Genomic DNA, 72,089 nt, shown 5'->3' with positions numbered 1-72,089 from the left:
CTAACCATGAATGGGGAAATTTATAGTATGGAGTGCCTGCAGGAAGTTGCGTTATTCATCAAAAAATACCATAAGGGCGAAGACGCGGTGTTCTGGCCGGATCTGGCGTGGGCCCATTACTCGAAGCGATCGTTAGAGATAGAGCGGCTGAATATCGATGTGGTACCCAAGTCGACGAACCCGTCAAACGTCCTCCAGCTGCGTCCCATCGAGAATTTATGGGCAAACCTGAAGCGTGAGACTACTCTAATAATTTTGTCGTGAAAACTGAGAAGGAATCGATCAATAAAACTAAGAAAGAACTCAAAAACATGCCTACACGCATGATTGTGTTCGCCATGGAGAATGCTCCGTTTAACTGCCGGAAGGCTGCTCGCAAGGGCGTAGAATTTGTTTTGAAAGTAAGCTAATATAATTATCTTCCATGGGAAATTTATTAAACTCAATTGTCTGTCTCAGCTTTTTCTATAACCATCCGAAAAGTAATTTTTTTAATGCAAATGATATTGCAACAAGCTTTTGAATCAATAAGTAACAAGTATACAGCTTTCAGACATTTTCTATTTCTATGAAGTGGTTATCAGAACACTTCTTTCGCTTATCCTCAAATGTAATGCTCTCGTTTTCGAAACTTTGAACTTAGACCCCGGTACATAAATGAAAGCTTATCACAGAACATGCAGGAAAAACACAGTCGTTGCCATCCATTGTGAGATAAGTTTCGTCGTCCATCACAACCGCCACGTCGCGATTCGCCGGGAAAAACCACTTGACCATCTTTGCTTGCAGCTTCGAGACCAGTGGAAGGGATTTCCGCTTCCGGACATGTATGTCCATGTTTGCCAGGTAATTTTTCACTGTTTGGTCGGTTGCACCGATTCAGCAACACAATAAAGTAATGCAAGCTACGTTTCTGAGTTCATTATTATGCTTCGATATAACGTACAATTCACTATAACGTACAATTCGATACAACGTACAATTTTGAAAGTGAAATGTACGTTATATCGAAGTTACCCTCTACGTGTGAAGGTAAATCCATGAAAAATCAGCAGTTTTCGTACATTTTTTAATGCAAATGTTAGCCTAAAAATTGCGAAAACAGGCTATTGAAATCAACCTAATCTGTATACAAGCCGGTGCCCACTTGAAAATCGTACGTACTTGAGAGATGCAATAACTTCCGAGGGAAACGTGAAATACAATGATTGTTTAACAATTCTTCCGTTCACATATTTTGGAAGTCCAAAGCATCATGTCTACGTTAAAAGATGACGGATGGTCAGGGTCATTCATTAAATTTACTAACGAACAACATAATTCATAACGATGCATGGATTGATTGGATCAATAATTTAATCAATACACACAAATGATTACTAAACCAACGATAGTCCTACGTCAACCTTGCGGCTATATCATAGTTATAACTCAGCTAAACTGACCAGACGTCCGGGACGCGGGACGTTCCCGCATTTCAACAAAATGTCCGGCGTAAGATTACGTCCCGCGAAATGTCCCGCATTTGGCAACAGAAACGAAATTGTCCCGCGATATCAATATATTTCCATATCACAATTTGATCATGTTGATTTTCTTAAATGGATGAATCCAAAAAAAAAACTTTTATTTGGCAGACTGTTCAAGAGCGCTTCTAATGCATCCAAAGATTGATACGTTGAGCTGGTTTCATCGCACCGATAGTGGGCTTTTTGTTTAGAGAGTGTCAACTGGAAGCGACAGCAACAAAATTGGAAAATGATTTTTATAAAAGTCCGCAGGGACCAATTTGAGCCAGACGAAGAGTTCATCTTTGTTCCCCTAGCTCGGTCAGGGCTTAACGTTTTAAATAAGCCGGAAGAACTAGTGTATACTCGACAAGAAGAGGCAGAGTTGTTCGATGAAGTATCGTAAATGAAGCGCTGGGCGGTCTTACGGAAGTTGGCCGGAACCTCAACCATGGCCGATGAAAAGATGTATGTCGGCGTGTTGTTTTACCTTTTCATGGCTCTGGTGGTCGACTGTCTCTCGATTTTGGCCATTCGCCCAAAAGTTTTCTATCGGTCGCAGCTGGGGAATGTTGGGAAGATTGGCGGTCTTCGCGACAATGTTTATCTCCAGCCGATCCGTCCTTCAGTGACCTTTGGCATAATGGGTTGATCTCAAGTTCGGCATAAAGATCACATCACGTTCGCAACTCCCAGCAAGCACTTCGTACTATATATCTCCCCGTTCACCATATGACTCGAAAGAAGAGCGGCTTGGACATTCCCTTCACGCCTGTCAGAGAATGACCTTCTTCGAGAACTTGATGTGGATGATATATTCGACATCATCGCTTACCTGGGGAACGTAAGGAACCCGGTCTCCTGACCTTCATTGAACTCTAGCATCAAGTACGTCTCGTCTTTCATTATGAACACGAATAATAGTTTTTCACCAGTGAAAAAGAAGTCTCCATTTTGGCCAGATTCTCTTTCACCATTTGACCGGTTGCTTCGATCTCCCGGCTTAAGGAGCGGCAGGGAGATGATTTTGTAAATACCAGATCGGCTATATCTGGCGGACACAAAGAGCCTCAGGATGTCCAACTCCTTCACTGTGGGGTGGAGCTTGCAGTATGAAAAACTCATCATGTTGCTTGACAGTGCTGCATCTGCGAATCAACAGCCTTGAATCATTTTTGTTGTAGGTCTTATAAACGTAAGATTTAAGGAAAATTTGTTCCATTAAATTATCTTCCATCGCCATCCGAAATTGGTCTATTTTTTTGAATACGATTCATATCGATGAAATATGAATTGGAATTTTCGAGCATTTCATTCGGAAATTTGGAGAAAATTGTAGAATTGCCAGGCGTGAATGCTCTGATTGAGCGAGTGATCCACCGAAAAATCACAACTGAGTGCCGATACTTAGAAAAAAATAATAAGGCAGATTAGTTTAGACTCGCTAAACTATGGTTTATATTAACATAACGTATATACATAACGTTTTGTTTTTTGTGTCCCGCGTTAGACCTCTGACCATCTGGTCACTTTAAACTCAGTCATAGTTTTTTTGAACACGGACACAAAAACACGGAGTTTTTACCCTTGCTCAATAATTTTTCTATGAACTTTCTATGATTATTCTAATATTAAATGATTTCGTATATTTTTTTTATAAAATTGTCGAACACATTTTGTGTTCAAGATTTTTTAACCACTTGCAGGATTCCTATATCATAGAATACCAATCTGATTCGGAAAAGTTAATTTCAAGCGAAGTTCGTTTTCTGGATGAAATTTGCTTCGACATCATCTTACCATGCTCATTATCTTGAATGGAGAGAACTTTACGGTATGCTTTCTTTTTAAATTCTAAATAATCACAAAATACTACTTTCAAAATAACAAAGCACCAGTTTCACTTACCTTTTGCAAGCAGAAATATATTGGCAGCAGCAATTGAACTAAGTTTCTTTACTTCTAGCACCGCAGTAACTCAAGTCGGAACAGGTATCCAAATAAGAAACGACATTTTAGTAAAGTAAGTCTTATTAGGATACCTGTTCCGACTTTTTATCGAAGTCGAATTCCAGACTGCTGTCCGATGCCATCAGACGGGAACAAACTAATAACACTTTATTTACACTCGCGGTTCAAAGTTCGAATGTGGAATGCCTTTGACTAGCCGAGTTCTATCGACCTTCCGTTGATACCACAAAGTGGTCTAATGAATTCAGGAGTTTCCAAAAAACAATACGCGATAAAAACAAACAGGATTCATTGTAAATGAAGCACGAATGTCAACACAACTATTGACCGGTAGCGATGCCAGTGCTCAACGCCCGTTTGTTTGTTTATAAAGAATGTTTACCCCGGCAGCCGACAGGTAGACTAAGTGCGTTAACATAAAATGTGATACGTTCTGTGCGTAGAGAATCATTATCTATCGCATGCTTGACCGGCCTAGTTGTAGAGATCCGTAGGGTGGCAGTAACAGTGTAAAGAATGCTAAGCCTACCGATCGTTGCCTGTTTGCTGATTATCATTGGACCGGAGCCTTCGACGGAACGAACGCTGAGTTATTTGCGGAATAAGCCGAAACAGTGCGCACCATTACCGGACCCGGTGCTGTCGGATATTTTAGGACCGGCGTTTAATTCGCGCTACATGAGCATCGAGCGGCCGCCGGTGATGGAAGACGAGCCCATTCATGGGGAGGGTGATGGAAAGCGGGGCGTATCGAAGGGTCTTTATCCATCGTTTTATGTCGAAGAGGATCATTTGGTGGAGTTGGGAAATAACCCAGCATGGGCAGTTAATCACACCAGAGAAACCGATAACCCCGTGCTACGCAAACCACGGAGCGCCTACAATGCACTGTTGAACGATATGGGCCGAGAGAGCGGCTCTTCACGGCCCATCCGGGGACGAGGCCAGAAAAAGCCCATCTCCAAACCGTGGGAGTGTGAAGGAAAAATCCGGTGGATCGATCTAGGGTACGAGTACTATCCACAGTACCTGAGGACGGTCGAGTGCGTGAAGAAGAGCTGCTGGTATGGACATTATCACTGTGTACCACGATCGTTTACGATCAAAATTCTCCGTCGACGCACCGGTGAATGCGTACCAGCTGGACAGCTCCAGAACATCGGCGTTGACGGACTGCCTGAGGAACTCCGTGAACTGTGGGTGTGGGAAGAACATGCCGTCAACTTTTGTTGCGACTGTGCGGCACACTAGGACAACGTTTAGATGGGAGTGACCACCGGTCCATACTTCTACTGTAACTGAACGGCACACCAAGACAATGTACAGCCATTCCGGCTGGATCATGTATATAGTTTTTATGTAAGCCTAAATAGTGATGTTTACTCGTTTTAAACTAACAACTATTTGTAAACTGATATTTATTTATATTAAAGTCAACGGAAAAGAAAAACAAATTTTTGTAATCACTGTTTGATCAATTCACTTGCAAAAAAAATGTGTTGAATCCGATTATCAGCGAAATTGACTGGCAAGGTCGCCGCGGATAACACAATAAAGGACTAAAAATGAGATGAAGCGGTGTATAATCAAAATGGACGTGATTTACGCACCAACATGAAAGATTTGAGGCGGTTACTTTCCAGTTGAGACTAGGACATATTGGTGTTCACTGAAATATCCGCACATCTGCGATTCAGAGATTACACCCTCATACTGTTCACTCCGACGTGACCTTAAGACCGTAAGTTCAGTAAACTCTCGAGAGGCGGAGGAGCACCTGTTGATGTTAGAACTAGCTTCAAATGCATCATACCAGAGCAAGTTACTGTTTTAGTCAAATTTCCAACCTATATATCGTCCTAGTATTCCGAAAAAAATGGATGGGTTATATCTATGATGTTGACGTGGAACTACAGTTGGCTTAGTAATCATTTGTTTGTATTGATTAAATTATTGATTGAATAGAACAATTTTCGAATTCAATTGAATTCAACATATTTGCTGAGAATTTGAACGAACGCCATGTAATGTAAGGCACCTTGGTTTTGATGGCTGTGTTAGAGAACACTCCTATATGATTGAGCAGTTGACTTCGATTCTGGAACGGAATGAGGTATGTTTCCTGAAACAAGATGATAAAGCACGTGTTTTAATGGGCTAAACAAGTCAATAGGCGTGCACCGATTAATGCATCTCGAATATCGCGTTAATCTTCGTTAATCTTAATCATGATTTTGTCATGGCTGTTAAAAATATGCTTATTCCATCGATTATCGTAGATGCAGAGAGGAGCTGGGGCACTTTGGTAATGCCGAAACAGTTAGATACAGTGGTCCAACGTAAGTTGCAGTTTGTTCAGAAAAGCACCTTTCATTCGACACTAGTAAAGTTCGGTAGGTGGCGCCAATTCCGAGATTCAAGAGGAGGTCGATTCAAAACCACCGAGCGGTGGGCCAAAATCGCACTTTTAGCGTTACGTAATTTGTGTACCACACCTTATCTCCTTTGATCACTACACTGTGAATTGCTTCCGATCGCTTTCGGCTGTGGTGAAATTGACGATTCCTCAATTTCTCCCATTTGTTCAGGAGAAAGCGACTATTAAGTAATTTTACTCTCTCCTGCTATACTACATCCAAACCGCGATCCCAGATGATCAAACCGTACCGTGTTCACACGGTACGGTTTGTATCAATAATTTTTTTACGCTCCCCTGAACTAGTAAACGAAGCTCAATGCCGTCAACGCGGATTGTTCGCTAGCAGCTGATCGGGGTACAGGGGAACTTCGATATAACGTGCATTTCACTTTCAAAATTGTACTTTGTACCGAATTGTTCACTATATCGAAGCATAATAAAGAACCCAGGAACATAGCGTAAATTATTGTATTGCTGTTTGAGTGAGGTTAGTAAATAATGATGAAATAGTTCAACTAGAAGGTGGAGCCAACCTTTTTCATGATGTGATTGATTTGATTGATTCATTTAGAATCCGGAATCACAAAACCAGCTATATCTCAGGATTGGTTAAAGGTACAAAAGAGATATAGTGGTTGAAGGTTTTATCGAAATACAGATAACTCATTGTTCTTTCAAAAATATTTTAAAAAATATTACGTCACCGTTTTGATAAATTTTCGTATTTTTCTTCGGATACTTCCATCAAAGTTTGGGCCCTCTGTTGGTCAACCTTCTATTTCGCTTGACAACTGGTCTGGTTAAAACATAACCGAACGTTTTTTTCAGGCACTCTCTCCTACACAATTTCGAGTCCATTGTCACTCATTGTCTTGTTTGTGACGAGAAACTTGGTTTTCTGTCCACAGCTGCCAATCCCTTGCCAAATCAAGAACTTCCTGGCAAATTTATCAGCGGAAGCAAACTTAAATTTGCTGGGAACGTCTCCTCTAGTAGTGATCTTATAGGATTTCAGGTTTGATAGCTGTCTAAAATCCATCTTTACGTACGTTCCGTCATCCATCAGCATGTATCCTTCGTACTACGCCAAAACTTTGCTGTACAATTTTCGAACGCGTCTTTCGGCCACCAGTTTTTGCTTTAGCGCCGGATTTTTAATGTCAAATTTCTTCTCTCGGTATCCATATTGTACAATCTTTTCAAAATAAAACAAATCAACTGAAACTTTCACCGTCGAAAGATACAGGTTCTCCAAACAATTTGCTGTCAAAATATTCGAAATACGCCTACTACAACCGCTGCTATAATATGTAAAATAGAGTTAACCAACCAACATTCTTATCGACTCAATTTCTATAATAGGGCCCAATAAGTAACAAACATAACTCATACACCTTTAATCATTCGAAAGTGGTTGTCAAACTGGTTTAGAGCTCCCGTGAGCGTGAACGTGAACAGGTGGTGAAATAGTACGATCATTTCTCATTGCAAAGAAACAACTCAAAAAATCGTGGTGAATAGAATGTGTGTGAACGTGAACGTTCGCCTCAAATGTTCGCCAGTAAACGTGAAGTGAATAAAAATACAGTTGTTCACGAATCAACCCGAAAAAACGAAGTTTTTCAACCCGTGCAGAGATCGAATTGAATGAAATTACATCCATACGGAAATTTTCACTGAAAACTCGAGAGTTGCATACATACCCTTTTACAGTTCACGGCGAAATAATTTCCAGAATGCTTTGGGACATTCGAAGGTGAACATGAACGAGGAAATATTTGACGTTTATATTCACTACTGTTTTCGCGTTCATGTTCACCGAAGCCGGGGAACTATGGTGAATTCAACAACATCTCGATTCCACGGTGGAAATTCAGAATCGTAGTGAAATATTGAATTAATCTATTTTTATCAATATGAATTGTGTTTAAATATGTTTTTCAACTAGAAAATGTTCTTTCCTTTTCCTATGTTTTTCAAGATGTTTTCCTCGCGTTTCATATCAGGTTGAAGAAAAAGTAATCCATAATTTTTGCGTGAAATTCAAAACATTCCTTATGTCATTCTGAATGTAGCTTCATAATGCCTCTCTCATAGAAGTCTTGGTTCTTATTGACGAAACACTCTAGCAATAGACTTTTTCAATCTTCTGTTGAACCCAATTTCATATCACTTAGGAAGTTTTGCAAAGCGAGAAAAAGATGGTAATCGCTTGTTGCCAGGTCCGAACTATATGGTGGATACATTAAAACATCCCAACCAAGCTCTCGGAGTTGTGTGACATTGCGTTGCTCTGATGGAACACAACATCTCTTCTGTTGGCCAATTCTAGACGTTTCTGGTCAATAGCTGGCTTCAAATGGTTCATTTGTTGACAGTAAAGATTTGATTGATATATTACACTAAAAAATATTTTAAAAAATTGAAAAAAATCGAAAAAAAATTGAAATAAAAAAAGCACGTATTTTACTGTAACAGTATCGGCACCACAAACACCATTCACAATTCCAGCGGCCTGGCTTGCATTTTCGCCTTCATGAGGGAAAAAGTGTAAAATATACCGATTCTGCTCTGTGTTGACTTCCATTGTTAACCCCTTCCCGTATTATTCAATACGTCACACATCAAGTGATTTCACTACTCTGCTGAGCGCTGTAGCGCCCTATGTTATGCAAGTACACCACGAGTGAGATTCGATGTTGTACGGGAAAGGATTAACACCCTGTAACTCACAACTGAATGGAACAAACAAAAAACAGCAAACGGTTTTTTTAGTGTGAAATGTCGCTTTTACAACGAGCCTAAACTTGAAATGGTATGCTCGAGATTACGCGAGATATAGCCAGCTACCGAGAAAATAATGGATTTCTTTTTCCCAATATATAGTTCATTCGCTATCCAACTCTTGACGAGTAAAGTTCAGTGTCGTTATTGTGCGTTGCCACTTTTACTATTGTGCGATTGGTATAGTGTACGAGTGAAGGTCATTGCTGTCCGCTTTCGAATTGACCTTTTGTGAAGTGGAACAAAGGAAGCAGCGCTCTTGTAGCTTGCAGCCCTTGGCGGCTGTTGAACATTGGCATAACGGGATCGCCATCGTGTGGCTGTCGTTAACGGGAATTATCATCACGTGACCGTGTGAGCTATTCTTGCGCTATTGTGTTGATCCATAGCGCGTAGCCTCTGTCTCTCCCTGGTTAGGGCAGTAGAGCGCAGTATCGGAACAACTTTTATATTAAGGTACACATATTTAATATTAATATTATTGTTCAACTCATATGTTCATTGCTTAATATTATCATCATAATTTTTTGTTTGTTTGTTTTGTAATTTTTTTTTTTGAGATTATTGTTAAAATCAATAATAGATTAGAAATAAGACAAAATTTTTTGTAAAATGGAGAATAGTGGAGGATCTCCAGAGATGGAGATCTCCGATAATGAATCCCATTCAAGATCTGGGAAACAACATAAACGAGTCCCTCAAAAAGAAGATAATTCTTCTGGGGACGAATCTGCTCATCCTTCCAAGCCCCCCTCTAAGAAAATAGCAAGCCTCCCTTCTGAACCCACTGTTACTTCCACTCCCCCTCTCCCATCATCGATTTCGCTTCCCCCTTCTGATGTTTCCGATCCAACCCAATCCTCGTCCTCGTCCTCGTCCTCGTCTTCTCCCTCTGTTGTCTCCGCTCCACGTGTCAGAGTTTATCCAGAAGATGCACCTGGAACTGGCCCGTGGGTTGTTTTCCTCCGGCCAAAACCAAAAGGAAAAAGCCTTAACGTGATTCAGATCATGAAAGATCTGGCCAGATACACTTCTGTATCTGAAATTCGCAGGGTTAGACCGAACAAATTGCGGGTTGTCGTGAATGAACGGAAACACGCAAACGAGATTGTTGCTGACCAACACTTCACTCTCGAATATAGAACATTTATACCCTCCCATAACGTAGAAATTGAGGGGGTGATAACTGAAACGGGTCTGACGAGCCAATAAATAAAAAAAGAAGGAAAAGGCAAGTTCAAGAAGCTTCCCTCAATGGAAGTAAAGATCTTGGACTGTCGCCAACTCGGGAAACTCTCCCGTGATGGGGACCAAACTAAATTTACGCCGTCAGACTCGTTTCGAGTCACCTTTGCTGGTGCCGCCCTCCCTGACTACGTTATGGTGGACAAATTGAGACTACCTGTGCGACTCTTCGTGCCAAAGCCCATGACTTGCAACAAATGCAAGTCAGTTGGTCACACTTCAGATTATTGTGCCAACAAGGAGCGCTGTGCCACTTGCGGAGAGCAACATGAGGGGAAATCCTGCAGTGCGACTGAGCATAAATGTCGCTCTCAGCTTGTGAAACTTACAAGAGTCGCTGGGAGAAACAGAAGCGCTCTTTAAAGGAACGCTCGAAGCGCACTTTTGCGGAAATTTTAAAGGGCGCTTCTCCACTGGCCCAACAACAACAACAACCAATCTCAACACACAATATCTTTTCCACGTTGCCAGTTGATGGAATGGAAGCGGACACAGCTAGCGGGGGCACACCGTTTATTTTCAAAGGGAATCCCCGGCGCAAAAATGTGACCACTCCCAAAGTTCAAGAACAAGTCCCCCCGGTGATACCCCCAGTTAGCTTGCCTAAAAAATCGAGTGCAGCGGACAAGCAAAATCAGGTTCCTCCTGGCTTCCGTGGGAATAGTTCACCTTCGAACGACCCAGCACTTGAGGGGACATCAAAAACCCCAACTGTCCCTGTTTTTCCGTCCAGCTCAACTTCCCAATCGGGATTTATAAAGTTGTCTGACCTTTTGGACCAAATTTGATGCAAACATGGCCCCTCCTTGCAATGATTATCTCTCTTGATGTCTAATTCAAAAAGAGAGGTCGGAGATATCACTGTTTTACAGTGGAATTGTCGTAGTCTTATCCCTAAATTGGATACATTCAAATTTTTAATTCATAACTTCAATTGTGATGTTTTTGCTCTGTCCGAAACTTGGCTTTCTTCGCGAGATGATATCTCTTTCCACGATTTTAATATTATACGCTTGGACCGTGATGATAGATACGGAGGGGTGCTTTTGGGGATCAATAAGTGCCACTCATTTTTTCGAATTGACCTTCCACCTATTGGAGGGATCGAAGCTGTTGCTTGTCATGCAAACATCAGAGGCAAAGACCTCTGTATTGTCAGCTTGTATTGGCCTCCGAGAGCTGCGGTTAGCCGCAAACAACTTGTTGACATGTGCTCACTCCTTCCTGAGCCACGATTGATCTTGGGAGACTTCAACTCTCACGGAACTGCCTGGGGGGAACAGTACGACGACAATCGTTCATTGTTGATATATGACCTTTGTAACAACTTCAATATGACCGTTTTGAACACTGGGGAAACAACACGTGTGCCTAAACCTCCTGCTAACCCAAGTGCTCTTGACCCCTCGCTTTGCTCGAATTCACTATCGTTAGATTGCAAGTGGAATGTAATCCAGGACCCCAACGGTAGTGATCACTTGCCAATCAAAATTTCCATCACCATTGGGTCGAATTCTTCTGAATCTATAAACATGGCATATGACCTCACACGACACATTGACTGGAAAAAATATGCGGACGCGATTGCTCTAGCCATCAATTCCAGAGATGGTTTACCTCCATTGGAGGAGTATAACTTCCTTTCTCGTTTGATCTATGACAGCGCGGTTCGCGCTCAAACGAAACCCATCCCAGGTTCCACTATTCGTCGAAGGCCTCCCAATCTATGGTGGGATAGCATATGTTCCAAGCTTTATGTAGAAAAATCGAATGCATTTAAAGCTTTTCGGAAACGTGGAACCCCTGAAAATTTTCAGACGTATTTGGACCTTGAAAATCAATTTAAAAACATGATCAAAGGGAAAAAAACGTGCTTATTGGTGAAATTTCGTGGGAGGTTTGTCACGAGAAACGTCAATGAAAAAATTATGGTAAGTGGCTCGAAACATGAGAAATCGCTCTTCAACGAATGAAAGCGAAGAATATTCACATCGATGGATTTTGAATTTTGCACGGAAGGTTTGTCCTGATTCCGCTCCTGTGCAAAAAATTGTTCGAGATATACCACAAGATAGGTGCGATCTTGATTCCGAGTTTTCGATGGTAGAATTCTCTCTTGCTCTCCTTTCATGTAACAATTCTGCTCCGGGATCGGATAGAATTAAGTTCAACTTGCTGAAAAATCTTCCTGATGTGGCGAAACATCGCTTGTTGAACTTATTCAATCGGTTTCTGGAGCATAATATTGTTCCAGATGATTGGAGACAAGTACGAGTTATAGCTATTCAAAAACCCGGAAAACCCGCGTCCGACTTCAATTCGCCCAATAGCAATGCTGTCTTGTATACGGAAATTGTTGGAGAAAATGATCTTGTTTCGCCTTGATCGATGGGTTGAAACGAATGGCCTACTCTCAGATACACAATATGGGTTCCGCAGGGGCAAGGAGACGAATGATTGTCTTGCGTTGCTTTCTTCAGAAATTCAAATGGCTTACGCCGAAAAAAAAAAACAAATGGCTTCAGTATTCTTGGACATAACGGGGGCCTTTGATTCTGTTTCAATAGAGGTTTTGTCAGACAAATTACACTCTCGGGGTCTGCCGCCTCTATTGAATAATATGTTATATAACTTGCTTTGTGAGAAACATTCGAACTTTTCTCACGGAGATTCGGCAGTAAGTCGGGTCTCTTACATGGGCCTCCCCCAGGGCTCATGTTTAAGCCCCCTTTTGTACAACTTCTATGTAAGCGACATCGACAATTGCCTTACACAAAATTGCAGCCTAAGACAACTTGCAGATGATGGAGTGGTGTCTGTCGTAGGATCAAACGAATCCGACCTGCAAGGACCCTTACAAGATACTTTGAACAATTTTTCAACCTGGGCCATTGGGCTAGGGATCGAATTCTCCACGGAGAAAACAGAGATGGTGGTTTTTTCTAGGAAGCATAGACCAGCAAAACCAAAGCTTCAACTTTTGGGTAAACCGATCACTCATGCTATGTCATTCAAGTATCTTGGGGTCTGGTTCGACTCCAAATGTACTTGGGGGGGCCCATATTAGGTATCTGAGTGAAAAATGTCAACAAAGAATAAACTTTCTCCGTACAATTACCGGCACCTGGTGGGGAGCCCATCCCGAAGATCTTATAATGTTGTATAGAACAACTATTCTCTCAGTGATGGAGTATGGCAGTTTCTGTTTTCAATCAGCTGCCAAAACACACCTCATTAAACTCGAGCGAATTCAGTATCTTTGTCTGAAAACTCCGCCTGCGAATGACGGATCTCAATAATAGCATGTCCGAATAAGAACCTGAAATTATTGAGAAACCAGAGCAGTGGGTCCAAAGCCCCAGAAAAGGAGGATGGTTGTAATAGCTGTTATCCATGGTTATTATGGAAAGGAAGTAATGGATAAACCCCTAAACCAAGGTGTGAAGCGACCCGTGCCGAGGGATGAATGGTAGGGGGGGTTTTAAACCTTGCCGTTAACGGAGCCTGTGGAGCACCAGGGCTCCCTCCACAGTATCGTCTGCCCTTGCTGCATTAAGCCGGTCACTGATGCAGTGGACCTTCTTTACCGCGAGACTCGTGGGACTTCTATGAATAATCCACATCCAAATGAACAAAACGAGCGGTCGAAAATAACGCAGAACACTAAGGTTCTGCAAATAAATCTCCATCACGCTAAAGCAGCATCTAGCGTGCTGTCTAGGAGGTTTATTGAAGACGCTATGGATTTAGCTTTAATTCAAGAGCCTTGGGTCCACAAAGGAAGAATACTTGGTATTCATACTGGTTCATGCAAGTTATTCTACGACGACAAGCATGACTCCCCAAGAACTGCTGTTCTAGTAAAAGCAAATATTAAATGCTTTCCTATAACAGAGTTCATTCAAAGGGACATCGTCGCGATCAGAGTTGAGATACCAACCGCCAAGGGAAGATCCGACATAATAATTGCGTCGGCTTATTTCCCTGGTGACGTACCTGAGGCACCTCCCCAAGAGGTTGCGGCGTTCGTAAATTATTGCAGAGAAATAAAAAAAGACTTCATCATCGGCTGTGATGCCAATGCTCATCACACTTTGTGGGGTAGTACTGACATAAACAGTCGAGGTGACTGTCTTTTAGAATTTCTCTCTTCAAACAACATTGACATTGCCAATATAGGCAATGAACCAACGTTTATAAACGCTATCAGACAAGAAGTCCTGGACCTAACACTGTGCAGTCCGGTAATTTCTTCAAAAATACACAACTGGCACGTTTCGGAAGAGGCGTCTTTGTCTGATCACAGACACATTATCTTCGAATGGGATGGTGGCTTGACAGTACAGAAAGAATATCGTGATCCAAGAAAAACCAACTGGGAACGATATTCACTTGAACTCGAGTCAGAAACTCGTAACACAAGAATAAGGTCGATTCAACAGCTCGAATCAACTTCAAAAGAATTAAATGATACGATAGTTTCTGTCTACAACAGTAATTGTCCACTTAAGAGAGTTTCTTCGACAAGAAACGTTCCATGGTGGAACAAAAGGCTCGAGCGGCTACGTAAAACAGCGCGGAAGCTGTTCAACAGAGCTAAAATTAATTCGGATTGGTCTCAATATAGGAGCGCCCTAACCGAATATAATAGAGAACTAAGACGATCTAAACGAAAATCTTGGGTAAATAACTGCGAAAGCATTGAAAGTACCCCAATCGTTGCAAGACTAAGTAAGACTCTTGCAAAAGACCACTCGAACGGGCTAGGTTCCCTCAAAAAGGACGACGGTTCGTTCACAAAATCTCCCTCAGAAGTATTAGACTTACTGATGAAAACTCACTTCCCGGGATCTACATCGGTTCATTCTGATACCAGTCCTAACTACAACCGCGACGTGAAATGCTCTCGAAGGAATTCTCAAAGTGCAAAGGATGTCGCAAAGATAGTTGCTGGAATGGTTTTCACGAGGGCCAGAGTAGAAAGCGCGGTGAGATCCTTTCAACCGTACAAATCCGCAGGTGCAGATGGAATTTTTCCAGCCCTGATTCAAAAAGGAGAATCTAAGCTGATTCCATCTCTAATCGAGATTTTTAAGGCAAGTCTGATACTAGAGCACATTCCTTCCACATGGAGACTCGTTAAAGTGGTCTTCATTCCAAAAGCTGGGAAACGTGATAAATCACTTCCAAAATCATTCAGACCAATTAGTTTATCATCAATACTGCTGAAAACTATGGAAAAAGTATTATATGAATACATAAAGTCTGTATTCATGTCCAAATGCCCTTTATCTAAATACCAGTTTGCCTATCAATCAGGCAAATCCACAGTCACAGCGTTACACACGCTTGTGACTAAAATTGAAAAATCTCTTTCGTCAAAAGAAACTGCATTATGTGCGTTTCTTGATATCGAAGGGGCTTTCGACAATGCTTCCTATGTATCAATGGCACAGGCTATGAGAAGAAGACATTTCGATGACTGCATAGTCGAATGGATCAAAGGCATGCTCACAAATAGACAAATCACCTCGGAGCTGGGTGGGTCATCGACATCTGTGATTGCAACGAAAGGTTGCCCACAAGGAGGGGTTCTATCACCTCTACTTTGGTCACTGGTGGTTGACGACCTTCTGATTAGTTTGGAGGCGAATGGTTTCGAAACCGTGGGTTTTGCTGATGATTTAGTCATAATGGTACGTGGCAAATTCGACGATGTGATATCGAGTAGGATGCAGATGGCCTTAAACCTTACACAATCATGGTGTATCAAAGAAGGTCTGAGCATAAATCCCTCAAAAACAACAATTGTTCCTTTCACCAAAAAGAAGAAACTGCATCTGCAGACTCTAAATCTTGGAGGAGAGGAAATAAAATTCAGCGTTTCAGTGAAATATCTAGGCGTAATCCTAGATGCTAAACTAAACTGGAACGCACACTTAGATGCAATTATCAGTAAGGCCAACATTGCCCTATGGGCATGTTCTAAAATGATAGGTAGAACATGGGGCCTGAAACCAAAAATGGTTATGTGGGTCTATACAGCAATTGTGCGGCCTAGGATAACCTATGCCTCATTAATATGGTGGCCAAAGACTAAGGAGACTGTAGCTACAAAAAAGCTAAACAAACTCCAACGACTGGCATGCGTTGCTGTAACAGGAGCAATGCGAAGCACACCCTCAAAGGCATTGGAGGCTATCCTTCACTTGTTACCTTTGGGTCAACATGTTCAGCTGGAGGCCAATAGAAGCGCGAGCTGAAGAAATGGGAAGACCGGGAAGTAATGGCCAACTGGATGGCTGTACAACTCAACCAGTCAAAAAAAATTATCACGCCGAGTATTAAAATTACTCAACAATTGCTGAGTCTTAATAAGAAAGACTTCAGCACATTCACTGGTCTTATAACAGGACACTGTCCGAGTAAATACCATCTCAAAAACATAGGTTTAGTGCAAGATGATATTTGTCGCTTTTGTAATGCCGAAAGCGAAACCTCGGAACATTTGCTCTGCAAATGCGGAGCACTAACAAGACGCAGACTTCAACACCTTGATAAGGCTATTCTGGAGCCCAAGGAAGTTTGGTCTGTGTCGCCGATCAGGACTATAAATTTTATCAAACAGATTATTCCTGATTGGCACCTATCTCGCTATAGCTTTCAGTCTACTTCTTCATCAATAAGCAGTAGATAAGCTTGAAGCGTAGTACAAAAAATGGGGCATACCACAATAGTTCAAACTAATGGACGCAGTGGTTCACACCCAACAAGGGAAAGAAAGATCTTTGTCTCCGTATTGCGTTGGGACGCAACGCATACCATGAGTCTCGAGGTTTTGGCAGGCGTACTCCCACTAAAAGATCGCTTCAATTTATTATCTCTTCGGTTCCTCATCCGGTGTAAGGTTATGAATCCATTGGTGATCGGAAATTTTGAGCAATTGATCGAGCTAAATTTTCATTCTGGATTCATGAATTCATATCATGAATTCACCTCTATGCAGGTTGTTCCTTCTTCGTATATTCCCAACCGTGTTTGTTTTCCTGACTACATCAATTCCTCTGTACATTTCGATCTGTTCATGAAGGAGAAAATCCATGAAAATCCAGATTATCTTAGATTGGGGTTCGTTCCTACAATCTTCAATGCAAAGTATGGGCGTATCAATTGTGATAATATATACTTTACTGATGGGTCCTCTATGAATAAGTCCACAGGATTTGGAGTGTTCAACGTATTTTTTAGCACCTCACACAGTCTTCAGAATCCTTGCTCGGTATATATTGCTGAATTGGCAGCGATATACTGGGCGCTGGACAGCGTCGCCTCACGACCTGTTGAACACTATTACATTGTAACGGATAGTCTTAGCTCTGTCGAAGCTATCCGTTCAGTGAGGCCGGAAAAGCATTCGCCGTACTTCCTTGAGAGAATACGAGAAATTTTGAGTGCTTTATCCAGACGCTGTTATGTCATTACCTTTGTCTGGGTCCCTTCACATTGCTCAATTCCGGGTAATGAGAGGGCTGACTCATTGGCAAAAGTAGGTGCAATTTAAGGCGATATTTATCAGCGTCAAATCGCCTTCAATGAATTTCATTCTTTAGTTCGCAAAAATACCATCGCTAACTGGCAACGCAAGTGGAATGAAGATGAATTGGGCCGGTGGTTTCACTCGATTATCCCTAAGGTTAGCCTCAAACCGTGGTTCAAAAGTCTAGACTTGAGTCGGGACTTTATCCGCACCTTCTCCCGACTCATGTCCGATCACTGTTCGTTAGATGCACTACTCTTTCGTTTCAATCTTGCCAGCAGCAATCTCTGCGTTTGTGGCCAAGGTTATCACGACATCGAGCACATTGTTTGGTCGTGCGAGGTGTATCTGGTCGCCAGATCGAATTTAGAAATCTCCCTTCGGGCCCGAGGAAGACAGCCCAATGTGCCGGTGAGAGATGTGTTGGCTCGGTTAGACCTTGATTACATGTCCCATATATATGTTTTCCTTAAAGCTATAGATCTTCGTGTGTGATTGTCCCTACATCCTTATACCCTCCTTTCCTTCCTTCGCGGGTAATTCGTCCCCTTGCTATAAATAGTAGAATAAGTCGAAATGTAAATAAACTATAGATATACGAATAGATTTAAGAATTGAGTGCTCATCAACATTGTTACAATTTCCTTATATCCCATCCTTCTCCTAAAAATATGTCACCCTCCTAAACTCGAGTACACCGCGAGTAATCGGTTTTCCACCTTACTAACCATAGATGTAAGAAAATTGTTTCTATATATATATATATAGTTTTAAAAATATATTTAAGAATTCGGCTCCTTTAAACTTAAGTAACTGAGCCTGTAAAAATAAACGATTTAAAAAAAAATATATATATATATAGTTAGATGAATTATTAACTAAAAAAAAAATGAGTGAGTTGTGTCTTTGCTATATAACCGCAAGGTTGACGTGGGACTACCGTTGGCTTAGTAATCATTTATTTGTATTGATTAAATTATTAATTGAATGAACCAAATCCAATTGAATTCAAAATATTTGCTGTGTAAGTAAAGAATTTGGAACCGTAAATCGGACCAAACAAAACGGGGCAGTTAAAGCGTTTAGATAGCGCTTGACATTTTACAGTTATTCAATTGCTTATCTCAGGAAAAATGACATTTCATTAATTGTGATAGAAGCGTAGAACTATTTCCTATCAATTGATTTTTTTATCTGTATTATAGTGACTTCAACTCATTTGGCTGGTTCGCCACTTCAACTTCCATTTTTGGAAGAATGTCGGGAGTGAGAATTGAACTCGTGACCTTTAGCGTGAGAGGCATGGATGTTACCACTACGCCAGATCGCCTCCTGCTATCAATTGATCTTACCGATCTATTAAGAAGTGTTCGAGTTATAAGCATTCGAAATATTTAATTTTTTTTTGCATGTTCTGTGTTTAGGTTTTCATTTACCGCCCCCCCCCATTAATTCCGGTTCGACGTAGTCCCACTCCAAATGTCACGCTCTCGTTTCCGAAATATTAAACTTACACTCCAGTACAGATGCAGGATGGATGTGATGCAAAAATACAGAAGCACTTTCCACCAGACGACATGAAAATCTACGCGGTGTCACCACCGAACAAAATTGCATTATTATGTGCGATATGTACAGGGTCTTTCAGATAAAACGCTCACGCAAGAAAAAAATATCGAATAGCTCCTTATACAATTTTTGTTTCGCTCCATCGATGGTAACACTGCATCCCCCCTTCGTGACGATAATATTCGGCCACTCGTTCAGTCTGATCGGATAGTTTTTAGTGTCAAGGTGTACAATTTACAAGAACGTGTATTTTTAGTGAAATACGAGGTTACACGAGCAACCGAAGCCTTAATGAAATTTTGTCCTCGTATGGTTAGAATCTCAACACTTCTCGTCGTCGAATGCTTCCTCTGGGGGTACGGGAGGGACCGTTGGTATGTTAAAAAGCGACAAAATTTGGAGGAACTTAAAGAAGAAATAACTCGGATTTTCAACAGCATTGAAGTCGTAATGTTAGAGTTGTGCATGAATAATTTTGTTCACCAAACGCGTTATCGAAAAAAGGGGTGCTCACATCGAAAATGTCCTAAAATAAGCTTTATTTTCGTTTTTTTAAATAAAAATCAGTTCACTATTGTAGAAGCTATCAAAGTTTGTTGCAATCGAACAAAACAGCTGTTCCTGGCATCAGCATTGAGAAAGACTGCGGCCTGCTAGCTGGAACGTGACTAGGATTTGAATAATGATGATTATGGTTTGAATTATGGGGGATTTAACATTTCTCAGCTCATTCGTCTCTAGCCTTGAAAAAGACCAGTTCGGAACACTAAACTAAACTCTCGGCCTTGAGAAAAGCCATTTGGAAAACCTCGTTGTCGTCTGATCTCTTGATGGATGACTGATGAATCTTGAATTCTGTGAAATCACGAATAGCTTGCTCATATTCGATAATTGGAAAACGAGTGGAGCTCAAACTGCAAATGACATCTCTTCATACTCTCGCTCGGTGCAATTTTTGCGCAAGAGTATTGGTATATAAAATTGTGCCTCGCCGCTACGGCTTTACTCTATGAATTCATTGTGTAATTTCTGTATTTGGACAAGCCTGATCTGCCTGTTAGACCGTTTTAGGAAGCGCAGAGGTCATCGTGATACATCACACACGTCCAGAGAAACATAAGCGCCTCTTCTAAGATAAAGAAGTGATGAATCGTAAAGTAGGTTTATTTTAGTTGTGTATGCGCTTCGGTGAGAGTGTGTGTGTTTGTTTGTTAGCAAATGTGGCTATGTGTGTTCTACTCTGGCGCATCTTCCCTTACTGTTAATAAACCACACGTACAAAGTTTTGATTACATCAGGGTTACAATTTGTAGTTCTGTTAGTATACAACACTAGTAATAATAATATACGATTAGCAAATCACAAATTGTTCATTCCTTCCAGCGCTACCGTTTTACCCCAATCTGTTTTCTCTCATTTTATGATAGAGGTGGACAGTTCGGATAGCAGCAGTCGTGTACGAACAGATAATTTTCATCCCCCAATCAGTCCGAGGGGTTTCCTCTAATAGTTGTCAACAGTGAACGTTTCCGGTGTTGATCGTACGAGGACAACTTTTTTATGTGTCTTAGGTTTCTCCTCCAACCTTTAGATTAATTTACGTCAGTTCTTAACATCTACCACTTATACTCTACGCATAGGATTATCGCTAACACAACTGCGAAGTTCGCATATCTCCTCGCCAAAAATCTTATTCCGGGAGCAACCACGTTGCTGCTCGCGGCACACCTAAATTAAAATCAAAATTACTATGTTCAGGTTAAATGTTGAACACTTCCACGCATGTGATGCGTTCTACGCTTAATTAGGTGGACATTCCAGTGAATTTTACGATTTTTCAACAAGCACAGCGTTTATTCGATATCCACTACTAGGTAGATTGGACGAATCACTGCAAACCGTTTTATTCCTCTCCGGGGATGTGGCCAATCTGAACCTGGCCCGGTGTTTACTCACTGTCCGAATCATCACAAAAGTGCTTGCGATAGTTTTTCCGCACCCGAGCCACCTTGTGTTGGAATAGCTTGGCAGCGAGATCCACTCCGTTGGATGGATTGCCATTGCTACCACCAGCACCGCTCGATCCCGGCGCACTACCGATGGCAGTGGTGGCGGCGGCAGAGGCAGCACCAACGGGAGTCCTATTGCGGGCAGATTTCGTACACGAAGGTATCCCACTTGTCGATACGGAGCTGCACGGTGCGGTCGCGATTCCACTGTCTGGAGTATAGTTCAGCAGTTCACGGTTGTAATCCGACAGCTTCCAAGATGAACTGCCGCCGGCGGCAGATTGATCATCGGCAATATCCGCCCCCGACTCCACCGTTGTCGCATGACCGTTGCTGCTTGCGGCGGACGCCATCAGCTTCTTCTTGTTGTTAAAGTAATCGACAAAGCTGTCGTTGCTGGAGGAACAATCGTAATCGTAACTGCTGGACAGTCGCGAATTGGACCGACTCGAGTAGGTGTGGTCGTAGGCCTGGGTGTACGACGAACTCGACTCATTGTTGTCATGCGCTGCATGAGCAGCACCTTTGCTAATCCGCTTCGGCTGGATGCTGGATGTGTTGTTGTTATTATTGCTGCCACTATTGTTGTTCTGAATTGCATTGTCAGTGTTTCCGTTGGTGAGGTGGTTGTTATTACTGTGACTATGGATTCTACTGCTATTGTTACTGTTGTTATTGTTATTGTGGTTGATATTATGGTTCACGTAACTACTATTGTTGTTGCTGTGGTCTAGGATGTTGTTATCGTTATGATCCAGCGCTAGGACTGCAGTCGAGTTCGATGGAATTTCAAAGTGGTTGATGGGAGATGTGATCACCCGAAGCATGTTGTCCGGCGAAGCCGGATGCTCCGGTATTGATGGATCGTCATCCGAGTCGTCGTCGTCGTCGTTGGTGGTTGACGCAATATGGAACAGCAAATCTGTAAAAACACAAGAGGGCAAATGATTCGATAAATAGGTGCTACAATACAGTTGATCCTGTAAGAACTGAGCGAAGTACGGACCTCAAACGGTGAAGGACACTTTAGAAAATGGGCCTGATCACGAATGCCACTTCACGGTGAAAACGAAATGAATTTTATGCAAGGTTATATAATACTAGCTGACCCGGCGAAATTCGTCCCGCCAAAAATTTATTTTTCGTTATCACATCCACGTTTTCTTACTAAGCGCACGTTCATGGGTCCAATCGCAGAACTGTTCATTGATTGATCTTCTAATCTACCCTTTAAAATTATTTTTTACTATTAAATTTCAGTAATTTACCAAAACTCGACATTATAATATCAGATTATAAAGTGACACAATTCTCGTGCAAGATTTTTCATCCACTTGCAAATAACATGTTTCCCCGTTACATGGAATAAATGTTTGATACAGAAAATAAGATAGAATGAAGACAGGCATAAATCGGACAATTCCTTTCTCGAGTTTTGCATACATATTCGGCGATCCATTTTTATTTACATAGATAGAAGACGATATAGGAGTGCGTTTTATCACAATAAAATCCATTTCCACTTTCGAACGAAGACCAATTTCGTTAGCGCAAACAATAAATGGACTAACAACGCTCGTCAATATGTGATTGTACAACGAATCGAATTTTTCGAATTTTCCCATTTTCCTTCAGAGTTTTCCGAACATTTTTAATTGTCATGTTTGGTTGGAATATGTGTATTATTTTTATGGAACCCCCTCTCCATTCCAGAGAAGTGAGAGGTGTCATTCCATCATAGAAACATTTCTCGTACCCAAAAACCCTCACATCCCAAATGTGGCTCCATTTGCTTTATTAGTTCTCGAGTTATGCAGAAATTTGTGTTTCATTTGTATGGCAACCTCCCCTTAGAGAGAGGGGAAGAGTGTCGAATCACCATAGAAACGTTTATCGATCCCTAAAACCTCTATATGCCAAGTTTGATTCCATTTGGTTGATTTATTCTAGAGTTATTCAGCGTAAATCCCCCCGCAGTAATTTATGCTTCATTTGTATGGTAGCCCCCATAGAGAGGGGGGAGGAGTGTCAAACCACAATAGAAACCAAAAGCCTTTACATGCCAAATTTTTGACGTAGGACTACGTCTTACATTAAGGGTGCCAAATCAGAAAACAGGTCACGTTTTTATGAAATAAAGTCAACGTTAATAACTATTTTTGCTGCGAACGGATTTTAACGACTTGCATACCAATCGAATCGGAAATTTTCTAAGATTTGTTTTATATGCTATTCATTACAATCCCATGGTCTGTATAGGGTTTAAATTGATGGAAATTGGAAGCATTCCCATTTCCCCATACATTTGTTCTGTCCATTTGTGTGCTTTCCCGAACAGAGCTGTCAACAACGGGCAACTTATGCAGCCGCTAGAATAGAAACAACGAAGAGGGATAGCGAAAAGAGAATATTTGCGAAGTACACTCCACCCTTGCATAGTACGGAAACTGTCGCTAGCGTATAAATATTGCATCTCCTCTGAGTAAAATTCTCAGAATCTTTCTGTGCCCGAAACAACAAAGTTCGCTTATTCTGCTCATTTTGTGTTTTACATTTTACCTCGAGCTGTGAACGCTAGCGAATATTTCAGCGCATTGCAATTAACACAACCAGGCGAAAAAAGAGAAGAGTGCAAATGATTATAGGTCGCTTCTAGCCATCAGTGTTTGGCTTTGTGTGTGCTGCTCGTTTTCGTTGCGTGAAACATAGAACTTGTTCATGTCTTGTACATGTAAATAGCACACCTTCGATACTTTTAGTTGTCATTCGTATTTGCTCTCGTGCGCATCGGCTCAGTTCTGATGCAACAAGCTCCTAGCTTTGTTGACCGTTTTTACCGAGAGTCGAGAAACGATTTTTCATACACGGTCATTCTCGCGGTGTTCAATTTTTATCGCTACAACTGTGTGCATCTGTTAGACGCGTGTTTGATGCTTTGATATAAAGAAAACAAATTGCCACAAATGACCAATTAGTGTATTGTTCTCACAAAGCAAGAAAGAATCGTTGCTTCTCGAAATGATTCTACAAAACCACGCAAGCCATTAAACATTTCAGGGTCCCCGGAACTTTTCACTAAAGAGTTATTTATGAAATTTCGACGCATTCGCAAATAATATCCGAAATGATAAACCAACAAATAAAAAAAAGATTGCATAGTCCTACGTTCTAGGCGGTCGTGTCTCGGATATAACCCCTCGATTTTTTTATTTCCAAATTTGGTTCCATTTGCTTGATTAGTTTTCGAGTTATGCAGAAATTTGTGTTTCATTTGCATAGCAGAGAATAAAGGAGTGTCAAAACACCATAAAAACATTTATTGCTCCCTAACACCTCCATGTGCCAAATTTGGTCCCTTTGCTTGATTCTTGGTCTTGGTCTTGAATTATGCAGAAATGTATGCTTCATTTGTATGGTAGCCCCCCATAGAGAGGGGGAGGAGTGTCAAACCACCATAGAAACGTTTCTTGTTCCCAAAAACCTTCACATGCCGAATTTGGCTCCATCTGCTTGATTAGTTTTCGAGTTATGCAGAAATTCGTCTTTCATTTGTATGGCAGCCCCCCTTGGAAAGGTGCGAGAAGTGTTGAACCACCTTAGAAACGTTTGTTGCCCCCTAAAACCTCCAAGTTTCCAAACGAGGTGATGTTTCTAAAGACTATTTTTCCACATCCCTAACATATGTTTTCGTATCACGATGAATAGTTTCAATTGGTTGAAGTAGTGCAAAATTGTTGCATATTTTTTTAACAAATTATATTTTCCTGTTATGATTTGTCATGAAGTCTAGTTTGAGAGTATGCGATAACTACCCTATGCAAAATTTCAAATTTCATTTGGTTTTTTTGAAACCCGAAAAATCACCCAAATGAATGAATGAAATGAAATCTGGATTTGAAAAAAAAAACGATGCCAAATGTCTTCAATATGTGTAAAATGCCGAGATCTACTGTCATTTCGATTTTTTTTTGCCAAAGATCGACTACCTGGGACTCTGATTTTTTTCTCGCAAAAGGCAAAACATATGGTTTAGGGCACAATAAAAATTTTCATTTTTCATTTTTTTTTAATTTTTATTTTTCAGAAAATGATTGGAATACGGATTTGTATGCTGAACATAGCTTCTGTATTCAGAAGACAGGAGAACTGAGATCATGCTAAGTCTCTCTATTGAACAGTGGCCTGATGTTGTGATATACAATTTCAAGAATTAAATAGTTCAGGTAGCGTGTGAACAATTAATTTACAATTTAAAACATCGGCTTCTGTTATGAATGCCGTCGAATCTATAACTATTCTGAAGAATGTTTTGATAAACATTGAATAGTTATTGCTTAAGCTGCATCATCAGAACGTATACTGTGCATCAGTGACGTCGAGTAAAGCTTTCGCATCCGGTGCGAAAGTGTCTGGTTGCACCCCCACGAGATTTAATTTGTGTTGTAGTTTTACAAATAAACCTAGAAAACGGGTAAACAATTCAATTTGATTTAAAGCAGAAATATTTGATTCAATTTTGCGAATCATTTTGGATACCTATAATCTTGTACTCGAAGGCGGTCCGCATCCCCCGCACCTCCTGTCGACGACAATGTTGTGCATACAGTAGGACCAGCGTGGAGAAGCTATAGCGGATATAGCATCAGATTCGTTATTTATAACGAGAGAACTATTATCACGGAGGCCAGGAGGGACCTGATTTTGTTTATCCGCTGCACTCGATTTTTTAGGCAAACTAACAGGGGGTATCACCGGAGGGACTTGTCCTTGAACTTTGGGAGGGGTCACATTTTTGCGCCGAGGATTCCCTTGGAAGATAAACGATGTGCCCCCGTTAGCTGTGTCCGCTTCCATTTCGCCAACTGGCAACGTAGCGAAGACATTGTGTTGATTGGTTGTTGTTCTTGAGCCTAACATCTAACATCTATGAACATGGATCAATTGAGGCATGCTGCGTCGAATTTCGGACGGAGATATTCTTCAGACGATGGTATAGAGGAACATGTATCAGAGGTGGACGTGTTTAAGACGCAGATGAAGGACTTATTCCCGGACCTGAACTCTTCGACGCATTTAAACATTTTGAACATTATTCTCAGATATTCCCTCAAAGCAGGTTATTCTAACATCGAGACGGCGCTCCGAATTTTCCTGACGCTCCAGTTACAGTGCCATCGTGCGAGGGCAGTTTCAGCTAGCTTAAATTGGTTAAAACATTATCTGCGTTCTAAAATGAACCAAGATCGACTCAATGGTTTGGCAATTCGTTCGGTCGAGAATGAATCGCTAGCAGATCTTGATTTAGATGCAATTGTGAATCATTTTGCTTCAGTTAAAGCACAAAAGGCAAAGATTTGACTAGAGAATAAGCGAAGATGCGACTCAACAGCTCAAAGTGAACATTGGTATAAGTGAGTAGTTTTCTCAAAATATCACAATCTCAAAACTAGTGAAAAATCGAAAAAAAGTGATAATTTTGGGGCGACATTTTCATAGTTTACCGGGGGTGATGTCAACCCTCACTATACCGCTGTGTATGAAATTATTATTAACTATTTCGAACTTGTTGGTGGTCTAGAAAAGAACCGTTGGGTTTGCGTGTTTCTGCAAAAGCAACTGATGATGTTTGATACATAATTCTTTTTTGTTCCCGTGAGAATAATACACGAGAGTTTTTATGACCACTCCACGTGGAAGTAGAATAGAAACTGATGCTCTTGCGTGCGATTGCATCCCTGAAACCGCAAATTTTCCTTAGCTCGAGCGCATTTGCAAGCGAGTAAAAGAAATCACAGCCTGCATGTATTCGCAATGACGGATTCTTCAGGTGCCTTGATCTTGCGTCCGTGTTTGGGAAAACATTCCGATCACACACACACAACTGTAAATCTCGACAAGTAATGCAATTTTAAGACATTTGGCATCAACAAATTTTTTTTGAAAACCCCGATTTCTGATGATTTTTCGGTTTTCCAAAAACTCAAATTTTAACTTCTGTGTCACTAATGGCGGGTTTACATTAGGGAGATCTATAGCTATAGATGGATTTATTCACGTGAAAATAGGTGTAAACGGGTGAGAATAAATATGATACACTTATTCGAGGTATATATAACTTGAATAAATCCAGCATATGTAAACGCTTGTGAATTTCTCACTGGTGAGAAATCACTAAAGTTGGATGCAGTTCTACTTTAGGTGAATAAATTCACCGAAAATATGAATATATTCATTATAGAAGTGCATGCTAGTGTAAACGGTTGATGCGATTTCTATAAATCTCATCATATTTCTTCACATGAATATATCACTAGTCTAAACCCACCCTAATAAATGAAGTTCGAATGAGCTAATATTTTGCATAGGGTATATTATCGTGCAAATCAACACTTCAGCAAGTTCCGTATGAAGAATCGAGATAACTATTTTTATTGGCATCCAAAACCATACTTTTTTCAAAAATTCGTAATGACACTAGATCTAGACGTTTCATGCAATTTTAAGACATTTGGCATCAAATTTTTTTTTCGAAAACCCCTAATTCCTCTAAATGCCACTCCCCCTTCAGTCCGATTGAGCTGATATTTGGCGTAGGGTGTTTTTTCGAGGTGGTGAACATTCTGTATAGGGTAACTTTTTAAAATTAAGGGTCGATTTTTGGCACTCTAGTGTGTGTATGCTCACAAATCCATAGGCGAATACTCACTTCTCCCGTTCCCGGTCAATCCGGTACTCGTACTGGGTGTGTCCATACTAACGTACGTGCTGTTACCACTGGTTCCTGCGGTGGTGGCACGTCTTCCCGGGTTACACAACCCACTCGGACCAGCCCCGTTATTGTACACACTGCCACCACTCGCCGCAGAGGAGGTAGAAGGAAGATTGCTGAAACCCTCGCCGCCCAGCTTGAGCTTCTTCGCCGGTGAATGCTGCTGTTCGCTGTCGTTGTCCGCATCGTCATCATCCGAGCTGGATTCTTCCACCCGGGTGCTGGTGTTCGATGTGGACGATGGCGTACCCTTCGATTTTCGTCGGAATGTGCGGTACACCGCGAGGTTGAGATTTGTGTTCTGCATTCGTCGCTTCTTGGTCGATTTCGGCACCTCCGAGTCACTCGTTTGCTCGTGCGAAACCGGACGCTTGCTATATTTGCTGGTGCTTAGCCTGCGGTTTCGTTTACTGATGCCTTTCCGGGTCGTACGGAGGGCACCCAGCCCTGGGCGTTTCGGTTGATTGCGCAAACCGTACTTTGCTTTCGTTATCGTGCGTCGATTAGTGGTGCGAGCGTTTGCCGTTTTCAGTGCAAGCCGTTTCAAACGATTCCGCTTGGTAGCGATTAGATACGCAATCCGGTTGCGATATTTTGTCCGCTGGGCAACATCCCCACGGCGAGTTTGCTGCTGCCCGCGGATAGGAATATAATTCTGAACCGATTCCGTGTCCGACGTTTGGGTCGTATCAGGACGGGACGACTCATTCTCTTCGGAGCTATGCTCCGAGGTTTGATCCGAAGTTTCACTGTTCCAGCCTTCGATCTCCTGCTGAACTAGATAATCGAAAAATGCCATCATTCGGGGATCCTCGGTGGTCGATTGATGGCTGTAATCGTGGGTCATATTTAGCGATATGTACTCTTCGTTTGTGAACACTTCCCTCGGATTATCCGGACCGGCTGCCTCTTCGGTTAGGCTTCCACGCCACGATTCCAACTCGAAAGGTGACCATAGCTTCACAATCTTCTCCACCCCAGAGGAAGCAATCACACACTTCTGCGGATTGTATCGAACTTGATTCACAATCGATCTGTGCCCGTACAATACCATCTGATTCTGATCGACCCACTGGTCGGTATCGTTCACATTGGCATCCGTTACGCGCCACACGTACAAATTGAAATCATCCGACCCGGAAAGCACGAACTGATCGGACTCCCCGGCGAAGCAGCAGCTCTTCATTGTGCACGAGTTGTAATAATCCGGATGGTAGAACTGGCAGATCGGTTCCGGTGAGGCAGTCGAAAACAGTATCGGGGGAAGACGCCTTCTCAGTGCCAGCACTTGCGTACCCAAACTGTTGAACCGTACGCTCATACAACTTTGGGCAGCATTCTCTCCACCGTACCGAATCGTGGGCATCTTGGGTGCCCGCAGATCCCACAGCGCTGCGCCCTCCTTCGCGTTGGCCGTCACAATGAATCCGACATCATACGGATGGTGCATAACGGCGTGATACGGAGACCGACAGCGCGATACGCACATCACGTTCGTGCTGTCCCTCATATCGAAAATCAAGATCTTCCCATCCTCACCGGCCGTCGCAAAAATGGCGTCGTTCGACGGGTCAATCGAGAGCCCGTACACGGGTTTGCTGTGCAGAAAGACGTCCACCGATTCCCGTCTACAAGAAAAATATGAATTTATGAGAGTAACAGGATTAAGATGGATGGACCGATGGAACTTACGTTTGAACATCGTGAACGATCACCACGTCATCATTTCCACCGGAAAAAATACGCGTGTTGCTGGAGTCCAGCCCCAGGCAGAATATGTTGCTCAAGTGCTGCTTCTGCATCGAAACCGGTGATTCCCTCTCCTGGATGGCTTTGTCCACGTGCCACAACAGCACTCGGCGGTCGTCGCCACCTGTCGGGTAAACGAGCATGCATGAGTGGGGATTGAATGGGGAACGGGATCCTTACGAAATTCCCACTTCGAATGTGTGTACAGGGATGTGCTTTCATAAAATCTACAAATCATCAATACTTTACCGTGTTATTAGGGATTGCATTACCGTGTAAAATTTCATTACCGTGTAAAATTTCATTACCGGTAAATTATCGGTAAAAAACATACTTTAATGAACAATTTTCTTGAGGAAACGGGCTTTATTTAGAATGATTAGGGGCTGTCCACATACCACGTGGACAGAAAAAGCATGATTACAGACACCCTCCCCCTCCGTGGACAAGCGTGGACATTCCTTATACCCCTTCCCTTGTTGTTGACATTTTTCCAGTTTTTGGAAGAAAAAGAAGAGAATCCTATATTTTTCGCTTGAATCTAATTTCAAGTTTGTTTAAATTTTCTATTACATGCTTTCGTAATAGAATTAATAGCCTTATTAGTAAAGATATGTTTTGAATTCTCCGACGTTGATATCATCGTGCTGTTCAAATCGTCTAAATGTTGTAATGTATTGCTAGTTTTGGATCGTTCAACACATCCGAATTGTCACTCAAACGAAAAAACGTTATTTGTATTGACTGCATTAAACTTTGTGCTTCGTTATTGGGAATGGATAATGAGAATGAATTGGTGGATTGAACACACTTGGAAAATAAAAATTGGTATTTAAAATTTACTTCTCCGTATCAAATATGTATTCTATATAGTTTAAAATTATATTAATTTTCGAGTGGTGAAAAATTTTCAAGGGAGGTTATGTCTAATAATGATTTTATATTCTTCTTCTTGAATGGCGTTAACGTTCCCTGTGGAACATTTGCCGTCTCAACGTATGCATTAACTAGCGTCATTCATGAATACTTTTAGTGGAGATTTCTTAAGCCAAATAACACGCCTTGAATGTATTCCGAGGGGCAAGCTCTAGAATACGCGTGACCACAGTGCAAGTCGAAGGAAATTTCTTTGACGAAAAATCCTTCGGCCAGAACGGGAATCGAACCCGAACACCCGGCATGATAATGTGAGACGCTAACCACTCAGCCACGGGTGCAACATGATTTTATATTATAATAATCAATTTTAGCGGTAATATCATAGTAGTTCAACCGAGGTCAGGACTACGGGTTTCAAGTAATCAAATAAAACAAAGTCAAAATTTCCATCCAATTTTTTTTAATTCCAATATGAACGTAATATGTCTCAGAATCCATTCATGTACATTCATGGTCGCGGATTGCGAAATATTTTCTCGTTTTACAGCAATCTTAACAGTTGATAATCAATATCTGGTGAGTAAAGCGGGTGGAGTTTTAGAAGCGCTCTCGAAGCGTTCTAGATCGTTGATTCTAATACGTTCAGCTGCGAGCAGTACTTGTTGGAATTCATCGAGACTAGTCGCATGGTAGAAGCTCATAATGTAGATTTTCTTCCAGTCCTACCAGACCCATAGAACCTGCTTCGGGGTTATATTCATTTGCCCAATATTTGTTTAACTCAACCTTATTGTGAATGATTTGCTCTTCACAATCTATATATATAAAAATGGAGTGATGTCTGTCTGTCTGTCTGATTTTTATAGACTCGGAAACTACTGAACCGATCGACATGAAAATTGGTATGTAGGGGTTTTTGGGGCCGGGGAAGGTTTTCGTGATATTTTGAGACCCCTCCCCCCTCTCTAAGGGGGGGCTGCCATACAAATGAAACACAAATTTCTGCATTACTCGGAAATTAACCAAGCAAACGAAACCAAAGTTGGCATGTGAAAGTTTTAGGGTGCAATAAATGTTTCTGTGATGGTTAGACAGTCCTTCCCCCACTCAAAGGGGGGGCTGCCATACAAATGAAACACAAATTTCTGCATTACTCGAGAATTAATCAACCAAATGAAACCAAATTTGGCATGTGGAGGTTTTAGGATGCAATAAATGTTTCTATGGTGATAAGATACTCCTTCCCCCTCTCTTAGAGGGGGCTGCCATACAAATGAAACACAATTTTTTGCATTACTCGGAAATTAATCAATCAAACGAAACCAAAGTTGGCATGTGAAAGTTTTAGGGTGCAATAAATGTTTCTATGATGGTTAGACAGTCCTTCCCCCACTCAAAGGGGGGGCTGCCATACAAATGAAACACAAATTTCTGCATTACTCGAGAATTAATCAAGCAAATGAAACCAAATTTGGTATGTGGAGGTTTTAGGATGCAATAAATGTTTCTATGGTGTTAAGATACTCCTTCCCCCTCTCTTAGAGGGGGCTACCGTACAAATGAAACACAAATTTTTGCATTACCCGAGAATGAATCAAGCAAATTAAACCAAATTAGGCATATGAAAACTTTAGGGTGCAATGAATGTTTCTATGGTGGTTAGATACCCCTCCCCCTCTCTTAGGGGTGGCTGCCATACAAATAAAACACAAATTTCTGCATTACTCGAGAATTAATCAAGTAAATGGGCGGGACGAAGTTTGCCGGGTTAGCTAGTTTGCTATAAATATGTATTTTTGTGCTCCCGTGGCCGAGTGGTTAGCGTTACATATTCACACCTATTCTGTATTCCGATCGATTCGAAATATTTCGAACGACTTGATAGACTTTCATGCTGTATTCCGTTCGAGTTGTTTTTGCATTTCGTTCGATCTGCTTCTCTTCGAAAAATAAATGGGCAAAACATTCGAGATAGAGAAAACGAAATTATAACTCGAACGAAATAATTGTTTCGAACAAAATGCAAATCCGTCGGAATGCAGAATCGGGGTGATTATCATGCTGGAGGTTCGAGTTCGACTTGCACCGAGGTCACGCGTATTCCAGAGCTTTACACTCCTGAATACACTCAAGGCGTGTTCTTCGGCATAGAAATCTCAAATAAGTACTACTAATAAAAATGACGCTGATAATACCTACGTTGAGAAGCCTAAAGTTCCACTGGGAACGTTAGTGCCATCCAAGTCAAGTCATACATTTTCGTTGCGTTTATGAAACGAATCGTGGATTGAGATGCGTTCTTCCAAATGTTTTTCGATAAAATAAACCATTATTCCTGAATCCGGTCGGACACATATTGCATTCATTCATCTGATAGCGTCAAATTCAATCGTGTTGTGCAAATGTTGCAACCTTGCAAGTCACTAGAAGCGTATTACAAAAATTACCAGATATCAACAAAGAAGAACATCATTGCAAAAACCAGATTTCCACAGAAACGACCCGTTCACTCATGCAAGAAGCTGGGAGCTCTCGGAAAATAAATACGAATATGTTTTGTCATCAAGTGCAGAAGCTGAATCGAAACCTGCACATAAGTCGTGATTTTTCATACTACGAAAATCACAAAATTCTTTGTGTCTTTATCCTGACGGAATACATGGTCCTCTATTACCGATTGGAATAAATTGATCGATGCCAGTTCATGCGCGTTTCTTTCAGAATATACATCTCCAGCCATATGAAAAAATATGGATGTCTGACCGGGCAGCACTCTCAGGCAACTCAATCTATTTATTTTTCAGTACAGAGTATAACCCCTACCACCTCTAAAGTTGTCCACGTGGTATGTGGACAGCCCTTTAGTTTACAGAAAACAATTTGCAAGTTTTTGCTGATTAAAGTAATATTTAAGGACCAGTGGCGTCGACGCAGGGGGGCGGATCGCCCACTGGTACAAAATTTTGGGGGTGCAGTATGAATCGAATTTATATGAAGAAGTTGGATAAATATGATTGATTACTTTTCTGGTGGGGGGCGTGCCGCCTCGGGTGTGAAAGCTTCACTCGACGCCACTGTGAATTTTGTCGTCTTCTAATCTAGATCGGATCTCATTAACAAAGTTTCCAGAAGAGGAAAACGCCAGAGTCCAATTATGTTGGGCCTCTGATGCCCTCTGTACGAAAACTCTCATCGTCAAATTTGATCAAGTCAGGAACAATTTTAAATGCCTGTTTGATTAATGCAATCCGTGGTGTTTGATAGAAGACGTCAAAGTCATCATTAATTGTGTCACGACCACGAGCAGAATGATTATTCATAAATGGTAACAAATCTGCATACACGAGACAACTTTCTGCAATCCTTACAATCAGGGCTTCAAGCAGCTGCTTCGAAATTTCTGATGCTCCGATAGCATAAATTTCAATCTGACGTCAGATTCACAAAGGGTGCATTTCTTCCGCGAAAACAGTTCAACAGCGACCATAACTGGTTCGAGGTCATCAACCAATTGCTTTATCGCTGTCAGTTCTTCATCGCTGAAGCTTATCTTGTGTTTTGCTTCAGATCGAGCAGCGATTTTTGAACTGAAGTTCGGAGGTCGTAGAATCGACGCAACACTGCCAGTTGTGTTTTTTTCGGTCTTATTTGATTCTCGAGTAATATTTCAAAGCGACACAAGAGTAAATGTTATTTATGGTGTAGAAATAAAAATTACCGAAATTACCGGTTATTGATTGTAAAATTACCGGTAATTCGGTAACGGAAAATGACCCGATATTACCGATAAAACTGGTTAACAACCCCTACGTGTTATATCTGTTCCGAAGCGAACCGCTTGAATTTGCCAGTAATGATCACAACACAACCACCAGGCGTAAGAAATGGTTACCCAATGTGTGGGCCACAAATTTGGAAGTATTCAGAACACAGATCATTGAAGTTTTGAGGCTCTATGGAGTGTTGTTGAGGACCATTTTAACACGTTGTCTGCCAAGTCAGACACTGGTGACAGACATTGAGTTTTCGCTCAGGCTACATCAGTCATCGGTGACTGACAGTATAACATATGGTAATAAAGGTACCTTTTACATTGGTAGACATTCGTTTAGCCGTGCCCTATTTTTCCTCAATGTTTTTAAAAATAAGTCAATTCTTCGTACAGTTTTGCTCATAAAAGACGATTATTGTTTATTTTCATCGAATTCATTCTAAAAAAAAGTATAAATTCACTTTTTTGTTTTCTAAGTAATTCAAATATGTGGAATCAGGGTGGACATTCGTTTAGCCGCATCCTAAAATTTCAATAAAAGAAAATTTATGCGGCAAATTTCGAGTCCAATCGGTAGCTAATATTTAGTATGTCCACCTCCATTTCGGATCACTTTGAAAACTCGATTTGGCATCGAGTCAGACTTAAAAGCTGTGTTGCCATATTGATTATAGCCCAACACTCCTGAATTACTGCCTTGAGACTGGAAATGTTGTCAAATTGTCATCCGTTTGCAGTGTTTGCCAAATGATCCACTCATTGAAAAAATCGCTTTCGTTCGTTAAAATATGATCTTTCAGGAAACATTTCCCCCAGCGGTATTCTATTATTGTTATGTGCTGCAAATCACGACACAAAAGAGAACGAGACAACTCTGTATCGGCTCGCACTTCATTGCACACCAGCATGCAAGCAAAGCTATCATATACGCTTTCAGTGCAGAAAGCTTATTTGTTTCTTTGCCTCTAACATATGCATACCGACCTCTCCATGCATCATGAAACAGCAGGATCATACGGACAACGCAAAGCGAAAGATTCATATTCAGCTAATGTAGCAGATCCTGATTTTTAAGTCTCAGAGAGTGCAAACTATATGATTATTTAGCTCGATAGAGGCTAAGGGAAGGGTAGTCAGATTATATTTTCCATTTTTAACGCCGCTATCCCTTGAAATGTGTATATTCATATAGACCGCATAGTTTTACTAGCAACACCGCTCCAGTGAGAAGCAAAAACTCTCGCGTTTTATCTCTTTTCGCATTCGCTGCTCTCCGCAAATGGTGACGTAATGATGACGTAATTTTTCTTGTATCATTTATTGCTTTACACTTGTCTGTGCAGTGGGTTTCGCTATAGTAAAATGAGACGATATATGCGGTTCAAACTTGTATGCAGGCTTCGAAAATAGTGTGCCATGTTTGATACAACTCGAATATGCAAACAACAGTCTTCGTTCCTCTCTTAGTTTAATCACTAAATGCTACAAAAGTGATTGCTGACATTCATACAAGTATCTGAATGATCCTCTCATATTTGGTTATATGTTCGTGAGAGTTTACTTGCATGACACATTGTGTATCATTTGATTTTGATCGAAATCCAAACACTGTCCGTTTGCATAGACCATCTCGGCCAAGATTCTCCATAGGTTCTCTATGGGATATGAATCGACTACCAGCAGGTCATTCAAGAAGCGGAATGTCCTTCTCGGCAAACCATGCCTTCGATTGCTTGGAAACGTGGATCTATGCATAATCCTGCTGAAAAAACGACATCCTCGGTAGCGTTATTCTCAATATAGCCAATCAAAACGTCCTCCAGTAATTGAAGATACTTTTCGGAGTTCATTCGGGTGAAAATGAAACAAATGAGGAGCTTGCTGTGATAGGAAACGGCTCCCCACACTGTCAAACTTCCTCCCCAAAAGTTTCGCTTCGATCTCACGACATGCCGTTGACTTAAATTGTACCAATAGCAACTGTAACAGTCCGGACCATCCAAATTGAACTTTTTTCGCCGAAAAATACAACATTTCTCCATTCTAGTTTCCATTCCATGTATTGCCGGGCTAAAATGAGATGGTTCTGCTTATGGGTGGCGGTCAGTTTCGGCTTCCCTTGAGGTTTCTTCCACATGATGTTTGGTGACTCATTCAAGATGCGCGCAATATGCCTCTTCGTTACTGGAACAACCGATTCTGTCTTAATGTATGAGCAGGACATCGTTTCCTGGTTGCTTCGTGTCTTATTCGACCTTTAAGACGCAAAGTATCTTTGGTGTCCCCATTTGTTGGTCGTTATATCCCATATATCTGGCACTATTTAAAGAAATTCCGTACCACTTTCTCAGATAGACCAATTTTTGTTACGATCGAGCGATTAGAAAACTTTTGTTCACTGAATATCTTTATTATTTTCCGCCCCTCTTCCATCAATAGAATACCTTTCGCAACTCCTTTAAATTCTACGTAAATCAGTAATCTGACCAACTTCTCACGTTGAACATCTAATATTTATCTTGTAAATTAGTGGAGGCGATCTGGCGTAGTGGTAACATCCATGCCTCTCACGCTAAAGGTCACCAGTTCAATTCTCACTCCCGACATTCTTCCAAAAAATGGAAGTAAAAGTGACGAACCAGCCAAATGAGTTGAAAATCACTATAATACAGATTAAAAAAAAAAATCTTGTAAATTGAACATTCCCAAGTATTTTTTTTTCAAAAAACACAGATAAAGGCTTGGTGATTATGCGGAAACTCGATTTTTATGCTGCGGCTAAACGTAACGTCTCGGGAAAAAACGACGTTTGAATGTTTATATCCACCGATGCCGCCTTGTGTATGTGTGATTGTGGCGCACGTCCTTTCAATAAAAGTGACTTAAATATACTATCACTACAGCAAAGAAGTATCCCGATAAAAAGAACATTCCTAGTTGTTTTGTAAGTGTTTCAAGTTTTTTTTCAAGTGCGGCTAAACGAATGTCTATCACTGTATAAGCATTCCCTTTCGAACAAAAATACCTTCCCCTACGATAAAAAACGATGACCCTAATACAGCGGTACTCAAACAAGGGTTAGTCACGGTGTCGCGGGCCGCCAAAAATAAATAAAGAAGGGTGATGTCGAAGACACGACCGCATTGTTAACATAGAACTACAAAATTATTGCCGGTGAGAACAAAGATTAAAGAAATTTAATAATAAAACGGTTTGATACAAATATTTGATAGCAATGACAAGCGCTGATAAATGAATGCTTCCACTGAGTGATTAGCGCGAACGTTTCGCGAGTAGAATGTCAAATTAATTTTAGGCATTACAATGAACTGTTGATTGCTTGCTGTCTTGAGCACTGAAAATGAAATACTAATCATCCCGAATATATATGAGGTATTTCAATATCTCTTAGCAAAATTACCACCCTTATTCTTGTTTTCGTACGAACCGGTTCGAACAATACCTTTTTTGAACGTAAACATCAGATGCAAAATTTCATTCATTGCAAAATTTTATCGAAGCAACAATACAGTGATCGTTCGTTAATTTGCCGGAAAATCAATTCAATTATCGAATTTTACTCGCTAACTGGACTGAAAAACACCAAAATCAATACTTCAAATAGAAGGTGACGTCTATTATTGATACATAACTGCTTTGCCGTCCAGTTAACGCACGCCCTGTTAAAGATGAATCCAGTTGAAGATAGTCCAGTTCGCGAATGACTGTTGTATATGACGGAATGACGAACATCTTAAGCGAGTGTCTTGAGGGTTGCGGCAACATGGACCATTGTACACCCAGTTTCTTTTACCCGGGGGGATACGTACCTCTTAAAAACCGCGTTAATTGGAAAATCCGCGTAAAAAACCGCTGTTGCTAGAAGATTCTCTTGTGATTTTTACACTCTACTGCCGATGCACGTGCATTACCACTGTCGGACCGTCCAGAGCTAAGTAGACAGGGTAAGACATTCACGAATCGCTGCCCGTAAAATCCCCGTCCCGATGTACCGCACGGTGAGCTCCCCGTTACACCTAAAATCCAGCTAAAAATCATGATAAGGTGCGACACTAAATTCCTTCATAAGCGCTAGGTTCCGTTACAAGCACTTACCGCTGGACGAATGAACTTGACAAATTCAGTTTATTGGCGACATCCCGGACCGAACTTCTCGGATCACGTCTAAACTGCTTAACTACGCGCTTGTGATCTTTTTCACTGACGGAGCATCCATTTTTGCCGTTCTTCACCTTCCGGTCGATGGTTAGGTTCTCGAAGTATCGTTTTAGTACTCTGCTGACCGTGGATTAGACGATTCCCAGCATCTTACCGATGTCCCGATGTGACAACTCCGGATTCTCGAAATGAGTGCACAGGATTAATTCACGACGCTCTTTTTCGTTCGACGACATTTTTCCAAATTTACGAAAAATTGACAGTGAAGCATGGCCAACGTGATCTATACACTCTTATCTGATTTTAAAGCGATAGCTGAAGATATAATTCCTAAAAATTAAATTTCTACAGCGTTTTTTCCGTGATGCAATTTGATGTGACACACCCTTTATTATACCTTGCTGATACAAATTCGGCCACGGGAATACGATAGGAAAATGTATATTCCTCCAACGTTTATGATTTTAAATCATTGATGGGTTTTTAGAGAATTTCCGATTCGATTGGAACCATCAAATTTCGTTCAGAGCTGTGACTTGTTTTCTGATTTGGTATCATTACCGGAAGACTCACTCTTATGTCAAAAATAGGTAATGATTTCATATTTATATTTTCATATCCATATTTTCATTTTTATTCACTAATGTCAACAGAATTAGCCCTAATGATCGGATTAAATATATTTAATAGATTTAATAGATAAAAATACAATACAGCAACATTTGTTTAACCGTCATGGTGTTTTGTCGAAATTCATCGAATATGCTAAACCATCTACGGTTGAAGCATAAAAATGGTTCCATGGTGGTAGAGGAGACTGGGAAGAAGTCAGCGTCTGCAGGAGTAAAAGGCGAAATTGAAGAAGGTGGTTTAGTCGTTACGCAACATAATTCCATTTTTATTCCTAAACGAGCTGACCCGGCGAACTCCGTCCCTCCTTTCACTTACAAATAATATGTTTCTCCGTTGTATGAAATACATGTATGACACAGAAAATATAACAAAACTAGCTGACCCGGCAAACGTTGGTCTGCGATATACATTATTTCTATTGAATATTTTGGGTGTTAAATGGAACATATATTATGTATTGTGAACGTGTTTGAACGTTTCAACGATCTAGAAAATTAATCGATTCAATGTATTTCGTTAATGTAATTGATATGTATATGCTATATGTGGCAACTTACGATGTCGTTTGAATACATAGAAGACACAGTCCTGGCCCTAACTTAACTTTTTTGACGTAGAACTACGTCTTTCAGGAAGGGTGCCAAATCAGAAAACAGGTCACGTTTTTGTGAAATAAAATTAACGTTAATAACTATTTTCACAGCCAACAAATTCTGATACTTTGCACATATTACATATTTTCTCGAAACCCCATAAATATAGGTATCAAATGAAAGTAGTAGATCACAGTTATTTATGAAAAATGTAAATCCGTTTATCCGTATATCCGTTAAACGTTTGGGATATAAAACGGGGAGAAAACTGTGTTGTTATCGAATACAGGTCGGACGCAATATCACTTTCAACGTTAATTTTCGAATCCAATACAAAATCGAATCACAAAAAAGCTATTTTTCTATTGATGTTTGACATTCATACATTAATGAAAAAATTGTTTCCTTGAGATTCGATTATGTATAGGATTTGAAAATAATTGTTGAAAAAAAATGGTCGACTATATATAATCGAGTTCGACCTGTACTGCTATATTCTCCCGACTGATAATTCGACATGATTAACATTATATGGATCAAGTGAAATCAGTTCTAGTGATCTAGCAATCTACAAATCTTGAGTCAGACGAATTAGTATCCTAACAAATACTGCTAGATACTCGCTTCAAGCAGCAAGGTTTTGGGGCTAACAGAAAGTACAACTATGCACACCAGTCGTTGATAAGGATGCTAAAAATGACATCCATAGAATACACACCTACGAAACTACCACAAATCGTTGGTGATGAAGCGCTGTCATCTGTATGGGAGGAGTTTGATGCATTGGTTGGCAATTTTCGATCCTAACATGATCTAAAAGCTGCTGCAACATCCATTGTAGGTAAACATTTAGCGGAACCACATTTGTTGAGACGAAGCGACCCTTCGTTTCGGTGGAATGGAAGGAAATCTCTCTCTCCGCGGCTCTATCACTTTTTTTTTGAAAATATTATGTATTCCGGCAAGTTTGCAGTGAAAGATGTAGTAGACTTTCATCAGATAACATTGAAAAGACAATGTTTATAAATAAAAAAAAAAATAAAGAAGATCATTGTGATGGAAATATATCAGAGAAAACCTTCAGTAACGTAATATTTTTACTTTTCTCTGCACTGATTATTGTTTTAAAAATTATTTTTGACGTTTTCCATTCTTTACATATCCGAATAAACTAGTTCTTGAAAAGAGCCGTCGAGCCGCTCAAGTGAGCCGGCTCTTTTCATTGAGCGCACGATTCTGAGCCGCTCACTGAAATGAACCGTTTTGCCCATCTCTAGTTCGACGTAACGTTTGAGTACGGTATTTACAGTCGATTTTGGAAAATTGAGGAATTTTGCAATCTTTCCTCCCGACCACGTCGGGTTTTCAATGCGATTGTGTGCTTTTTTTCGCCTTTCGCGTTCCATCGCCGATAACTTTTGGATGTATATCGACGAATTCTGTACTACTGAATAAACAAACTACCCGGATCAAAATGCTGTCAATAGTTTCTCGATGTGACAACTGGGGGTGCTGAAGTGAATAAAAATAAGCGACCAAATTCTAACTGAAACACACCTTATTTCTTAAGCTGCATTATAAGAACTTCTAAATAATATCTGTGTTATTGAAAGGTAATTTTTGAGCAATTTTTGTACTGGAACGGAAGAGCTTGCTGGTCTGGTTTACACTAAAGTGAAAATGACACAGACCGCACATCGTGCGAACACAGTTTCAGCAATCGTAAATTGATTGAAAATTATCTGCGTTCTAAAATGAACCAATACCGACTCAATGACTTGGCAATTTTTTCGATCGAAAGTGAATCGTTAGCAGAACTTGTTTTAAATGCAATTAAGGATCATTTTGCTTCAGTTGCTTCAGTTAACGCACGCAAGGCAAAGTTTTGACTAGAGTATAAGCGAAGCTGGGAATGATTTTTCCTAACCTTCTTTATACGGATAAACTGCTCAAAGTGAACTTTGATATAAGTGAATAGCTTTCTCAAAATATCAGAAACTCAAAGTTAGTGAAAAAATCGAATAAAGTGGTATTTTTTTGGGGCGCCATTTTCATAGTTTGCCAGGAGCGCTGTCTACTACGTCGCTGCATAAGAGCAAACAGGCCATTTTGTTAGGTTACAAAAATTTCTGAAAAAAATTATCAAAAATATTTAGCCCTTTTCAAATGTTAGTCTAGATAAATTTTCGGAAAACTGAGTATACCATGTTGCTTTATTAGTTAAGGTCTTCACGCCCAAAGTCACTTCCGTCGAAAAACAAACAATGAGCCTAATGAGACTATGAGGATACTGATTGTCAGCTATCGAAACAAAAACCATGTTCAAAACGAAACGATAAAATGTCATCTCCGTTGTCCATCGCTCTCGCATCTAATCCCTGCTCGGGTAGATAATGTTCCGAGGAGAGCCCTTGACATAAGAGCAAACAGGCCATTTTGTTAGGTTTTTCCCGTCCCGTCCTATCGCATGTGCTGTAGGAAAGAACATAATACATTGCCCAATTGATGTACACAGAAGAAAAATCGAAAACCTTAATGCAATCGTAACGTAAACATAATTGATAATACGGGAGACGGCAATACTTGCACACGAAGGCACACATACGCACAGGTGGGTGCACACAGCGAAGGAGGAAGAAACGGGAGTGAAACAGGTATGATCGGTTTATATGCCCGAGATGCGGGGATACTTACCGGACACTAGCAGTTCGCCCTCCTGGCTGAATTCGATCGCATTGACACAGCCGTAATGCGACACCAGATCTCTTTTGTACAGATTCCGGGCAATTCGCAACCGGTCGTGGAACAGATTGTTACGGAAATTGTAAACATTGTCGCCGAGCTGTCGGCCCACTAAGTGGCCGAGCACATTCACCCCTTCCGGACGCTGACGAACCATCGTTGCTCAATGCATTCACCACCCACACCCACTTGCACTGCAAATAGCCTGAACAGTTTTCTAGTATTTTTCAAGTTCAACAATCTTCGTCGTCTCTCCCCGGGATCGGCTAATACGTAGCAGGAATTCGCTGCATTTTTAACTGCGATTAGTTTCTGAATGTTTCTCCGAAGTTTGACCAGATTCAATAACCAATCTAGTTAATGTGGAGGATTTACGAATAATAATCACTTCCAGAAAACTCAGTCTCCTCTCTACTTTGCTTCCCTTCTTGGTTGTGGCACACACCTTCTCCTTTTCTGTTTTTCTCTTTCCTTTGGGTCACACTGTCCAAAACGCACTCGTTTATTTGCTGACGATTTCCATAAATATCCACTGCCTACATCGATCCCCCTTCCAACACTAGAGAAATGTCCACTTGACTCTTGCACTGACCACTGTCTACTATGATTCCATTCCCGGTCCCGATCGAAAATACTCCCGATGATCACTGGGACACAGCGTCCATATTCTTTTCAGACCCCCAGCTCCGATCAGAAGAACAATTTAATTTTCATGCACGCAGAAATTAAAACGAAAAGAGATTTGACATTTCACTGCGGAACCATTGTCACTTTTCTTCGCTGAAACATTTTCCTTCGCTCATACTTTTCTGCCACTGCTACTGCTGCTGCTGCTGCTGCTGATTGTTGTTCTACCGTTGACTGAAACGCCTGCTGCGATGCGAGGTGCCTGAATGGAATGGTGGTGTACCGCAATCATAGTACTGAAACAAAACACAACAGGGGAAAAAAGTGTGTAGGTGTGTGTATAGTGTATAAATATGGAATTTAACACAGTCGTCCAGTGGTCGACAGAAGGGATGTATCAGTGATTTGTTGCATTGTGAGCGCGTCCGTGTGCGACGGGAGAAGCCGGCACTCGAGTTTAGAGTGGTTTAGAACAAACAAAAAAAAAAAGGAACGAATAAATCCGAAGAACACGAATTATGAACATAAACAATGATGAATAAAAATACTGAATCGTATATTTTGAGAATCGAAGCTGGATTCACCAAAATACATAAAGTAATAGAGAAACAATAGACAAAATAGAAAATTATTTTGCAAGATTAAATGGACGGAAATGGTTTTCGTCTGTGTATGTTCAATCAGTGCTTCAACTATGAGAATGTAACTAATCTTTATTAAATTTTTACTTTTTTGATACTTCTGTCTCTTAAATTGGTACCTCTTTTTATGTGCAATTCAGATTCTTAAATTATTAATTGTTACATTGATGTAACTTTGAGTGCAACAATTTAAATGCTCGAGGGTCTTCGCAGCCTAACTAGTTGTGTGTCGGCTTCTAACGTATACATTAAAAAATGGACAAATTTCGATGACGATGAAAAAAAATACTACAAAATATTATTCAACGAACCATTTTTTCCATAACTGAGCCTGTAAAAATAAACGAATTAATAAAAAAAACATTTTTTTCTTAAATCCTACGTTTATTGGGCCTTCTACAAAAATGCATCGACGCCCTTATCAGCTAATTTGCACTTTGTTCGTTATGGCAATTTTTCCCTAGAGCGCAAAGAAGTTGGACCTCGTAAGGCACTTTGTGTTCGCCGGAAATTGTCCGACGCGGCATTTGGAACATCCTCTTTCTTCAGAAGCATGGCGAGAGCGGCAAAAGGAAGCCTGGCTCTGATGGTCCGACAGTGCAGTGCAACCGTAAAGTGCAGCAGAAGCAGAGGAGGGAAACTGAGAGCAAGGTAGACCCATCGTCCCTCGGCTTGGGCCGGGACGTCGGAACGACCAACCAAACTATGAACCGATGAACTAAAATGGACATTTTAATGCGAAAGCGTCAGTCTGGGCCGACCATGCCTGAGCAGCAACCAATCATCCAGAAAAAGTGGCCGACAACAAATCACTGGAGGAGATAGACCGACTGAATAAAGACGTTGTACCGAAGTCCGCCAACCCTCCCAAAGTACCCCGGCGGCGAACGATAGAAAATTGCTGGGCGAATCACAAACGGAGGGTCTATTCCAATAATTTTGAGGTCAAACAGAGAAGCAGTTGGTCGCCAAGGTCATGAAAGATTTGAAGAACATGCTGACAAATATCTTCTCATCGATCATGGCAAAGGTTCCGGCCAACTACCGTAAGGCTGCTCGGCAGTAAGCAGTTGTGTCTACTGGAAGGTGCGGGGTGCGGACCGCCCCCGGGTACACGATTTTAGGGGTGCAAAAATACCCCTTCATTAACGAATAGCGAAGAAAGAGGGGATGCAACCCGACATTTCCGCCCTGGGTGCGAAAGCTCCACTCAACGCCACTGGCTGTGAGTCTAATATTTGTTTTCGAAGACCTAATAAATGTAGTATTTAAGCAAAATTCGGTCCATTGAATCATCTAATGTAATTTTTTTTCATGGCCATCTGAAATTTCTTCTTTTCTTGAATGCATACGTCGTGTGCTCAAAACTCGGGGCCTTTAATCGACCATCTTTGTATCCAGCCCCTATCTATTCACACACGCTCCACTGCTTGCAGTAAGAAATATCGGTAATCTGTGGTATTAACAACACAATAATGGAAGCCTCATATCAACTGCCTCGCTTCGTACGGAATAGTGGTACAATAGGAATACTCTTTCTCCGAAAAGGCGACATTGTGTAATTTACCACATGTTATCGATAAGATAAAAATGTACACTAATAAATTTGGCTCTGTTACAGCTGAAGTGCTATTGAGCCTGAATAAAGTAAAACAGATGGGGTAAACAGAACAAATGCTGCTAAATACTATTCGTGAATTTACAGAAGGTTACTCATTTGTCAATGAATTCCCATGTAAAATGCCTCTCACGACAAAAACAGAGTTATCGTACCGGAAAGTGTTGAGAAAATGCATTTTTGTGAGCGTGAACCACTTGGTCGGTGTTAAGTCAGAGGGGACTGTGCGATACCCAATAAAACTACGACAGATTTGTTCTTCTAAACATTAATCACCACAGGCGTACGCGTAGCTGTGTTATTCCTTCATTGCGTTATCCGCGGTGAGCTTGCCCGACTATTTCGCGGATAATCGGGGTCCTACTGTACATATCATGCAGTGGCAATTTCTAAGTAAACTCAATAATTACACAAACCTGTAATTTTATAATTGCTCGAAATCATTACCCTTTCATACTGTTTATGTTAGATGGCAAGGTTGATCGATGTATCTGCTGCAACATCCTCCCTTGGATGCGCTCTATTGGCCACATTAGTCACACTAATTCCGACATCGATCATTGCCAGCTTCGTTACTGGCCGACGAAGAACTCCTTCCGACGTCACAACGCTAGCTTGACGATTATGACTATCTCGAGCCTTGATCGTCTCGATACCAATGCCGCCTATCCAGGCGAATTCCGTCGAGCCACGTATTCTGATTCCTAATTACCGGAAGATGCTCCCCAAACCATCATTGCCAGAACCAATCGAATTGACTCTGTATCCTGAGCCTGGAATTTCATGAAATAATTTCGATACTTGCATGGATCGCTTTTTCTACTCGGTATATCTCTATGCAGGGTTGCCAATAATATTTTTCAAAAAACTGGAAGATTGCTCTTAAAAAAAACTGGAAGAAAACTGGATCCCGTGAAATCATTTTACTTTAAGAAGTTCGGCTTTGATTTATCTAAAATCTTTTTTATACTCATTCGAATGTCCGACAAATAGTATTCCATTCAAAGCGTATAGTAGATCGTAATATAGCGAAATAAACCATGAATTAACCATTCGAGTAGATCAAAATAACGTTTTCCACCACTCGAACATTACTGTGAAACAACATTTGAGGATCTTTTCCTCTAAAACCTCTAAAAAATATGGTTTTATTTGGATAAAACTTAAAAAATCTTGAATTTTTTTGCTCGACAATGTGATTAATTAACGTACACGGTTTCTGGTTCAAAGACATTGTAGTACGTTGCTGCTTGGTAAGGCACCCCACGCACTGTGCGCTAACCGTATTGATTTTCGAATGTGTAAGCAGAAGAAAAATATGCATAACTTTGGATCGATCGAACGAAAAATGTCAAAAAAAAAAACAAAATTGGCCAAGGAATAGAAGGAGAATGTTTATGCAATGTTTCCGCTATGCGCGCTATGTTCTTCTTCTTCATTCATTCTATAGTCTTTGAGCTTAAGAGTTAATGCGCATACAGCTTTGATAAAGATTGTTTGAAGTGAGTGCGATCGTTATCATTTCCAGCAGAAGACGACTTTTGACGTAGGACTTCGTCTTCGACTTTCCGCTATGCGCGCTATGTTCTTCTTCTTCGTTCATTCTATAGTCTTTGAGCTTAAGAGTTAATGCGCATACAGCTTTGATAAAGATTGTTTCAAGCGAGTGCGATCGTTATCATTTCCAGCAGCTAACTACAAACAAAGGGGTCTTCGTAGCCTAATTGGTTGCGTGTCCGCTACTAAACAAAGCAACTCTTCCGACCCGGGTACGAAAGTTTCTCTTGATATTAATGAGTGGCAGCTTGCCAAATCTGACCATAACTTCACCAGACCTTTGTGAGCCTTAATAAACAAAAGGAAACGTATCTACAGACACTTTTCCTTATACATTTTCGAGTTCATTGTCTTCGTGACGAGAACCTTGGCTTACTGTCCACAGCTGTAAGTCTCTTGCCAAATCAAAAACTTTCCGGCAAATGTATCAGTGAAAACGAACATAAATTTGCTAAGGATAGCTACAATGGTAGTAGCCTTATGAAGTTTTCAGGTCTGGGAGCTGTTCGAAATCCATCTTCACGTACGTTTCGTCATTCATCAGCATGCATCCTTCATGCTACGTCAAAACCTTGTTGTACAGCTTTCGAGCGCGTCTTTTGACCACCAGATTTTGCTTCAGCATACTGTTTGGTTGCTTGCATACATGGACATTACGATAACCTTTTTTTCGATAGCCTATTTTCGCTTTTCGTTAGTACAACATTATTCACTGGGACTGACAGTTACTAAATATGAAAATATAAAAACCTATAAAAACTAGTTTATTTTCGGATGTTTTACGATATGTATCTTTCAAGTCGATTTTCTGACTTTTATTTTCATACAATAAATAACTTCGGGAACGGGGACCGACGCCGACATTGCCGGTAATGGACTGGGCACCTCAATCTTCGGATCTCGATCAGAGCGAAAACTTGTGGATAGTCGTGAATGTACTCGCAATTCTTGAGCATCGATCTCCCAAAATTTTATTCACAACCTAATCTTGTCGACTTAGTGAAGACACAAGGTAGTAATCAAAAATGAGGGATTTGATGAAATGATTCTATCTGAGTTTGTGAAGAAATAAATTTGTTGAAAGCTGTCAAAATTCTCCGAATCAAAACGAATTCCAACTTTATCTTCAATCGACACACCGTTCTCGCAATCGGCTTTGAAACATTTACATTAACCTTCCGAGACGGTGTTTCAATGTGTAGGGGCGCTCGACCACCCCCCCCCACCCCCCTCCAGGCATTCGACGGAGAGGTTCAATGAAAACACCTACGTATACAATTTTTATTCGATATTTTATCTGACTTTGACTATGTATGATTAGAAATGCTTCTTGATAATGATTGATCACAGCTAATGTCGTCTATATCGACATATTTTTGTTATGAGAATATCTAATATCTAAGAATATCTAATGAACCGCACAGAACAAGGACGACAAATACGCCATAGAAGTACCTAAAGAAATTGTAATGTCGATGTAGCCCAGCGATAATGTAGCATAATATTTATTGATCGCTTATAATATTTATTGATTACTTACCTTTCTTCCGCACAATATAATAAACTAATATATAATTTCGTACAATAAACTATTCATCGCTATTGGTGCGCAATCTTCACTACCTTGCTCGAGAAAAGTTCAAAAATCATTTAGTAGCTTGAGAAAAATGTAGTAACCGAAGATGACAGGATGATATATAAGCACATAATCGTATAGCGAAACACTACGAAACTCCAGTAAAGCAAGTATTGGTGAGAGAAGGCTCAGTTTATGCGCTGAATGAGCGAGTTTGAAAATTGCACGCAAGATTTCCTGCAACCGAAGGTACAGCATTTTTTTTTTATTCTTTATTATAGAGACTTTCAGCCGTAGGCTGGTTCATCTCTTACGAAGGTACAGCATAAGTAAATAAACAAATCGCGAAGGCAGCATATTCATCCGCCACTTACCAGTTTTTGAGCAGAAGAACACCACTACCACTATCGGTTGACAAAAGCTTCGATTAGCGTCCTTTCCACTAGCATAGATTGACTTGCGAACCACTGGTAAACACAACACTATCGAATTGTGTTGAGGATGTGGGGAGCGTGCGGGGGAGGGGGGTCGATTTGACAGTTCCTTCGCCGATCACACATACACTCACCAACCTCCGGGGTGGCGCATGCTCACTCATACCGGTCTCAGCTGTAGCTTGTAAACGCAACACTAGCAAGCGCAGCGATCAGCTGTTTCGCTACGCATACATCGACCCGCACGGTTCTTGTTTGTTTACATTTGTCGATCGGGGCCAAAGTCAAAAGTGATGAAGGTGCATTCGTTCGAATTGGGGTGTATGTATTTTACGAAAAGGAGCATCGCATCCAGCTGTATGACACCCGCCATGTTTTTGGTGCCAACATCTCAAACGTCAGTATTAGTAGTAAGTAGTAAGTAAGTTAGTAAGTTAGTAGTAAGTATTTATTTTCTTCAAAACAGCGATCCGTGTTGGCGGCATTGTGCTTCGTTTACTAGTTTAGGGGAGCGTCAACGAATAGCTGTTTTTCAGTCGGAATGAACGTTTTCGAAATTAAAATTATGAATGAAAATTAGCTTTTCCATATCAAATTAGTATTCTATTTGAATTACTCATACGAAAATTGCTTATGAAAACAATTTTATATTATAATGAAAAAATTCAGCAACAATTTTGGAATTGTATAGCCATATGGTTGAATGAAAGTCAGAAATATGTGTTTCAAGTAATTAAATAACATGATGTGAAAATTTTCATTCAAATTTCAAAATTTAGAAACCGGCTTCGTGTCTTCTAATCTGATAGAGATTACACTAACGAGTTTGGGACACAAATTATGGCCCTAATTTGAAGTCGCCACCAGACGTCGACACCATCGCGAATTACCAATTTACCACTATCTGACATATCGTGATGTCGATGATGAACTTTTACAGCAGAGGGATAGTGAGATATGCGATGACGGTAGGTTGAGTGAGATAGCGATAATCGTGCCATACACCTGATCGCATCGCTCGAAACCCAAACAGGATTTATTTTATTGGAGCGTTAAACCTAGGCAGACATACAACTGTACTAGCGTTGTACGTGTGCAGGGTTGTACAAGTACCATCGTAGCACGACACAAATACTCTGGTTGTACATTGTACCGTATGTCAAATTGACAATCAGAAATTTGAATCTATTGCATTTTTGCATTCAATGAAAAAGGTTTTTACTAGATACAAGGAAAAGGCATCACTAGATACCCGACAACGCTAATGCGATCGTTTTCGGGACCAGACAGCTGAGCAAACCTAAGCCGTATTCCAGGCCCTGCATTCAACCTGAATCTGCAATGAGGTCTGACACAACACAGAAAAATCTCGTTATGTTCAATCTCATACTTCTCTATGTGTGTCAACGCGCGCGGGCTTAAACTATTGTTTAAAGTTACATTTGAGTGTGCGGTTAGAGAAAAATATATATTGGAAAACTAAACTGACAAATAAAATACCATTATCATCATAGTCTAAAGATAAGAAACACAAGTATCCGTAATAACTTCGTCATCTTACATGCTAACATTAATGAACATTCCAAAATCCAAACTATTTACAAATACTACGGAACATTCGAAGGTTTGTTGCTGTCTTTGCTTCATTGGTAATGTGACACACAACGAACAAGTGTTCACATCTGAATTATTAATAGAGATGGAACGAATATGCGGTAACTATGAACCAGGGAACAACAAGGACGTTCAAATTTGGAAGAAAAAATTATTGAGAAGAGAATTGACCGACAGTGAGTTGAGAAGATAGATAGTAAAGAGTCGTGAAAGCCAAAATAGGGAGTGGTAGAGTGAAGTGACAGAGATAGAGCAAGATCCCATCATTAGGACCTTAAAGCACACTACACCATCCTTGGGCTCCTGCAGAGCAACTTCGGCCACCTACCAACACGTTTCCAAGCGACGACTTCTTACTATACGGTCCAGAGCATCACGGACAGAACGCCTTCTTCCTCCCATCAGCAACGGTGAACCGCAGCGCGACGACAACGGACACGAAGGACAGCGAAGAGCCCCAACGAAAACGGTAGCGATACTAACCCATCAAATTATTGAAAATATATAAAGGTCGAATCTAACTACCCTCTCTATTTTCCTCTATCATCTGTTCAGACAACTTCTTGTGTCCGCTTTCTGCTGTTCGCTTAAAACAGTCTTCTCGAGGACCAAAGCGAGGTGAGCTAAACCGGGCAGTACGGCTAAAGCCGTAGAAAACAGGCTTGTCAATTCCAACTATTCGCAGCGCCATAGACGGGTAGTGGTTGGTAGTATGAACAAACCGGATCAAAACACTCGGTAAACATTCTTTTCATTGACTTTCTCTCGAGTTAATAACTTAGATTGGAAACTTGTTTGTTGTGTTTGATAGTTTAGACGCTAAATGAAAAACTTTTTCATTGAAATGTGTGGTGAAAATTGGTAAAATTTCTGATTGCCAGTTTGATATGCGGTACAATGTACAACCAAAGTATGTGTATCATGCTATGATGACACTTGTACAATGCTGCACACGTACAATGCTAGTACAGTTGTATGTCCATGGTATAAGCAACATATTCCCAAAGGATAGAACTTTTGAGCTGCGTGACGAAAGATTGTGAAACAAAACTGTGCATATAAAATGGAATAAAATTCCCACATGTTCGAAAATTACATCATAATAAGCGTTGTTAGTCCATTCGATGTTTGCGCTATCGAAATTAATTTTTGTTCGTAAATGGAAATTGATTTTCAGGCGAAATAACGCATTTCCATATCTTATATCTATAAATAAAAATGTAAGGCCAAATGTGTTGGTAAGCGCAAAACCCGAGGAAGGAATGGTTCAATTTGAGTCATCTATATTTCGTTGTATTCGTCTCTTTCCGTAGATTAATATAGCGGAAAGAAAAATCGGAAAATTCGGAAAACTGATCTCCCATATGTTCTACAATTAGCTAAGGGTGCTCATACACTGTTTGACCGAAGCCAAATATTTGACTCTTTTTGACAGATAAAATTTGGTCAACGTGTACTGATCAAATCTATTGTACACAAAACACGACAAGCAAATATTCAATTATTGGATGCCTAAAATATTTTTTCAGTCTGTTCTTCGAACCTGTCGGTACATTGTTAGGTTACCTTGAATATTTCAGTTGATTTTTTTCCATGTTCGGTGTTTGATATTGTTTACTACTGTTGAAAATTGAAGAGTGGCAAACAAAATAGTGTTTGTACAAATATCAAATCAAACTTTATCTGTCAAAAAATATCAAATATTTGACCTCCGGGCAAACAGTGTACGGCCACCTTAAGCGTTGTTAGTCCATTTGATGTTGGCGCTAACGAAATTGATTTTTGTTCGAAAGTGAAAAGGATTTTCGGACGGAATAACACATTCCTATATCTTCTATCTATATAAACAAAAATGGAAGGCCAAATGTGTTGGTGTGCCCTAAACCCGAGGAAGGAATGGTCCGATTTGAGCTTACATTTTCTTACAATCAAAGTGCTTGCTTTGTTCATGCTACCCAGGGATGCCAGGTGATTTTTTCAAATGTCTTCACATGATACGAGAAAATGTTTTCAAATGTCTTCTCAATCAAATCGGAGGAAACCAAAATTCGCAACTTACTTTTGAACATAGTTTGATAGTTTATTCAATGTTTATTTTAATTGGTGTTGTTACACAGTGCATTTCATCAAACTTATCTTGAACTTTATTTCAGTATATGTGAACAAAGAATATATTGCGCAAATTTAGTTCGATTTTATGAGTCTAGAAATTATAATTCGCTTGATGAACCGTTGATTGAATGAATATAGCCCCACTTCTTCCACAAAAATGGAAATGTGAAAACTCAATTTGTTTATTTCAGCTTTTAAGCTTTGGTTGTAACTCAAACCACATCCATAAATCCAATTATTGAAACGTTATATAACCGGGAAACCTTCGATTCGTTTGAAAGATCTAGGTTAAGTGTGTAACCCCGGGACAAAAGTCTCCGTTGATTATTGAGAATAAAAGTAAGCAAATGACACTGAACGAATGACACTGAGACAAAAAACCCTACTTCTATTGGCGATATTCACTCAATTAACGGTATATAATTTCTAAACTCATGAAATTTAGTTCGCAGTTTAATGAAATACACATCAAAACCTCAAGGTAAGTTTAATGAAAAACGCTATATAACAATTCCAGTTAGAATAAACATTGAATAAGCTGTCAAACTTTGTTCAAAAGTAAATTATGAGTTTTTTATTTTCCTTCAACATGATTGTGAGGACATTTCAAGACATTTTTTCGTACGATGTGAAGACGTTTGAAAAAACCACCTGGTATCCCTGGTCCATTGCGAGATGGAAAATGTAAGGTGGGAAGATTTTTAAATCTGTGACGTCACCTCGGAAGCTCCTCTAAAATCCAAGAATAATAGACATTACAATACTAATTCTAATATAAAAAAATGAAACATTTTAATTCGTTACATGTTGTTTTTTTAAATGATGATGTAATGCGAGAAATATGTAATTAGTTTCTGTATATCCTCTTTCAACGTTATTCGTTGACAAATTCCATTTTGTACCATTTGAGCAACTGACTGGTATGCCTGGTATGTGAACTTCATATCTTCCTGGCTACTAAACAATCAAAGTTTGACACAATCAAAACTCGTGAATCTTCTCACCAGTGTTGCCACACGTACAGATTTATATGAAAAGGCACAGATTTTTCGTTATTTTGGTACAGATTCTGTACAGGCTACAGATTTTCGTCGAAAAGTATAGATTGGTACAGATTTTTTCAGCGTGTGAAATTTCTCACATTTGAACAAAGCAACATTAAGGTACAGGCTTCTCACCTTCTATCCACCATCTCGTGTCCATGGTATAATTTGAGCGTTTCTGACATGTTTCCCAAACGAAAATATCGGAGACGCAAACCAATACCAAATAATTGTCTGAAGATATGCAACAAGCACACCAAAGAATTCAAAAAAGTATGGCAATTGCACCGATAGCTTTTACTCGTTTGATGCTATCAACTTTACTCGGTATTTATAAAAGTAAAATCGAGCTAACGAGCAAAATTCTTATCGGTTCGATCTATATAATAGAGACCTTTTATGGTTTCTTTTTTTTTGTACACCATTTCTCAAGGGGTATGGACAATGGACACACAAACCATCATCGGACAGAACGAACTACAATATCTTACAAGGACTCTAAGTTGGCGTTTAAAGTATAATGCTTAGTTTCTAACTAGAACACGAACTCAGGTACTAAAAACATAGAAGCTTCAAACCCCAGCAGATTCATACAAATAAAGATTTCAGTTAGCTCACATACTTATTATTACCACAACATTTCTTTCCAAGTTCTACGGTCAATTAACAGCTCTATTGGGCTGAAACGAATCGAAATACAAAACTATCAAAGCTAAAGAACGATTTGCAGAGCACGGCTTTCAATTCTCGGTAGGAGCTGAAGCGTTGCGTTTCAGCTTCTGCTTTCGGATGGTCAATGTGGAGGGTGTTAGCAAACGGGCTCGTTTCCTCGGCGATAGTCCCAAACCAGAATCATCGAACGATTTGTACCGCTTGGCTGGTGTAGGGGTTCGTGATGATGTCGTAGGACCCAATTGGTTCTCCTCGATTTGGACAACTGGCGGCTGAAAGGAATCCATCTGCAGTCCTACCAAGTCGGATAGAGCTATCCCAGCCTTGGTGAGGGCCGAAACTCTTTCGCGTAATTCCAGGGGCGAGAGAATTGGTTTCTCGACTGTCTCCTCATTGGTCCAAACGAGTTCACTTAGAAGACGTGAAAATCCCTTGTACAAATCGTCCTCTGCGGTAGCGGTAGCAACAGTCGGGCGAGGTGCTTTTGCTAAGTCCAAATTCATTGGTGCCAAGGGAATTTTGCGAGCAGCTGAGGGTGGAACGTTGATGTTGTTAACGAGTTCTTCTAGTCCTAATCCTGCAGGTATGTCACTAACGAGAACATTCACCATAAAATCTTCACCCTCGGTCAAATCGCCAAACTCCAGCGCTTCCAGGGGAATTTCATTGAACATCGGATTTATATAGCCGATTACGGTGCTGGGCAACTCTTCATAGTGCTTTGCTTCATGGAGCACATCACCAAAAAACTGCATGCGCAGATCTTGAGCTCTCAGTTCAATGTCCGGATTAAGCTCGAGGAATTTTTCCCAGAATGCCAAACTTCGTGCGGTCGCAATCCCTGAGCTTTCGTACACATGCATCAGCATTCTCTGGGGGAGGCTCCATTGGAGGCTTGGGATATGATAGCCTGAAACGTCGGAAACCAACGATTCTTCTCCACCGGACTCTTCTACAATAGATTGAAGTATGTTAACATGATAAGAGTTGAAAGCAATAAAAATGCTTACCAAAACTTGATTGACGCTGCATCGTATTCAATCGGCGAAAATGTCTCCCTCTCGACTATACTGGAATGAATGCTTGTTTGACGCTGAGATGCTTCACCACGCCCCTAACGACCCGGCGTATGGAAACGAAGGAAAACGATAAATTTCGCTTGCAGTGCAAGATGTACTTTTTTCTGTCTGTCACAGAATCCACCTACGGATCAAAGCTGCTGGCAGTCATACACCCATAAAAATTCTTGGTAAAAGAAGCTATCAAATCTATGAGAATGCAAACATTAGTAAAATGTATATATTTTCTGTACATATTACCAACCGTAGGTGACGTGAACGTCGGATGCAAACACATCCCAATCAACGATTGATACAGCAACTTTGGTAACTTTGCGGGAAGCAACAATACATAAATGTAAATTATTTTTAATCATTTTCAAACGGGAGTTTTGCATCAATCATTTTGGGCACTGAATAACAATTCATTACAGTGAAAATGAATAAACTTCAAAATCAAGGTGCCAAGGTTCCCTAACACAGATTTCAAAACCATGGAGCCTGGGGAAATCGGCATTGCAAATACAGTAGAACCACCATTATCCGCGAGCGGATGATCCGCGATGCGGTTTATCCGCGAAAGCGAGTTCCATAGTAATTCTATGAACCTACCCTAAATTTGACAATAGGTCGTATGAATAAAAACAAAATTCACCAGTGAGATTAAGTTTTTACTACGTTTGGTATGAATAAAAGAAACAACAAAGTATTAACTTTTCGAAAATGGATGTTTAGCTGATTTCGTATGAATAAAACAGCATTCATCAAGTATTTACTTTGTAATTATCAAGTATGCTCATGAGCATACTTTGGATCTGAAAACACTTTCATTCGTTTTGATGTCATATCCGATTTATGTTTAATGCTGCTATCTTGCACTTTAAGTTAAATAAGTTAACGATCCGCATTGATGGCATTGAGCTTCGTTTACTAGTTTAGGGAAAAAATATTGTACGAAAATTGTTTTTGAAGACAACTTTATATTATAATGAAAAGTTTCAGTAATAATGTTGGAAATGTATAAACAAAGGGTTAAATAAAAGTCGAAAAAAAATGTTTTAAGTGATTAAATAACATGATGTGAACATTTTGATTCAAATTTTAACATTAGCTTCGTGTCTTCTAATATGATAGGTATTACACTAACGAGATAGGGACCCAAACTATGGTCCCTAATTGAAAGTCACCACCAGACGTCGACACTATTCCTTTTTCATCACGAATTCAAGCTTTGTCAAAAAAAAAAAAAACGTTTTGAAACGAAACCTAAACAATCAGTTGACAGATGTTTGACAAAGTAAAAACTATGTTCGAATTCGAAAATGAAATTAGTAAAGTAAACTTTTATTCATACGGATTCAAGTAAATACTAGGAGAGTTTACTTTACTTGGAAACGGGCAGAATAAGTAAATACTTTTTTTTATTCATACGACCTAATGAGTGGTAGGTTTTTGTTCTTCTGTTTTGGTCATGGCTTTCACATTATTTGACTACTGGTGTACACGACCTTACAGATGGATAGTTCAATGATTCATGTATTGATAAAACATTGTTTTCATGCTGAAATATCTGTTTTTTTGTGTTTGCGCCTCATTTTTAGTTTTGTTGTGTTATCCGCGATTTTCGTGATCCGCGGTGAGCTAGCCCGACTATTCCACGAATGCGGTGGTTTGTTGGTGTGCGTTATATAGTCTGATTTGTTTATATTTGCGACGACAAATGTACACTGTCGACGTCTGGTGGCGATATTAGTGCTTGGAAGGTAAGACGCAGTGGAAATGCAGTGTAAAAATATGAAAGTTTGAATGAAAATTTTTACTTCATATTGCTTGATTACCTAACACATGTAGTTCTGACATTCACTTAACCATTTGTCGATGCATTTCCTGTTTGTTCCACAAATAATTACTATTATAATATATAATCATCATTAGACACAGTTTTCGTTCAATATATTTCTGCGATATCGATAAAAACCTCTTTTTTCAGCAAATAAAATAAATATTCGATACGTTAAAGTCAATTTTCATTCATAATTTTGATTTTGAAAGCATGTTTATTCCACCAGAATATCCATCATTATTTTCGCGTCCCAATGAAATCACACGAAGCTCAATGTCGTCTACGCGAATAAACTCTTCAAAATCAGAATCCGAATTGGATTACGTTTCCAATAATACAAAAGCAAAAGCAGCAGGTTTTCCATTTTCATAGTCTTTATTTTTAGATTTTCCAAAACAATACTCGGAACTTGACAGTTCAGTATAGTTGTCACGCGAAACATCTCAGTGCGAAACTAACAACTTTCGGGGCGAACTAGTGTGATACTAGGTTGAAGCTGAGTGAGTAAAAAAACGTTTTGACAGCAGTTAAGGTGGCACTGAGGTTGAAACTGAACAAAAACAAATTCGCTATAAATCAGTGGATTTTGATAAAATTTTTGAAATGAAAAACTTAAAAGTTGGGGGTCTTCGTAGCCACATTTGTTGGTTTATCATTTCGGATATTATTTGCGAATACGTTGAAATTTCATAAATAACTTTCCGATTCATTTGTTATGCAAATCGTTAAAATCTGTTCGCGGCAAAAATAGTTATTAACGTTAACTTTATTTCATAAAAACGTGTTTCTGTTTTCTGATTTGACACCCTCAATGTAAGACGTAGTCCTACGTCAAAAAAGAAATATTTTCAAACTGTATATCGAGGCGCCTAGAAGTATATCCTAAGGTGGGCCAACTTGCTAAAACCACTCTTCAGCCATCTTGGAAGTCTACTGTGTTTTGTTTGTAAACAAAACACAATACGCTAGTGCCGAAGCTCGCTCCTGATCAGTCTGTCTCTTTCACGCTACAAGCAATTAATTCCCCGTCTGCTTTCTTCCGTACTGTTTTCATATACCGCTCCCCTAACCAACATAGTGACGAAACGGCCTCACCTAGTACCATAGACCCGTCTTGCTGTATATAATCGAGTCCGACCTGTATAGTTTTATGTCAAACCTTTAACAAAAACGAATAGGTGTGATTATGACTGTAAAATATTTTTGTCAAACATGGAATTTGTACTAAATTTTGACCTAACTTTAACTATCAAAAAGTGTCAAATATTTGACCTCAAGTCAAACAGTGTATGGCCACCTCTAGAATCGGCTTACGATTAGGATCGGTGTCCGCCGAAGGGAGCCTCATGGGCTAGATAGCAAGCATCAGAACGTTCTCTCGTTCGTCGATGCAGTTCTTCATTTCGAATCGCTCAATGATTTTTACTAACTAAGGAAACCAAAGGAATTCGGAAACTCTTGAGAACAGGATCGATGACGAGGTGGCAGCAGGATCGCGTGTGGCACAAAACGGTAGATGAACGCACAAGCTTTCACCGACACTTTCGGGCTGAGTCAATAGGAAACATAGGGAGGTACATTTCTAAATAACGCAGTTTCCATCTGGTCACTGCTGTTCCAAACAGTACCTACACCAGCTTGGGAGAAATTTTGCGAGTGTGGCTGTGACGGGGCGTAAAGGTTGAGGGTAATTCCAAATCGGTACACGTTTCGACAGGTAAACGGATAAAAATGGCATAAACAACGCTATTTGCGCAACGTTGAAGACTGGTGAAGTGCATGGGCACCGCCGGCCTCCGAAATGGTCGCCCGAGTGGTTCCGAGAGAGCTCTGACTACACAGAAGTGGAGGATTTGGTGTTAGTGAGTGATAAGCCGCACTCCACGACTGGGTTTACCCGTCCCGGATAAGTTGGGAATACCTTTCCCAACCTCGTAAAAAAAGAACGTTCTATTCGGAAGAAAACAGCTGAACTTGGCATTTCGGATACAACCTACACTCTTGTTGAAACGAAGTAGTGATTATCTTTAGTGTTAATGTACTTTAAAAATGAAACTTATGAATTAGACTTGTGTGTAGACTTACAGTTGGTTATTGACAAAACATTCTTAAAACCTATGATGAAATGATCAATGAAAAATCTATTTTAAATGACGTGAAACAGCTGGATACTGTAAAATCGCAGTCCAGTGACAAAATGCCACACTCAGCAAGGATAGTACGGCTGGAAAAGATCGGTAAAGTTGATCAAACCGAAGGAGAGTACTGAACCTATCAGTGATCCTATCTGGGTGACTCCTCCAGCCCACACCAGAGATTTTCCTCCCTGGTATCGGAAGACGGTGGTGATCGATAGACGCACGTAACTCACCAGGCCCACCACGATGGTCCACGTGATGATCTGAATGAAGAAAGCAAGAAAATGTATACATACATGAAATAGGTTGCCAATGGGAGGGGAATCTTACCACCAGAGCATCTCCGATCGCTTTTCCCACCAGTGGTGGCGCAGGGCTTAGGAAAGCCGTCGCAAGAGCATACGCCGTGAACGCAGCAGCAAGCAGCGAAATTGTAGTGATCGCTCGGATCGAGGTGTGAGGTAAAAATACGGCCATGAAACATGCCACCGGATTGGCCATCGTACTGAGCGTGACTGTGAGATGATAGGCTATGTTTCCATACGGTAAACAGGAATACGACTGAACACTGGGAAAAATTCCATTGCCGAACATGCAGAGAAGCCCGAGAAGAATCATGAGGTATACATAGTTCCGGTTTGAGATTATTTTCACTTCAGTGGATGATGGTGATGATGCCGATGCCGATGGTTGGTTCGTTTCATAGGTATAGTCATTCCCGTTTTTGATCACAACCGAGGCGTATTCCGCGCGACACCTCGGATACTTATCGAGCACCACGAAGGCAACTGTGCTGAAGATTAGTACCACAAACACGAAGATAAAATATTCCATCGAGCCAAAGCGTGGCGGTGGTGTGTAGCTGACGAACTGTGGGTTGTCCGGGTCTGTGCCATTGATCGCTATGCACTGGGCATTTCCTCCGACACCCTGAATTAGTGCAACTATACTCGGGAGGAAGCCACTTAAGCCTTCCCCAATGATGTATGTGATCAGGTATATATCCCGGAATCGCCCCATGTAAGGCATGAACAGTACCGAGCTCGTACATCCTACCAGAGCTAAGGCGAACACACAGACTAGCATAGCCACCGACCGCTCGGCACCGAACACAAACGCTGTGGTCTCGTACAGAAACGCCATACATATCGAACCCAAAGTTCCCACAATCAGCACCGCGTATATCATGTACGAATCCGGGAATGATTTCCATCTCTGAAGAACGGTGTACAGCAGGGGACCGATGTTACCTAGCTGGGTAACGATTACCATATAGGATGGTAGGTTCCATCCTTCCGGCGCGTGCACGACCAAAAGAGGGAGCTGAACAAAGTTTGAATTCACCCCGATCCACGCACCGATCCCGAAAAAAATCACAAGAAGATCCACCAACGCGCTGCGGTTTCTGAATTGCTCACGGAAGTTGGTTGAATTGTGCTTCATGGCGGTGGCTTTGGGCAGCAGACAGCTACTCTCGGATGGTTCAGACGGGGGAGGGCTGAAATTTATACGGAATGTTTTTAATGAATTCAAAGCACTCTTGGCTCATGTTTGGCTCATAAGATTGAATCACTTCTTATTTCTTCGAAGTTGTGGTAACCATCTTCTATTTTCATCAAAACGCGAAAACGCGCTAAACATCGTGCTAGAATAGCATCTTCGATGCTCACTGTGGTGATCCTGATTCGGATCAGGTATAAGATTTGATTTGGGTTCAATCCATCTACAAACATTGAACTCGTCTTAAACTTTCAGAAGTATATTTTATGATGAATAGTACATCTCCCTTTTCTTGAAATTTTACAAAATTAACAATGTTTGATCATCTAAAAAGTTAATCGTCCATACCAGAAGTGTTCATTACTAGTGCCAGAACTAAGAAGCAAAACCAGTGTTCATTTTCTTCAGCGATAAAACCCTGCAAACTTCTCTTCTCTGTCTATTGACTTCTCAGGATCGTTTTCATTTATTCGTTCCTCTGTCGAAGTTCCAGGTACGTTACCGATCTTCTTCAGGTGAGCGACGTTCCGTTGATATGTTACTTCAGAATACGGGTCTTCAACAGTTGCTCTCGGGCCTGAGCGATCACTACAGTGAATTGGCTGTTATTAATTTGTTTCTTGGTGTTAGATTCTTCATAAGTACTGTATTCCCTTCGCTGGTAGTAGAACTCTTCACATGTCGTCGCATATCTTCTCGCTCCTTCCCTTTATGTTTGTTCCAAAAATCTTGATCTCGGTAGTCAGATGTTGATGGAGTTGTCTCAATATCATCAATGGCAGGTAATTTCCATCTGAACGTTCTTCCATAACACAATTCTGTTGGTGTTTTACCAGTTGTGAAATGAGCTCTCGTGTAATACATAATTGAGTAGTTTTTCAAATCTTTTTTCCAATTACTGCCAAGTCCGTAAGTCTTACTATATTTCTCAAACTCTTTGCCAATAAATTCTTCAGTGTTGTTCAGCGTGATGGTTTTTGGATATCCTGAGAGGGTAAAAATTTTGCTTAGGCTTAGTCTTGCTTGATGACTATAACTTTTTTATTTCTAACAAAAATAGTCAATAATTACCGGTAGATGTTCACCATGAAATCCATGGCAATATCAAATTCCTGTTCATTGGTTCTGGTCGTCTCGGAAAACCAACCAACAACCTTCGCAAGCTTTGCAATACTCCTTTGTTTCGTGATCCGTTCCGTGCTCACCTTGCTCGATCTCACAACCGTCGCTTCATAACAGATTCCTCGGGATGATATTCATGTGCTTACGGTAACATCTGTTCTCTCAATTTCTTGGGAACCACCAATTTATTTCCTCGGATCATGAAATCTCCTATAAAACCTCATTTTGGAAAGGTTCAAACTTTTTTGTTAATGGGGTTTTCCAGTTTCCAGCACGAAGACATTCTCTTACTGCAGAAATATCGAGAGCTTCCTCATTTTCGTTAACATCTATCATCAGATTCTTGAATTGCCAAAATTATAACTAGTTGTCCTTTTCGAAGTCATCAGCATCTTATGAACAAATCAACTGAGAAATTGAGTTTGCAATGTTTCCACTTTTGACGTAGGACTACGTCTTTCATTTCTATACCGGGGTGTAAAATCAAAGTTTCGAAACCGAAAGCGTTACGCCGGAGACCGAGATTTTGAGCGTTAATAGCTCCTGAACAACTGAACGAAATTGTATGATGAACACTTCATTCGAAAGATAAAATGTCTACGCGTTATATAATTGTTACTTTTTGATCCAAAAACTTGTTTCAATAGCCTTAAAATTGATCTCGAAACAGGCTATTGAAATCACCAATCGGTATATAAGCGAGCGGCGCTCGGAAATCCTCTCAGTTCTAATTGAACAGCGATTGGAGCAAGTTGTCGCTGTTGTGGTGAAGCTCTTCGTTTATCATGAATGCGTGGATGAACGGTGTCACCAAGAGCCTGTTTGTGCACCTTAGGCCAGAAGAGAATCCATCAGGAGGAGAGTGATGCCACAAACGGTTCTTCTCGATTCAATCTCGCACAAAAAGCATACTTAAGCGATGTTCTGGTGGTGAGACGCAATCATTTTTCGTGAGGACATCGACAAGACAACATCGTTGCCTAACGTGCTGGAGGAGGTGGACGGCGAAGGATCGACACATACACGCGCAGAATTCTTTCCGTTTGGATGCCATTCAGCATCAAGAAAGTTCCGGAAAGATCAAATCATTTCTGGAAAATAATCTGCCAGTTCCTCTGGGAATTTGAAAATACATTCATGTGAAAGAGTTTATTTTAATGTTTTCTATCCATGTAACACTGTGACCAAATATTGTTCAATCAAGTGCTATTAACAGGTGGTTATCGATTAACCACTGGTGGGCTTCCAGTATCGAGGAAAATGTGGAAATATCTAATCGTTGCTGGAAAATAATCTGCCAGTTCCCCTTGGAATTGAAAATTACATTCAAGCGAAAGAGTTTATTTTAATGTTTTCTATCCATAAAATATCCATATAATACATTTGGTTTTGTGATTTGTCAATCAAGTGCAGTTAGCAGGAAAGCTTCTGAAGATTATTCTTCAGAACAAGGTTTTTCGTATAATATATTGGATGCATAAAACCTTGTACCTCCAACGTAACGCTCTCGTTTTCGAAGTGCCCCTAATACTCATTTATTCATTCATTCAGAATGGATTTAGATTCAACTTCAAACAAATGATCTCTAAATCAACGATTGTCCTACGTCACCCTTGCGGTTATACCATAGATATAACCCACTTCCTGTTTTTTGCTGTACTTCACCGTGAATCTAAACGATTGTAGTCCCAAGACTCATCGTTCGATTCTTGCGCACAGTGTGGATGATGGGCTGGAAATTGCTTTAAGTGGCTTATGATCCAGTTCTTATTTTCTGCCAATTAAATATTCTGCCTCTTTTTCCGTTTGGCAGTAACGTTTTCAGTATCAGTTAAGCTTTTACTAGCATGACTGATTATACGTGGGCAATTATCAGTGTGATTTGCAAATTGTACGAGAACTGCAGCCAAACCTACCGGGAAGGCATCGCTGGGTTTATTAACGCCGTCAACGCGAATAGACTTGTTTCTTTCACCCATCCGAAGATGTAAAATCGATATCAACTGTTTCAGCCTCTGAAAACTTCTTTGATGTTCATCCGTCCATTCAAATGGATTGTTAACGCAATATTATGTTCTTAGATTTCTCCGAAAATCAAAATGACATTAATGACATTTTTACACCCGGCTCTATAGTTTTTCGGATCATTTCCGGACCGATGTTAAGCCGACTGAGGTATTTGGCTGACTTTCAAATTTTCAAACGTTGGTATAATTTGATATTTTCTCATGGTAGTTTGATTCGCACGCCGTATATCCACGCCGAAGACGAACATCTCCATTGTCTTTGACAACGGTTACCAATGGTGAAACCCATGGTGCTGCTCCTGACACAGGTTCGATGATATTTGCTTCGAATGATTGATCCAGTATTCGACTCAGAGGTGCAATAGTAAGATATCTATCTTGCTGAACTATTGGGGCTAACGTTTTTGTTGATTGTCATAATCAGCTGAACATGTTTTATCTTCGGAAAACGTCTCGCTCCAACTGACACAATGGTGTTTACACACAAGTTTGATAAATGATTTCGTCGATGAAACGTAAATCTCTACTTTCCGTTTTTGTTTTTTCCGAAATTACATCTTTTCGCTTTTTCGGTACATCGCATCGAAAGCTTGGTTAATGGCTCATTTGTTCCATCAGAAATTACCGTTGGAACCATATTACAAAACGAGTCCTGCAATTCGAGTCCACCTTTCGCAATTGAAATGTTTCTCTATTTGGTAGCATTTTTCTCATCATTAGCAGCAGCGACGATTACTTCGATGTTTCTTTTCCATGGCAACCATTCTTTACGAACTTGCGTATCTAGAAGATGACTGCATTTAAAGGAATTGATGTTTCACCTCTTCATCACAAACGCTTAGTAGACGACGGACTGTGTACTGAAACTTGTTAATTGTTTTTCTGATGTTATTTATGTGACCATAGTAACGCTCAACGGTTTTTTTTACCTTTTCGTTCCAATCCAATTCGACGGCATGTGCCTATTTCTACTCCAGGTAGTGGCTTCACGCCTTTCCTTGCTCACCCACAATGGATTCTGTTCTTCTCAGCTCACATGCAGCGGTTAACACGCATTTTTTCCTGCTATTACGCAGCGGCTAATGCCTTAATTTCAAGGGGGCGACTTGACGCCTGTCCCTGCTCAACTGCAGCGGGAATTACCTCTTTCTGCTTATTGCAGCGGCTGTTGTTGGTTTTCTGTTTCCACAAATTTTGAACAGAATGTGAATCACTTTCTTTCGCTTCGTCTTTTAATATGTCCTCGCTCTTACATTTAAAGTGCATAAAGAACGTTACCGCTCCTCGTCGCCAGATGTGATGATCCCGATCTGGATCAAGTATAAGATTCCGAGACTTGGTTTGGCTTTAATCTGTTCACAAACACTGAACACGTCTTACACTTCCGGAACTATGCTTTATTCTGCTTTCCTTTTTACAATTCATCGCAAAGCCTACTACTATTTTTAAAACACACATCTACGACAAGGTTCAGTGCAATTTATTATGCTTTACAAATTTGTATGATATCATTTCAGTTTAACGCTGTGTTCAGTTATAGGTAAGATAAGGAATGCATAGCGTCGTTAAAGGTTGATCGGTCACCTTTGAGGTTCTCAAAAATCCAGAACATTTTGGCACTGTGTCTATGATACAGAATGGGATTAATTTGCATAGGGTTAGGCATTGCATTTGCATACTCCGTCTTCGATTGCAAATGAAGACAGATGCCTAGCGTTAAGACAATGTTTCTTATCTTATCGAAACAAACGATGTCATAACTTCTAAACCCTTCGTAGATGATAAACACTGAGATTAAGTATTGTTGGAATAAAACGCTCATTGGTTTCTAATGGATATACATAGTTACTGATCTTGAAGGTCAAGAAATTTGGAAGCTCAGGCGAATATTACGCAACCAAAAATATTACCCATTTTTTGTGGATATTTCTCACCTTTCAGTCGCGTAGTCGTGTCCGGCCGGGGCTGCGATCGTGTCGGTATCTACCGCGCTTCTCAACCGTTGCGATTCGACTGAACAAGACTCGTCGGCGACCGAAAGAATCCCATCATAATCGGCATGCCGGCTAGCGCTAGTCGCACTCCTATCACTTGCAGCAGCAGCAGCTTGACTGTGCATTGCTTATAATGTTGGGGTTCCCGTGTTTTAGCGTGTTTTTTTGCAAACACAAACAATAATCACTTGTTTTGTAAACAAATGTTGCGCCTGTACGTAAATTGTGACAAGGGAAGCGATTACTTCCGCAGGATTTCTGCCCATTTGCTATCAAGTGGAAATGTTTGTCAGAGATTGCCGCCACAGGCTCCCGTTCTATTGGGAGCCGAATGCCCTCTGACTTCAATTAGTGATCATACGCGGCTCCGTAACCATCCTATATTGATTTCGCGTTGGTTGTTTTGTTTTTGCAGGGAACTGGAATGAAACGAAAGGTATATTAGCGTTGTTATTTGATTGTGTGTGGTAGAACTATATGCTATAATACACGCTATTGAAAACAGAAACAAATTATACGCGCTACGCTTACAATATTGCTCTGAATGCAGCTCGATGCGTGCCGACGAACTCACGTAGCGCGTCACCAAAGGACCATTCTGTTCCAACGTAATGTCAATGGAAGATAACGTAAAATATTCTCATACATGCAAAAATTGTGGTTTATTGTCATTTAATTTGTGTGATTATGAAATCCTGGAGAAGAGAGGTTCAATCATCTTCACGACCCTTCACCAATGAAATCAGTCCAAGCTGGCCTCTATCCTGGAGCTATAAGAATGCTGTTTCTGCTTCAACTGGATCAATCACCTCGTTCGTTGAGTACTGATTCGAACAGCTTAATTCAGATTTCACGTGCTATGTGGATTCTTGACTACTTACACCAATGTATTGTTTATCTTCTTACCCCATATTTCGCTCTTCTGGACCATCATAAATCGTCCCAAGTACTCAACATTCTACTACAAAGATCGTATGAGTACTTTTCGAGCTTTGAATATCTTCCATATGAATTATTGATCCGATCTGGGGCTTGCTACATGATACCGTTTTTGCAGATTCTCGAGGAAGATTGACCTTGGCATAGTGTTTTCGAACGACAGCAATGTCTTCCCATTCAGAATGCAATGTAATACAAACAAATGATACACAAATTTCTGCATTACTCGATAATTAATCAAGCAAATGAAACCAAATTTGGCATGTGAAGGTTTTAGGGTGCAATAAATGTTGTTACGGTGGTTAGATACTCCGCCCCATCTCTTATTGAGGGGCTGCCATACAAATTAGACACAAATTTCTGCATTACTCGAGAATTAATCAACCAAACGAAACCAAATTTGGCATGTGAAGATTTTGAAGATTTTAGGGGGCACGAAACGTTTCTATGGTGAATAGACACTTCTCACCCCACCACCCCCCACCCCCTTTAAGGGAAGAAGAGGGGTCTATCTTTGTTCTATCATATTTCCTGTATCAAACATTTATTCACGTAACGGAGAAAACTGTGATTTGCAAGTGGTTGAAAAATCTTGAATGAGAATTGTGTCTGAAAATAATCTGATATTATAATGATGAGTTTTGGTAGTAGTACTAGGATTATTTTAGTAAAAGGTTAATCCAACAGGGCCGATTAGAAGATCAATCAATGAACAGTTCTGCGATTGGACTCATGAACTTGCGCTTAGTAAGAAAACGTGAATGTTTGACGGTATTACAAACAAAATAACAATAACAAAAAACAAATTTTGGGCGGGACGAAGTTTGCCGGGTCAGCTAGTCTATATATATAAATGGATTTCTATCTGTGTTTGTATTCAATTTCACTGTGGATGATGATATCTTCTACAAATTCCATCAAAACCTGTTATCATCTTTGCTATTAATTGCTGGAATACCCCAGGTGCAGATTTGATTCCAGGTGCAACTATGGTTAATTGAAACAGGACTCGATGAGTGTTGACTGTCAGGAATTTATTTGACTCATTGATCACTTCTACTTGCTTTTTGCAAATAATAGAATCAATTAATACATTATTCCAAGTATTGATCAATTTACGGAATCAGTCGCGAAAGATGCGTTCTTCTTTTGAGCGCAAACAGTTCGCTCACAAACAGTTCACTCTCAATCAGTTCACTCGCAAACCGTTCTTTCGGAATCAGTTCGTCAGTTCGGAATACCGTTCTTTGAAAAAGAACGACCGTTCGTTCACTCTTTTTGGTGAACTAGTTCTTTCGTACCGCTCGTGAACGGTTTGCTCATCTCTAGTAAACATGACACATTCGTACTCAGCATCAAAATGCAAAGAGCATGGTTGTATATTGTTGGTATGTATATAGCAGTAAGCGTTCTCGCCTCGTTGATAAGCATTCTAATCACTATCTCCCACTTTATGCATTCGAAATCAGTACTCACAGCTGATGGCTCCTATTTACCTTCCGTTCGTTTCTCGCTCCTGATGATTCAGCAACTACCTCACGAGTAGAATGACCACGACAGACTGAGGAAAAGTTTGTCACGATAGTTTTGCTCGCTGCTCTTACGATTACATTGCAGTTGTGTTGCGATTGATGGGCGAAAGCCATTCGAATAAATTTTTCCGCGCACTTACTAATTTGTAAGCCGGGACGCCGTTGTTTTCCGATCTACATGTGGTCCCTCAGAAATTCTAGGTGGCATTAAATAGAAAAATGAATGGAAATGCATTGAAATTAGGTTTACAGGGGTTTTCGAAGGTGCTGAATCTATTTTTGAGTCATTTTGGTTAGGCACGCCAAAGCAAGGGCAGGGGGAGGGGATAAAAAATTTTAAAAATCGAAAAACACGTGTGGGGTATCAAAATATTTATGGCATTTTTCCGTGAAGTGGTCAGAAGTGGCCAGAAGTCATAAAGGGAAAGTGTAGAGGGGACCCTATAGATGACATTTTGTTATAACAAACTTTGGAGATATTTGAAGTTTTTTTTGTAGGTTTACTTTTGTATAAATTCAATGTAGAAAAGGTACTTACTTTCAAACACTTATTTCACAGCTTCAAAAAATTTTAAACTCAAAACGAATTACAAATTCGAAATCAGTATAACATTCTCTATCCAGAATACCATCACATTATTTTTTAACGTATTTTGTAGTACTTGTGCAAAATTTGAAAAACATGCGTGATTATCGCTACATTGGTTCACTGCATCAAACACTACGTTGCCACGTCGTTATCGCAACGAAAATCGTCACGTCACTGTTGCCATATGTGATACTAGATGCCTTGAAGGTTTTAGAACAAAACTAGACCATTCATTCGGTCAGGCATTGTTGTTAATTTTGCTATTTAATGCCACCTAGAATTTCTGAGGGACACTGTGTGATGATGATGATGTGAGATGATGTTACGAAGAACTTACATTTTGATCGTACATTTTGATCATATATCATATTTCATCATATTGCCTAGCGTAAAACACAAAATCCTTTCCTTAACAACCTCAGGGTCGGCTCATGATTTGGCTAAGCGATAAAAGAACACCTTCACGTGTCATCCACGCGATCAAAGCGTCGTCAACACGCAGGCGTAAGCACGCGTTTTCAGACTTTTGTGCAGTGATATACACATGTATCAACATGAAGCATGACCCGAACTCTGTAATTGTTTGTTAAAGTGTTTATTTCCTGCCATTTTGGCTACATTAGAGAGTCCGCGAGCCCATATCAAACACGATTCACCAAGACAAACATATGTGAATATTCACAGAAAACCAAGGAACAAACGTATGGAGAGGTTTGGTTTGAAGGAGGTTTGTAAAGAAATGCGAATACTTTCAATTTTTGACGTAGAACTACGTCTTTCAGGAAGGGTGCCAAATCAGAAAACAGGTCACGTTTTTGTGAAATAAAGTTACGGTTAATAACTATTTTCACAGCGAACAAATTCTGATACCTTGCACACCAATGGAATCGGAAATTCTCTAAGATTCGTTTGATATACTATACAGTACAAACCACTAATACCTAAACAGTTTAAATTAATGAAAACTGGAAGCATTCTCATTTTCCCATACATTTATTCTGCCGATTTGTGTGCATTCCCAAACAGAGCTGTCAATAACGAGCAACTGATACATTCGTTTCTGCACGTTTTCAACACATTTGGGTTGAATAAGTCATCCGCGATTTTAAGCCACACCACTTCTCGTTTGGTGGTCATCGAAAAAACATGGTTGCCGCAGAGCGTCGAGCGGGAGAGGATTGTTTTCTTGTAGAGTGAAAGAGGAGCAGGGAATAGAGTTTCTTTCTACAAAGGGTCCTCGGGGCTAGAGGCGGAAACCGAAAATAGAATAAAATGAAAACACAGATGCGATTGAGCTAGCATAACACAAAGAGCGAAATTCATGCCTAAAGGCCGTTTTATATTATCCAGCACGTAGCGTAAACGGCACGTTCCGACACCGGTAGACAAATACATGATGTACTCATATCATCAGTCATAGCAACTTCTCTGTACGGACCGGCAGCGCAGACGGAGCGGAGAAATGCTACTGGTGATTGAACCGATGTCGTACCGAAGAGCGACGAACGCACCCACACCACGAACTACGACGTTGGGTTCGTATGTATGGTGCTACTCGCCCATGTAGTTCGTGCCCGGCACCGGCAAAATATTCTTTTCGAGAATTCCTTCATGCATTTGTCTGAAGCGTGCTGTGTATGCCCGGAGCCGTTCCGCTATATATACGCATACACATTTGAAACACACGCAATAATATTTGTCTTGCATGAAATGTGCCGTGCCGGTTACGCTACGTGCCTGATAATATAATATTACCTTAATGCTGATTTCGCACACATACACACACAGCTCGATACAAGGAGAGGAAGTCCTCTGTATCGAGGTGTGCTACGACAAAGAAGAGCATCATACGAATTTTTTTTGTGCTAGTGCGGTTATGGAAGAGTATCCAGAATTTTGGAATATAGATATACACTGCATTCATTTAGATAAACGTATATTTCATGAAAGTATGCTTTCAAATTCCAGCAGGGTAACCTCACTGTTGCATGTTGAGGGGTTCGATCACATCTTAAGCGGGATATAGGAGCAAAAGGGTTTATAGTTTGCGATCGATATCTGAGTGGGAAGAAGAAAGTCTGATGCGAGCTGAACCAAATAAACGAGCTTTCGACTCTACTCGACTCTTTCGAGTCTACTAAAGTAATAAAACATTAAATAGCTAAAAAGATATTACAAGAATTTCGATATAATTCCGTAGTTCTACGTCGAAAACTGCGGTCGTGTCCTAGATACAACCCATTACAATTTTTGTCAATTAAAATGGATTCCGAAATCGTAATGAATTACACATCAGAAAATAATCTTAAACAATGACGAACCAGTGAGCACAGCAGTTTTGGTGTCGGTTGCGATCGGTTAATTACTATTAACACATTGCGGACCGCTCACGAGTTTTCTCGTGTTTCGCGTTCCGTCCATTACGGATGGATCACGAAAAAACCCGTGTTTTCTACACTTGATGATTAAATCCTTGGTCTGCCAAGAATCTAACAAGACCTACCGATGGCTCGCCTTCGTCTCATCCACGCCTTAAACCAAAAATGGTAATGTGGGTCTACACTGCCATTGTGCGGCCCAGGATAACATATGCCTCATTAGTCTGGTGGCCAAAGACCAAGGAGACTGTAGCTACAAAAAAGCTAAACAAACTCAAACGGCTAGCATGCGTTGCAATTACTGGAGCAATGCGAAGCACACCCTCGAAGGCACTGGAGGCTATCCTACACTTGCTACCTCTGAACCAACATGTTCAGCTAGAGGCTAAGAAAAGCGCTCTAAAGCTTAAACAATGGAAAAAATACTAGACGGAGACAAAATTGGTCACTTGAGCATCCTGAATCTCTTACCCGTAGGACCATCCTCAGAGATGAATAGTGATTGGATGGAACCTAGGACTAACTTCGACATTCCATACAGTGTAATCGAACCTTCTCGTTCAATATGGGATGAGGGCGTAATGGTTCAATCATGTTCTACACTGATGGGTCAAAAATGGGAATCAGAACAGGTGCTGGAGTGTATGGTCCCAGAACAAAAATCTCTGTAGCTATGGGAAACTGGTCAACAGTTTTTCAAGCAGAAATAGCTGCGAT

The 72,089-nt window shown here is 40.5% G+C and overlaps 4 protein-coding genes across 7 annotated transcripts; 1 reads left to right on the top strand and 3 right to left on the bottom strand.

The window, feature by feature from the left end:
• The first annotated feature begins 3,827 nt into the window (after positions 1-3,827).
• On the top strand, positions 3,828-4,888 carry LOC129763261 (protein trunk-like). The gene has a single exon (XM_055762159.1). The coding sequence runs from the start codon at positions 3,996-3,998 to the stop codon at positions 4,728-4,730; it is 735 nt and encodes a 244-aa protein (XP_055618134.1). The 5' UTR covers positions 3,828-3,995; the 3' UTR covers positions 4,731-4,888.
• A 15,272-nt stretch (positions 4,889-20,160) lies between these two features.
• Positions 20,161-48,878, bottom strand: LOC129762361 (uncharacterized protein DDB_G0283357). 2 transcript variants are annotated; one of them, XM_055760580.1, is made up of 5 exons: positions 48,752-48,878; positions 42,311-43,281; positions 29,504-29,684; positions 27,749-29,439; positions 20,161-21,964 (listed from the first exon to the last, which is right to left on the bottom strand). In XM_055760580.1, exons 2-5 carry the CDS (start codon positions 42,513-42,515, stop codon positions 20,982-20,984), a joined length of 3,060 nt encoding a protein of 1,019 aa, XP_055616555.1. In that variant the 5' UTR covers positions 42,516-43,281; positions 48,752-48,878; the 3' UTR covers positions 20,161-20,981. The 2 variants fall into 2 exon arrangements, with proteins under 2 accessions (XP_055616555.1, XP_055616554.1); XM_055760579.1 differs by lacking the exon at positions 48,752-48,878 and adding an exon at positions 48,342-48,497.
• A 5,382-nt stretch (positions 48,879-54,260) lies between these two features.
• LOC129763347 (uncharacterized) lies at positions 54,261-55,377 on the bottom strand. The gene is made up of 2 exons (XM_055762316.1): positions 55,263-55,377; positions 54,261-55,204 (listed from the first exon to the last, which is right to left on the bottom strand). Exons 1-2 carry the CDS (start codon positions 55,282-55,284, stop codon positions 54,321-54,323), a joined length of 906 nt encoding a protein of 301 aa, XP_055618291.1. The 5' UTR covers positions 55,285-55,377; the 3' UTR covers positions 54,261-54,320.
• Positions 55,378-59,168: 3,791 nt separating this feature from the next.
• LOC129762903 (solute carrier family 52, riboflavin transporter, member 3-B) lies at positions 59,169-68,512 on the bottom strand. 3 transcript variants are annotated; one of them, XM_055761507.1, is made up of 4 exons: positions 68,370-68,512; positions 65,875-66,353; positions 59,622-60,789; positions 59,169-59,554 (listed from the first exon to the last, which is right to left on the bottom strand). In XM_055761507.1, exons 2-4 carry the CDS (start codon positions 66,057-66,059, stop codon positions 59,360-59,362), a joined length of 1,548 nt encoding a protein of 515 aa, XP_055617482.1. In that variant the 5' UTR covers positions 66,060-66,353; positions 68,370-68,512; the 3' UTR covers positions 59,169-59,359. The 3 variants fall into 3 exon arrangements, with proteins under 3 accessions (XP_055617482.1, XP_055617484.1, XP_055617483.1); XM_055761509.1 differs by having other exon boundaries at positions 68,350-68,426; XM_055761508.1 differs by lacking the exon at positions 68,370-68,512 and adding an exon at positions 66,466-66,519.
• Positions 68,513-72,089: the final 3,577 nt, after the last annotated feature.

Source organism: Toxorhynchites rutilus, chromosome 1 (genome assembly GCF_029784135.1).
Source record: "Toxorhynchites rutilus septentrionalis strain SRP chromosome 1, ASM2978413v1, whole genome shotgun sequence".
NCBI lineage: Eukaryota > Metazoa > Arthropoda > Insecta > Diptera > Culicidae > Toxorhynchites > Toxorhynchites rutilus.
The sequence above is the reverse complement of the archived record's forward strand: the minus strand, read 5'-3'. Positions and strand labels throughout refer to the sequence as shown.

Coding starts and splice junctions, on each gene's coding strand:
- LOC129762361 (XM_055760580.1), bottom strand. CDS start 42,515: ATGGTTCGTCAGCGTCCGGAAGGGGTGAATGTGCTCGGCCACTTAGTG. Junction 29,685..42,310: donor GGGCGAACTGCTAGTGTCCG/GTAAGTATCCCC, acceptor TTTACCCGACAG/GTGGCGACGACCGCCGAGTG. Junction 29,440..29,503: donor ATCGTTCACGATGTTCAAAC/GTAAGTTCCATC, acceptor TTTTTCTTGTAG/ACGGGAATCGGTGGACGTCT.
- LOC129762903 (XM_055761507.1), bottom strand. CDS start 66,059: ATGCACAGTCAAGCTGCTGCTGCTGCAAGTGATAGGAGTGCGACTAGC. Junction 60,790..65,874: donor CACGACTACGCGACTGAAAG/GTGAGAAATATC, acceptor TATAAATTTCAG/CCCTCCCCCGTCTGAACCAT. Junction 59,555..59,621: donor CGATCGGAGATGCTCTGGTG/GTAAGATTCCCC, acceptor TTCTTCATTCAG/ATCATCACGTGGACCATCGT.
- LOC129763347 (XM_055762316.1), bottom strand. CDS start 55,284: ATGCAGCGTCAATCAAGTTTTG. Junction 55,205..55,262: donor GCAGCGTCAATCAAGTTTTG/GTAAGCATTTTT, acceptor AATCTATTGTAG/AAGAGTCCGGTGGAGAAGAA.
- LOC129763261 (XM_055762159.1), top strand. CDS start 3,996: ATGCTAAGCCTACCGATCGTTGCCTGTTTGCTGATTATCATTGGACCG.